General features: G+C 39.8%; 4 protein-coding genes across 9 annotated transcripts in view; 2 read left to right on the top strand and 2 right to left on the bottom strand.

Moving 5' to 3' along the window:
• The first annotated feature begins 6460 nt into the window (after positions 1 to 6460).
• SLC27A2 (solute carrier family 27 member 2) lies at positions 6461 to 23179 on the top strand. Its single transcript, XM_064456322.1, is given in 11 exon segments — positions 6461 to 6830; positions 6833 to 6988; positions 9855 to 10064; positions 11327 to 11485; positions 12012 to 12136; positions 15787 to 15981; positions 16328 to 16424; positions 18282 to 18471; positions 19087 to 19184; positions 21724 to 21854; positions 22968 to 23179. Coding segments are annotated over 11 exon segments (1830 nt in total). The 5' UTR covers positions 6461 to 6535; the 3' UTR covers positions 23142 to 23179.
• Positions 23180 to 24648: 1469 nt separating this feature from the next.
• HDC (histidine decarboxylase) lies at positions 24649 to 35784 on the bottom strand. Its single transcript, XM_064456326.1, has 12 exons — positions 35231 to 35784; positions 34228 to 34400; positions 33044 to 33157; positions 31557 to 31679; positions 30583 to 30717; positions 29468 to 29611; positions 29152 to 29218; positions 28155 to 28317; positions 27962 to 28052; positions 26669 to 26767; positions 25872 to 25973; positions 24649 to 25683 (listed from the first exon to the last, which is right to left on the bottom strand). The coding sequence occupies exons 1-12, from the start codon at positions 35256 to 35258 to the stop codon at positions 24925 to 24927; spliced, it is 1998 nt and encodes a 665-aa protein (XP_064312396.1). The 5' UTR covers positions 35259 to 35784; the 3' UTR covers positions 24649 to 24924.
• A 2361-nt stretch (positions 35785 to 38145) lies between these two features.
• On the bottom strand, positions 38146 to 61252 carry GABPB1 (GA binding protein transcription factor subunit beta 1). Of its 4 annotated transcripts, none has more exons than XM_064456327.1 (9): positions 61176 to 61252; positions 53737 to 53844; positions 52728 to 52895; positions 52062 to 52256; positions 50799 to 50946; positions 50337 to 50450; positions 46291 to 46476; positions 44859 to 44974; positions 38146 to 39939 (listed from the first exon to the last, which is right to left on the bottom strand). In XM_064456327.1, the coding sequence occupies exons 1-9, from the start codon at positions 61245 to 61247 to the stop codon at positions 39787 to 39789; spliced, it is 1260 nt and encodes a 419-aa protein (XP_064312397.1). In that variant the 5' UTR covers positions 61248 to 61252; the 3' UTR covers positions 38146 to 39786. The 4 variants fall into 4 exon arrangements, with proteins under 4 accessions (XP_064312397.1, XP_064312398.1, XP_064312399.1 ...); XM_064456328.1 differs by having other exon boundaries at positions 50835 to 50946; positions 61176 to 61248; XM_064456329.1 differs by lacking the exon at positions 61176 to 61252 and adding an exon at positions 60912 to 61155.
• Positions 61253 to 64578: 3326 nt separating this feature from the next.
• USP8 (ubiquitin specific peptidase 8) overlaps positions 64579 to 72089 on the top strand; it is a 22589-nt gene continuing 15078 nt past the window's right edge. For all 3 annotated transcript variants that reach the window (XM_064456323.1, XM_064456325.1, XM_064456324.1), the window contains exons 1-4: positions 64579 to 64719; positions 70316 to 70486; positions 71157 to 71301; positions 71773 to 71858. In XM_064456323.1, the coding sequence (XP_064312393.1) occupies positions 70383 to 70486; positions 71157 to 71301; positions 71773 to 71858 (335 nt within the window). In that variant the 5' untranslated portion in view covers positions 64579 to 64719; positions 70316 to 70382. The remainder of the gene's footprint in view (positions 64720 to 70315; positions 70487 to 71156; positions 71302 to 71772; positions 71859 to 72089) is intronic.

The raw sequence follows: 72089 nt of genomic DNA on the forward strand, positions 1-72089 counted from the left end.
AAATCTATTTATGGGATGGAAACATTTTCTCAACTCCATGAAACAGAATTGAGCAAGGCTCCATTTGCAGTTTCTGTATTAGGAGATTAGATCATTCCAGAGCTTTGGCAGCTCCATTCCCTGATCTTGAAGAGCACATCTGTTCTGATGAAACCCAGCCATGTCCATCCAAGGAAGACGAGGATGGGCTCAGTGCCAAGAACCTAGTTACCATCCCACACCAGGAATCTCTCACATGTCACTGCAGAATATTACAATTTTGTTCCTAGAATTTCATACCAGTTGCTTCTAACACCTCTGCAGCAGAAAGATGAGTCTCACTATGATTCAGACAGCTTCACCTACAATTTCTTTAGCTAGTCATAAATGATTAGAGAGCTAAGTTTAAGATCACCACACAATACAGCATAGTTCAAGATTTTTAACTTAAATAGCCTAGAAACAAACATGGTATTATAAGGACATTTGGTGAGCAATTTTCTAGCAAAGCAAGTTCTTAGTTGCAAAATACCAACTTCTTGAAATGGAAAGGTTTCCTTAAGAGGCTTCAGATCCAATAAATTTAGGCAGAATGGAGGAAATGTTCCCTTTCCTTCTTCCAGTTTCTGCTCCAGTTTTCCACATAGGCTGCTGAGAAGACAGGCACAGCCTGCTGTGAGTGCTACATATATGCTGCAAGCCGTCTAGCTTTGCAGCTAAATGGTAAAATCTCCAACTACAGCTACTAGAGGCTTTTGAAGCCCAGGTATGCTCTCAAGATACCATATATGCTTCTAACCAGTTGTCATGGTTTAGCCCTAATTAGCAACGAAGCACCACCCAGCCATTTGCTCACTCCCACCACCCCAGTCATGTGGGGGAGAGAATCAGAAGACCAAAAGTAAGAAAACTCGTGGGTTGAGATAAGAACAGTTTAATAATTAAACAGTAATAGTAATACAATGAAAAGGAAAATAACAAGAAAGAGAGGCAAAATCCTGGGGGGGATAAAAAATCCAAACAAACACCAAGTGATGCAGCCACTCACTTACTTGGCTGGGTGACCCCACCAGTCCCCGAGCTGGGACTGCTCCCACCCCCAGCCAACTCCACCCAGTTAATATACCCGGCATAACATCATATAATATGGAACGTCCCACCGACCAACGCAGACCAGCTGTCCCGGCCGTGCCCCATCCCCTCCCAGCCTCCTGCGCTCCTGGCAGAGCACAGGAAGCCAGTCCTTGACCAGTACAAGCACCACTTGGCAACACTTAGCACCTAATTAGCACTTACTTAGCAACAACTCCAACATCAGTGTGCCATCAACACCACTCTTATACTATATCCAAAACACACCACTCCAGCTACAGAGAAGAAAACTAACTCCATTCCAGCCGAATCCGTGACACCAGTGAGCTAAACTACCAAGTCATGACATGCAGGATGGAGTAGCTAAATCCATAGTTATTAATTGCATACGTAACAATAGTATTGTCATTTCATAATATCCTACTAACACACCTCATCTTCTGTGGAGCATAGCAGATCTCCTGTATGTCTACACTGTTAGATATCTATGCATGTGACATACAAATCTAGACTGTCTGTATGGTTTTGTCTAATGAGTCATGGCATGTTTATTCACAGCCAGGTTTCACCTTTTTATCTTTTAAAAGCAATGTCATTAACATAAAGGAACATAAAGTTTGTGACAGAGTGCAGCAAAGTAAAGGCACCCTGTAACACCTAGATTCCTTGTATTTTGGAGGGACCTGGGTAATCCATTAGACACAACTTTCTCAGAAATTCCAGGGTTGCAGGAGCAGTTCACTCACTTTGAAAGAGATTTTTTTTGGAGGTTGGTGATTGCAAAGTATTTCAGTGAACAGGGGTGTCAAATCAGCTGCAGATTGCACCAGCAAGCCAGCTCACCTAACTGAGGAGAATTTGAGATGTAGCGTGTAGGGAAGGGACATCAAGTCATTGCTTATTATCTCCTCATTCACTCCTTTGCGTTGGTCTTCATATTGGTCCTAATATGACCCCTTGATGAGACAGTTCTCAGAAGAGAACTCACCCAGCAAAATACAGTGTTCTGTTGGCTTGGTGAGCTGAATTCATCACTGAAGTGTCAGAAGAGCACCAGAGCTGGAGCAAGGGAGGCAGTGGAGCTAGGAGGCCACATAAAGAGGAGAGGGAAACAGAATCCCGCCCCTTTTGGCAGTGCCTATGAATTAGATCGGGTCAGCCTGTCTCATCTGATTGCAACCATACAGAAACACTGTGGTACCAGTGCAAATAAACCTTTAATAGCAACTGTATTAGCTGTGAATTTGAAAATGGGACAGAAAAGCATTTCAAACTGGGAACTGAAGATTGCAGACTGCAGTTTAGCAATCCTGAAAAATAACCAGTGGGGGCTTCCAGTGAGAAGAGTCAGGTGAAACCAGTAAGAAAAGAACCAACCCACCTGACCTGTTACCTATGCACTGCTTGCCACAGTGGCAGGAGTAAGGAAATAATCAGCACCACATAATCATAGCTCATTGTACCTTGCAAATATTAAGTAACTAACCCTCCCAGTATGCCTATGCATCATTCACAGGGGCTGGAACTAAAGCCTCAGCTCAGTTTTGAGTTGTGACAGTAAGAAATAGAAAAGTTAGTAAAACTTTGCTAAAAATATTAATTGATTTTGGATGGTTAATTTTGAAGCCTCCATTTCAACATACTTAGGCATTCATTATATAAGTTAAATTTGTATAAGTGAATTATGTACATTTAAATTATAGCCTCATAATGTAGGAAAAAATCAATTCTACATAAAAAGAAATACAGTCCCTTGTGACCTCTGCAGGCATCTTGAAATTCGACCCATCCCCCATGGAGGATACTGATGCAGAGAAAAGAATGAGTTCCATGAATGGCAGCTATCATGGAACTCTAGTAGAAGGGTGTCTGTTTTCAAGTGCTTCTACAAAGCATTAGGAGATAGGAAGCCGGACATGAGGAGACTACGGAAATGGAGCACATGTGGGAAGTCATAAACTCATTAACTGAGAACCCACTGACACCACCCTGAGCAGCTGCAAGCAGCATCTTTTCACCATGCAGCCTATGACTGCGCAGGCTCTGAAGGGGTGCTTGGGCAGTGCTGAGCATTGTCAAGAGGCCTTCTGCAGAGCCAGGTCCCACAGGCAATGTCCAGCACAGGACAGCACTGCTAACTGTCCATGGCGGGCCAAGCCTGTGACCAGTTTCCAGCACAGGCTCAAGCATGCATGCCTCTTGTAATGCTAAACAAGTGTCAACCTGTCATAGGAAACTCCATCAGCTCTCTCCAAAAAGTCTCCATTCAGAGTAGATAATGGGGGGGAGAAGGAAGATAAGGTATTAAATAGGGTTTACTGAACTAAAAAACCTAGCAAACAACTAAGTTAATAAAAAAGCACTCCTTGTCCCTAGGCTAACAATTTTTAAATTGATACTTGGTTCAGCAAAAACACTGAAGCTTACATACTGCGATTTATAGCCAAAGTGACAGCTGTTCAAGCAAAAATATCAACATACACTATGGCAATCCAGAATATTAGTCAAGCACAAAATAACCTGCCTGAATTAATAATTCCCTCGCAAAAATAAAATACAGAAAAGCAGCAGCCACTTCAAAGTCATGCCACATCATATGTGACACATCTCATGATATATTAACCTCAAACAACATAGGAATTAGCAGTTAATTGCCTATTAAAACTGCTATAGTAATGAGAAATACTTGAACAAACAAAACTATATCTAGCAGTGGACTAACACACCTTCATCCCTTGGGATTACTGAAGAAAAACAGATTGTCCCAGTTGCAGCACAGCCTAATTCTCAACTTTGTATAGTTTTGGAGAAGAAAACAAAACTTAGTGCTAAATCATAAGTATCGGAACGAACACTATAGACTTAAGTAGGTAGAGCTTGGTAAATATTAGCGAAAATAACATGAACTGAAGAAATGTAGTTTGTTTCAAATCTGGAGGCTATCCAAATGCCTAGTAATGCTGACATAATTACTGTGTAAACTGGTGAATTCTAGTTGCCATGGCTAGATTAAGCATCAGTAAATATTGCCTCAGAAATTTAACTGTCTCAGCAAGCTAGCTACCTCATAACTGAAATCTCTGTAAAGCTGAAAAACCTTTATGAGGAGCTGGTAATTGCAGAACAGTGGAAAAGGTTTATCTCAAGGAATAGCTTAGAACAACAATGTATTGTGAAAAAGCTGGCCAGCAAACCAAGTATTTGTTGTGTGAAAATTTAGAAGTTTGTAAAAAAATTAGTCCTGAATCATAAGGCAGCCAAAGGTCCTTCAAAATGTCACTGGGGCACACTCATGATCAATTAACTGAGGCTTTTGACTCTTCAGGCTGCTGATTACAATTTCCTACTAAAGGTACAGAAATGCCTATGCAAGGAAGTCAGAGATGTAACTGAAGAAGAAAAGGTTACATAGGAAAACTCTTCTTCAGTAAGCCCATTGCAGGACCACAGCACAATATTACTGCACACTCTTCCAAGCATGAAGCTGGAATTAGTTATGGTAGTTCAGCAATGCTTTGGAAAGACTGGCTGTGAATGTTGCCAGTAGGGTGTACTAATTTCTCACGCTTCTCCCAGGCAGTTACCATCAGATAAAGAAGCTTTCAAAAATATTCTGTAGCTTTTACAGCTGTGAAGTAACTCTTAAGAAATAAAGCTAAAAAACCTAAAGCACCAGTTTGAAACAGTAGCTTGTTACAGAAGAACTGTAAAAACCCTCTAATTTGTCTAAATGCTAAAGCCTAATGCTAGTAAAAATTTACCCTAGACATAAACCAGTTAATTTTCACCTGTGCCAGCTCCTTGAACCAGCTCCTCACTCAGCCCCATGAGTTCTAACACTGGCTCACAGGGAGGAGTACGTGAGCAGGAAAGGCAACACCGGCTGTAGGTCACTTGCAGCCCACCGGGTCCAGTTTCAGCTGCAGAAGCTGCCTGGGAGGTCTGACCACAGCTAACCGGACTGGATGGCTCTGCTCCTTCCCACCCAGCTTGAACATCCAGCACTCGTGTTGCATCAGAGCTAGCCACAGCTCACCTAACAGCAAAGTGAATTGATCTGGCAGGGGAAACAAAGTCTGCAGCGAAAAAAGAAGCTTCCTGGCAGAAACGTCTCACCTTGTGGTGAGAAGGATCAGATATGACATAAAAGGGGAGCAGAAAACTGTGAACCAGAGGGCAGGAGGCTGTTCCCTTGGTGGCACTTAGCAATATATAAAATTAAAAATAATTAAAAAAAGAAAAAGCAGTCCTTATTCACAGTAACAGCTGTTTAAACGTCACCAAGAAAAGCACTGTGTTCTGGTTACTGGGTCCAGTCAGAAGGGTGAAATTCCTAGAATTTGCTTCAAGGTTGTCTGAGCAACTAATATGTCTCTTAGCCTTGGACAAGAGCAAGACAGAGAGACTGAGACTGTAAATTACCTTTGTGCACCTAGAATACTAATAAATGTGGGGTTTTTTTAATAAAAAAAAATTAAGCCACACCCCAAATTTTCAGTTGACTTAGCTATTTACCTACTAGACTATTTACCACCCAGTGAGGAATAGCACCAAGGCTGGTACAAGAGGAGGGTAGGAAGGCAGCTCACCACTTAATCTGCCAGGATGCCTCATCGTAAATTTCTCCTGGTGTGAACCTTGACTATGCTTGGCTGCCTTTGCCGATGACAGCTGCGGCTTCAAAAGAGGACACGCAGGTGGCCTGTATCCCATGCAGGACGAATGCAGCACTAGTCCTGGTCTCAACGAAGGATGCCAGCCTTCTGCCCCGAATCTGCGTGACTCTTCTGCTGCACCGCTGGCCCCAGCTTCTGACAGGGCAGGCAGGCAGGGAGCCCATAAGCACCCACAAGGCTGCAACTCCACCATGGCACGTGCTGCCTGCCATGCTCTGATTCCCTACAGCGGTCATCCAGCAGGCCCTCAACTCAGTCAGAGGTTGCAATCTGCCCCACCAGAATTACCTTTCCCGCAGTTACTGTGACTGTCAGTGGTTTCATGGTTTTGTGGTTGTGGCATCCCTCTATCTTCCCTGCGGGGGGATGTCTCTTTCTGTTATTGGTCCTTCAAGTTTCTCAGCTCATGAACCTTGAATTCCTTTAATCCTTATTGGTCACAAACTGGCTCGTTTGTATTTCTCTGGATGTGGGTTTAGGTCAATAATGGCTCAAGCTGCAAGTTTAAGTCTTCAGTTATTTACAAAACTCTTAACTACGGCAGGGAGTGCGCGCCATCAAACCAGACAAATCTTCTGGGGGCGCCGAAGCCTGGGCACGAGGACCGACCGCGGGGGTCAGTCAGCACCGGCCGCGGCGGGAGCGGGCCGCGCCGCCCCGGGGCTGTGAGGGGGCGGGCGCCGCCGTCAGTCCTCCCCAGCCCGCCCCTCCCGGGACGCGAGGCGCGGCCGCTGTACCCAAGCTCGCGGCGGGAAGGGAAGAAGGGGAGACGGGGAGGCGGCAGCGGTATGCTGCTCGCCCTGTGCGCCACCGCGCTGGCGGGGCTGCCGCTCCTGCCGCCGCCGCTGCTGCTGCGCTGCGCCCGGCCCTACTTCTTCCAGGACTTGCGCTTCGCCCTCACGGTGGCGCGGGTAGGGAGGAGGGCGCGCAGAGCCAGCGCCCGCGCGCCAGCCGGCACCCTGGACGTCTTCGCGCGGCGGGCGCCACACAAGCCGCGGCTGCTCTTCGGCGACAAGGTCTCCACCTACGAACAGGTGGAGCGGCGGAGCAGCGAGGCGGCGCGGGCGCTGCGCGACGCGGCCGGGCGGGCGGCTGCCTGGCCCTCTTGATGGGCAACCGGCCCGCCTACGTCTGGGTCTGGCTGGGCTGCTCCGTGGCTTGCCTCAACTCCAACATCAGGGCCGCGTCCTTGTTGCGCTGCTTCCAGAGTAGCCCGGCCACCGTACCGCTGGCAGCCCCAGGTGAGGACGGCACCGGCCCTGCCGGCGGGGAGCCGAGGTGAGCCGAGCGCAGCCCAGCCGCGGGGGGCTCCCGGCCGGGTTTGCCGGTGCGCAGACGTGGCGGGGAGGCGGAGGGACACTTGCTTCTGATCGCGTCCATCTGCTAAAGCTGAATGTGGGGATGTGAGAAGTTGCTTCGGACCAGGCGAAAGAACAAGGTTCCCACATAATTTCCACCCTGTTTTAATTTTCAGCTACCGTACGAGATGAGGGCATTGTGCTGACACCTTGTTAGCTGTTTGATAAGGGTAATGAAGACCTAGAAATAAAATAGCCCTCAGTGATAAACAACAGGGTTAATTCACAGTTATTTTCACACAAGTGTCCAAATTAAACGCGGTAATGCAGAAGAATCCTCTTGCTGCCACTGGACAGTGACTTGGACACATGAAGGTGGTTGCAGTCTATATAAAAGCTTTTGTCGGGTTTTGGTTCAAAGAAAAAGGCATGAACCCATGTAGACAAGCCATATTCCTTTTCCGTGGAAGAGGCTTTGGCGTACTAAATGGAGAGCTGCATTCTGTTCCATATAAAGCAGGGACCTTATTTCATGCCCAGTCCTTTTTATTTGTAGGTATATGTATAGAGTATAAGTGACTAACCATATGGGAAGTCAAAGATACTCTTTATCTGCCTATCTTCTATGTGACTATATACTCCACTTCAGCTTAGATAGTTGAACTCATTAATCCATTTTATGTAACTGAAAGTGTTTGATAGGCCCCAAAACTTTAGGAGTTCAAATTAAGTTTTCTCCTTTTGTGATACATCTCTGCCTCACTGAGAATAAGTTCTGTGCAATCTCTGCTTTCAAATTTAATCAGTATATGAGTTATTAGCATATGTGGGAAAAGCTATTTTGTAGGGTAGGAAATGTATTTTTCCTCCTTCTATAATGTACTTGCCTCAGATTTTCTAAAAAGCCTTCAGCTCTGAGGGGAAAAAAGTGAAAGGAAAAATTGAGCCTTGTTAATAAAAATTTACTACATGCTTGACTGCACTAGTGGTTACTGGACATGAGGAGAGGAAAGAAGTCTAAGTCTTTTCTGTTGGACCTTGTTTCTCTCTGTCCTTATTAAGTTTCATCCTTCATTATCTTGCTACTCCACACAGAAGATAAATATTTGCTCATCAGAACTTACCGTCACATGAGGTCTTGTCTGTGTACTTGCAGATAAGTTTCTGAAAAGAAATATGGTGAATTCATTAATACAGTCTATATGTCATTAAACTTAATTATACCTACAATATGGATTTCAAAATTTATTGGAGGGTTATTTATCCCAGTGAAAGTTTATTGGTGGTTATTTATCTCTAAGATGCCAGCTCATTAGATACTTGCATAAAAAGCCTTACTTTATCTCCTTCATGCCTGATGGTGTCTAAGGAGCAGAACTCTCCTGCCACCCAGCTTTACTCTTTGTGCAGTCCAGCATCTGTGCAGTGCTGGAAAGCACAGGTGGAATGGAGGAAGGCAGGCCAGGCTGTGCTAATATTTTGAGGTTTCCTTACCTGTTCACTAGAAGAAGCCTTCATTAGATTTTTTGATGAGTAGCTTGGTGGCTAAAGGGTACCCATGGTAATCCCAGAATGTTTTTTGGACTGAAGTTACAGCAGAAGTACAGAACTGTTTGATGGGCAATTCCAGAGTCTGCCAGGCTTGCAAAGCTAATACTTTTATTAAAGTTAGTGCTTTTGTGCAGTTGAGACAAACTTTTGATGTGGATTTTGGGTTTATCTCATCAATTAGTGTGGAGATAGAATTTCCAGTAATTGATTTAGTTTTCAGTATTAAATTGCTTCAGTGATTTGTTGATTTAATAGTAATTCTTTGCTTTGAAATAAAATAGAAGTAGTAAAAAACAAATTACATGTTATGGAAAATTTTATATTATGATATTTCACTGAAATTAGTTTTGGGGATTCATTTTAAATCTTGTGGATTATCTATTCAAGTAAAAGTGCCTGTGAATTGAAAGGGTTTTAGTCTGGATTCCTAAAGGAACAAGGTATATACAATTGCACTAGTTTCCTGGTCATCTTCACTTCATTCCATTATCTAGCTTCTTAAGGGAATAAAAGTCTCAGAGACAACTACATTCTTTCTAACTTGGTTGAAACTGGCAGTGGGTAGAAGGGAGAGACCCACATCACTCCTTCAATAAGAGAAAGGCAGACAGGACTTGATCATGCAGGGAGTTAGCCTACTCATTGCACATAAGTGAAATCATCCACTCTTGTCAGTTGGAGATACCAGAGGAAATATCAGGAGAACTGGGATTAACGAAGACGTGTGAGAGACAGAACACAACTCTTAAGAGTCCAGGCTTCAGTAGTACCACTCTTACTAAGTCACTCTTCATTCTGCTTTTCAGTGTTTCTTCTGTTTGTGTTGGGACTTGTGAAAGATGAGATTCATCTTTATGCATAAAACGTAGTGGTGATTTAAGCAGCACCTAACTTTGTGTGGGCCCTTGCCCCATGAGGCGTTTCCCCATGGTGGAGAGGGAAGGCAGCAACGTGATGCCAGGTGTGCTCTCCCTCAGTGTCCCACAGGGGCTGCAGGCAAGGGAAAGCGTGCATTAATTGCTCCTCTGCAATTCTGTTCCTGCTGCAGAAAACCGGATCAAATTAAATCACTCCCAGTTCTGTGGGGGTACACTGTTCCTCTTCAGTCTTTTTTGCTGGATTCTGAAGTGACTTGAATGTGAATTTCTCCAACAGCAGCTAACCATGAAAGCTGCTGAGCTAAAGTTGATGCACCAATAGTATCGTTCACAGAATAAAACAGAATTTTCTTTTAATATTTTTTTCTTTCCTCTTTGAGAACTGAAGGAATCTGTTGAAGAAATACTGCCATTCTTGAAGAAAGAAAATGTTAAAGTATATTATTTAAGCAAGAGATCTGCTACAGAAGGAGTTGAGAGCTTTCTTGATAAAGTAGATGCTGCTTCAGATGAGCCTACTCCATTGTCCTGGAGATCAGATATTACCTTTAAAACTCCTGCCATGTATATTTATACTTCTGGTACTACAGGTAATAAAAATTCACAAAAAACTACATGGAAGGCCACACATTCCCTCCAACATTGTGGTTTTTTACTAAGGAAAGAGATTCTGTTACTTCACATTAATTCCTACATTCATTCATTCTCCCTCAGGAAACTGAAAATTTGGAAAACTGAAAAGTATGTAGAACATAGGCTGACTTTAAGTACTAAATCTGGGGGCAGGGACTGAAGTAAAAGCCAATTAAAATTTTATGCCAGTAAGATCACAAGACATCTGGTATATCATATCCCTGGAGACACTGCTGGCCTACGTATGTGTCTTGGCACCCACCGTATACTCAGTATCTTTGACTCATGAACTCAAAATGCTGGCCATTAAGTTTTTGGGTGTCAGAGGACCAAAAATAGTGAGGGCAGCATAAAATACAGCTAGTTGTGGCCACTGTGCAAAACTGCAGCTGGTATAGGAGCTGTAGCCTGTTATACATAAAGGCATCTAGCATTAAGAGCACTTAGCCACAGCAGAAACTGCATGACAAGAATGAAGATGAATACAACACCTGAAAGTGCTCAAACCTATAGCTTCATTGGGAAGAGCAGGGTATGCCTGCAGAGTAGCTCAGTCTTTGAACCTTGGGGCAGGAACTCGCCTGGAAGGAAGGAAGTACTAACTTGAATCCTATTTGGGCTGCGGAAGGCAAATAACCCAGGTGTTCTTCATCCTTGTTAAGGGCTCTAATCTCTCTGTCCTTACAGAATAAGCAAGCACTACCATCATTTTGTTTTCTGGCATCTGTTTCAGCAAGTCATCAGTTCAACTGTATCTGATGGAAAACCAAGAAGAGATTTTGTAGTATGAATTCCAGTTTCATCTAGAATGAATCAGAGCTGCAAGGAAATACCTAATTCCAGGAGACATGCAAGATCTGAGATTAACCTCTGTTTTAGCATTCCCATTCCCTTTGCTAAGCATGCTAGATTCTCCAAATCCCACTTCCTCATTCTCTGGGTTCTTGCTATTCTTAGGTGCCATAATATTGGGAATTAAGGCACGTAACTGGGGGGCTAATCGCCTAAAAGTTACATGTGGGAAGACATACCCTCACTAGGGCTAAACACCAGTGTGTTGCATAGACACAAAATGCATACCTCCCTGAACTCTGGAGCTATCACTTGCATCAGTGAATAAGAGAAAATCATCTTCTCTTAAGTCCTTGTGGAACTGACTGGTCTTACTATGTTTATTGTTCAAGTGAGGTTATGCACCCTTTTGCTTGACTTTAAACAGGTCTTCCCAAAGCTGCAGTGATTGACCACGAACGCAGAATGCTAGCTTGTGGTTTGTTTGATGCTGGCAACCTTACCTCAGAAGACGTTGTGTATACTGCTCTACCACTCTATCATAGCTCTGCCCTCCTCGTTGGAGTCCATGGATGTATCATGAAAGGTACCGTGCACTTGACTAGTAAGAATGAATGTGTTACTGTGCAGAATTCATGCACAGATCTGATCACAGATACAGTAAGCCTTTCCCTAGCTCCCAAACTTTGACATTAAATACTTGGTTATACATGTCTCTGTTACCAGAAACTCTGTAAGTCGAGACATTTTTGTTTTTCTGTTGTCTTCCTATGACTCGCACAGATCTTCACCCTGTACAAATTTTATTTCATCACCTGGACAAACAGGATATATCCTATCTTACATGACAGCTCTTTGCACAGTTTTAGGGTAAATGAGTACAAGAGTTTCATCCACAATAATAGCCTTTAACTTCCGGTGAATGGAAATCGAGGTTAAACCAATTATTCAGCCTGGATTATATTTCAATAGGGTTTAGGCAGAGTACTTCCAAAAGCTACATAACCCTAATTCTACAAGTTTTCTACAATGTTGTGCTGAGAAATCTATAGAGTCTTATGATATAATAAGACTTGTTCCTTCTGTCACTTGTTTTACTTCTTTCTACACAGGTGCGACTATTGTTTTGCATGCCAGATTTTCAGCAAGCCAATTCTGGGATGATTGAAGAAAATACAATGTAACGGTGATACAGTATATTGGGGAAGTGCTTCGGTATCTATGCAGTGTGCCACAGGTAATATTAACTGCCTTTCTTCTTTGATTAATTAAATTACTGGGAATATTTGCTATATTATGCTTAAAATCTAACTATAAGGGGAGGGGAAAAAAAAAGCCCAACAAAACCCTTCCCTAACAAGGTCTGTAATTACATTGCATATTAATATGAACTTTCTGCAAGGAGGAAAAAAAAGCTTTTTGCTTGAATTAATCATTCATTGGAAGATTAGAACAATGGCAATCCATTAATTGATATTCTGTTAAAAGGGAGAACACTTACCTTATCTGAGCACTCCAGCTGTAAACAAGATTGAGGAATTCTCTAGGAACCAGCAGACCTATGTTTTGCATAATGTGAGTTTTGGGGGTTTTGTAGCTAAGATGTCCTAACCCAAGATAGTCAGATGATCCCCAGGTGAAAGTGTTAATGTGATTATTTAAAGAGTGCCCCTTCTGAAGATGCACTTAACGTACTGTCTTCATAGGATGCTTTCTTGCTGAGATCCCTGCAGTCATATTAGTTAATTCTTAATTGCAAAAATACATTTGCATAAAATGAGTTTCACAGAGGTAGGCCTAATGAGCTGCAGTTAGAATTTAGTAAGAACAAAGGTGGTATCAGTCTTTCTATCACCATTTGATAACCGAAAGCCAGAACAGAGAATCAGGTCCACAGTTTCTTTGTAATTTATGTATATGTGTAAAATATGAAATATACAGAGGTTTCATTCTGATGTCAGTTACAGAGATGTGAAATAACTTCACTGGAAATCTGCAGGACTCCTCAGGAACCAGGTATCTAAGCAAGATTCTGTGATGCTTGGTATTATTTCGTCTTGAGTTATTAGCCCAAAATGAGCAGTTAATAAAATAAAATTTTATAATAGAAGACTTGGCCTCTGGATTGGGCCACTAGTTTTAATGAAAAAGTGTGGGTGGAAGAGATTTAAATTGAGCTAAAGAAACTGGGCACTTGAAACATATAGTTAAGGGTGATGATAAGTTATACACCGGTCCTGCAGTTCATGGAAAATCCCAGTTAGCAAAGTACTCATAATTAGCCAATACTCAACTGGTATGAATAAAATAGGAGAAAAGGTGAAAATCTAGATTACCTCCTTTCATACAGAATGTTCTTTAGGAAAATAAGCTTAAAGAATAAGCTAATACACTCATTTTTAATAGAGTTGTGTTTCTTGATAGCATGCATGCACACACAAATATAACTGAGTCACAGGACATACTCTGTAAATTCCTGAATTCAACATGTATCTCAAAGATGGGTACAGTTGCCAGCCAAGTATAAATTAGTTCCCAAATGATGTGAGTTGGTAATGTTAGCCACACAGAGACATTTAGCTTAACCATTAAAGTGACCTGTTAATCAAAAATAACATAAATGGCTGAACCTGAAGCCCACTGAATGATATAGCTGAGTAGTATTTGAGGCTGTCGTACAGATCACTTGTTATTGGTGGCAGCTTATCTACAAAGGTCAGATTTTAAGGTGGACATAGATATCTTAGCTTTCATTATTTAATATAAGGATTTTTTGTTTACTCAACACGTAAAATTCAACACCAGTGGGGAAAACACTTTACATAAGAAAGGTTTATAAGCTTAACATTTGATCGCATGTACCCATATGCACGCTACTCGGAGTGCAGAAGTCTCCCAGGAAGATGGGATTAACATTTTAAGAATGCAAGAACTTGACAGAATGGATATTATTACTTAAACTGCCACGGTGCCTAGAGGGCTTGGCCTGTTATTGCAGATGTAACAGAGACACAGTCTTTTCCATGAGGAAATTGCAGTATAAGCGAGATCCACATTGATGTAGGGTGTCATCTGTCTTAACTAATGCTATTTTGTTATTGGACTTTATTATTGTGCTAGTAATTTTTATCTATGCTATCATTTCTTTCCTTTACGTATCCATAGAAGAAAAAACTCAATATGTGTCACAGGGGTTTTTTTTCTGACTGTATTTCCAGCTAATTTATATAGTCATTTCAGAACAAATGAACAGTCCGAGTATTGTGGAAATCACCTTAAGGACAAATCGCTAAATCCTTCCTTCCTCCTTTAACTGTGGCAAATTAATGGCTAAATAAAAATTTTCTTGATCTGCCTAAGCAAATGGGGAAGAAAGATTGAAAATACAGACTTAAGAACAAGAAAAGATGAGGGACAATGTGGATCCTGTCCAAGCAGCATCCTGTCCCCAGTGAATCATTTCAAGATAAAATGTTTAAGCTCAGATGTATAAATGCCCAATCAGCTGGAGTCTCTCTCATGAGAGACTAAGATATTGTATATGGTGTTGTACAGCATCATCTACAACAAACAAAGATTTTTATAAAAAGTAAACGGCAAGGCATTTAGGCACTACACAGAACTTCAGCAGATTTCATTGTTCTATTTTCAGATTGGTTCTGTGCTAACATGTTAATAGCAGATCTCTCTATCACAGAGAGGACTAGATATTTATGTATTCCTTCTTTAGATCAAATTTAAACATCCATTTCTAGACTATTCTGCAGAAATGCAATAATAATCCAGAAATTATATGACTGGAGTCCAAATAGAGTTTTACAGTATTTAAAAATTATAGCCATTTCATTGTGGCTTTTTTTTTTTTACTCTTTTCTGGGAATATGACACTATAAAACCAATCCACGTGTGTCTTAATGGCCAGATTTCTCTTTTGAATCACTCCTTGGAAGAGCATTTTGCAATGCTCCATGTTCATCATCTACTTCGACCATCTACTGCATGGCTCTCTGCGCTGTATTTCCTAAAAGACAGAGCCAACATACTTACTCTGCACAAATACACGTTCCAGTCTGTTGCTGATAGAATAGTCTTATTCCTTCAACAAAGTATTCCAAGTTAAGAAGCCAGTATATATTTAAAAAGACTCTTCGTGCCTTAAAATACTATTCAATTATGTAATAAAAGAAACAGTTGTAGAAAAAGGCAGGGAGTGGGAGAAAAGAGCCTTTCCATATTTTGCCAAAATTTTCTCAGGCTGTTGTTACATATTATGAATTACAAGTGTCTGACCCAGTTCAGTACTTCCTGTTGTTGAGGATAAATATAAACATCTAAGAGAAAGCATAAGTAGACTGCCATCCTCATTATGTGTTTATTACTTTATTGTGTAAACAGATATATCTAATAGCACTATTGAAAGCGATAAGAAATGTGGTAATAGAATTTTTAGCAGACTTGATCCTGAACTTAAAATGGCAGGCAGAAGGGATTTCCCTTCCACCCAAACACCATTTAAAATCCTGCAAATGTTTTGCTAAATTTAGGGTAAATTACACTCTTCTGCAGATAGTCACCACAAGGCTTACACACAAACTAGTTTAGCATGGTGCCTGAGTTTCATTCTGGCTTTCTGCGAAGAATTATTTGTTCCTGTCTTCATCCAAATCAAGTTAACTACTAACTACAGTTAGATATATAGCCTAACTTGCTCAGTAAGGTCTTTTCCATGTCAAAATCATGACCTTAACTGTAATCATGTTTGCACACATTTTGCTTCAGAATGTGCTCAATACTTTTAGACTAAAGTTGCCTTCAGAGTTTTCCAGAAATAGAAATTCTGCTTTCACTCAGCAGAAATTTGAATTTATGACTGTTTCTTGTTTCTAGAGAAACAATGATCAGGATCACAAAGTCAGACTTGCCATAGGAAATGGAATAAGGGCTGATGTTTGGAGGGAATTTATCCGACGATTTGGAAGTATTAGTATTTTGGAGTTTTATGCATCAACTGAAGGAAACATTTCTTTTGTTAATTACACTGGAAAAATTGGTGCAGTGGAAAGAGTAAACTGCCCGCAGAAGGTAAGAAAAACAACAAAACCTGCCATTTTGTCCTTCTTGGTGAAGTTTGGTGTATTGCTAAGGGCATATACCAGACCACTTGTATGACAAGTTGGGAAGAACCCAAGGCTCAGTTATGAATTTGTTTAGGGAGAAGATTCTCCCCAAGTCTGTAGTTGCCCATGCTAGATACCACAGATACCTCTAGATAGTTCAGGTAAAAGAACATTTAGACTCAGCACATTCAGTTGAAATGTGATGAATTTGGCTCCTGTTAATGAGAAAGCTGACTATGTAGTATAAATCTGAAAGTATTTTTCAAAGATTGAATATTCATGTGTGTATACATTTTACAAATATTCACTAGAAAATCTTACGCTATGAACTGATTAAATATGATGTAGAGAAAGATGAACCAGTCCAAGATGAAAATGGACCCTGCATGAGAGTTCCCAAAGGTAAAAACTTCACTCCTTTAAAAATTTTCAGAAAGGTAATTTTAAAAAATTACATCTCTTTGCATGACTTCTATCTGTAAAGATGCTAAGAGTTGCCATTGAGTAAGCCAGGTTTTTAAATACAAGTTACAAAATATGTAACAGATCACATACTATTGCAATACAGCTTCATGGAAAGGTAAAGTACAGTGGGGAATGCAGCATCTGTATACTTAGATTTTAGTAATTTATCTAGTTTTAATAATGGACATGCTAACATTTTTTAAGTACAGATCTTGCTGTACTTAAACGGGAGCAACCTCTTTAGCAAGGCCTGTTGTGACAGGACAAGGGGTAATGGTTTTAAACTAAAGGAGGGGGGATTTAGACTGGATCTAAGGAAAAAAAATTTTACAATGAGGGTGGTGAAACACTGGAACAGGTTGCCCAGAGAGGTGGTAGATGCCCCATCCCTACAAACGTTCCGGGCCAGGTTAGATGGGGCTCTGAGCAACCTGATCTAGTTGAAGATGTCCCTGCTCACTGCAGGGGGGTTGGACTAGATGCCCTCTAAAAGTCCTTTCCAGACTGAACCATGCTATGATTCTATCTTGACTTTTGGCAGGAGCTATTTAATTCTTCTCAGACTTTGTATGTAACATACCACTAAAGAAACATTTGGAAAATAGAGAGCAGTTCTCCAGCAGTGGCTGAAATGGTTTGCCATTGGCAATAGAGAAAGCACACATGAAAATACTTTTTAAAATAATATATCTTAATACCAGTTTTAATAGGAGGGTTTTATATATTGGCACAGGCAAGCCTGTGTTTAAACCAGATGCTTGTGATACATTTTGATTTTGTTGCATTCTGGTGCATGTGTAGTTGTTACTGTGAGTGAGGACAGAAATGCTTGCCTTCTCTGTGCATAAGGGAGCCCGTGGACAGGTTACCAACTGTGTTAAATTCTCACTGCTGAGGAATATACCAGTTACAGTAAGAGTGTCTGCCCCATAGGCATACTCTCCTATGGAGTAGGGATGTGCACACATATATTCCATATTTATATAAATGCACACAATGTTTAAATTGCTGAACTGCAGAGATGTGGAGAGTATCTGCAATGTAAGAGAGAAACCCATGAAAAAATATAAAATCACAGGTTTGATGGGGACAGACTGTAATTTATTTTGTATAGAGATAAAATTCAGTCCAGTGTGTAACATCCATGGCAAAGCTCTATATAATGTGGAGTTGAGTTTCTGTTTACATAAAATATAGGAGTTCCTGCTCCCTTCATAAATTACTCCAGCTCTAGCAGATGAAAGACTAAAGCACATACTAAGCATCCTTTTGGTCTCTCTTGCATTTAAAGCAAGCAAGCTGAACCCCAATATTTGGTTCCTAAATCCAGGTAAATCTTTTGGTTGAGGGGTAAGGCTGCCCCATGCCAGCTGAGTTATGTGGAAGTAGCCTGTGCCAATGGTCACCTTCTAAAGACATCCTGATGCCATATGTAAGTCTCCTGTGTAGACACAGCTCTTACTGAGTCAGGTGTTTCAAACTGAGGCTTATGAAGTTGTCTAGAGAAATTGGGCAACTGTTTTCCACTTACCAGACAAGACCTCAGAGATTCTGTTCTGCTGCATTAATACAGGCAGGTGACAAACTGTATTATCTACCAGTATTTTTGAGGACTAGTGAATTGACAGGACAAGGTGGAACTCAATCTGTACCTCCACAACTGATTTTAAAGGATGATGATTATGACAAAATTCTCAAGTAACTCTATAACACCTGCAAACTCATTGATGTAATGAAAATATGTTATTTTTTGGCAATTTACACTGTCCTTTTTAAACAAATGTTTTTCCTCGGTGAACCTCGACCTACTGATCTGCAAAATCACCCAATATGCACCGTTTAGTGGCTATGCAGGAGCAAAACAGCAAACAGAGAAGAAGCAATTAAGAGATGACTTCCAAAAAGGGGATTTATATTTTAATAGTGGTGACCTTTTAGTGATCAACAATAACTTCTTTTATTTCCATGATCAAACTGGAGACACATTCCGGTTAATTAATTTACTTAAATTCTTGTCACAAGAGAAAGTTCTGACTCATTCTCAGGTTTGAATTCATATCCAGTATTTCCTACTGACTGACAAAGAGGAATTTTCTGACTTCAGTCAGAAAAAGAGAGGACTCCGAGTCACCTCCACTGTTGTATTTTATGAATTGTGTTCATAGTTACATGCAGAGCCTACAAGAGGTTCAGCTGAGGGTGATGAATGAATGTGATTTTGAACAGTCAGAAACCAGTCACATTCATAGAATAAAAACACTGTGGTTTCACATTCACTATACTTTTAAAACTCAGAAAGCATCGAGCCTAGGATGGAACCTAGGGTAAGTAATTTTTTGGGGTTTTATTTGTTTAGAGACATTTTAAGCATGATTAAACTAAGTGTGTTAAATTCTTCTCAGACTTTTATAGCCTGGAATGCATTGTTGAATTTTGTGGTATGTTTTTCTCTACTTTTGATAACATATTCCTTGTTCTAGTGCAAATGTGCTTTCTGATCTCAAGCTCAGTGATCAGCCCATTATAAAAGTCAGACATTAAAAAACTGAGGATCGCTATATGTATTACAAATAGAAATCATGACTATTGACTGGTTATTTTCCAGGTGGAAAGGGGAAGATGTTTCTACAACAGAAGTTGCAGATGTTTTAGGACTGATTGACTTCGTTCAAGAAGTTATTGTATCTGGAGTATCTGTTCCAGGTATGAGTGAAATACTCAAAGTATCTCAACAAAAGAATTTTTTAATACATTAACAAAATATCAATATACTAAACTGCAGAGTATAGGTAGCCCTACTTCAGCTTATTTTTCATAAGCCACATTTGATACATTCCATCATTTAAGTGTATGCAATATTAATTAGCTAAAAAAAAACCATAGCCAAAGCTTACATTAACATAGTAAGACAAGAATACTAACAGGAGAACGGAAGAATATTTGAGATTAAGTATCTTGAAATAAACATTGTATCTTTTACAGGAATATAGCTCTGCAATTACTGTAGAGTGGGACAAAAAAAATAGACCTGAATTTCTAGAAGCACAAGAATATAATTTAATGAAATTGATTTCACCTTTTCACCTTTCTTTAACAATCTGAAGCAATGCAAGAAGTTCTAACATGCCTTTTTTCTACTCAAAACTCTGTGAGAGCTTTTTTAAACTCTTTAAGGGCTAGTGGCAGCTTTTTTTTTTTTTTTGAGAGGGACTGCTGCTAAAGGCAGATTATCAGAGACACTGGAATACATCAGAGTGAACAGATAGCTTTAGTCTACTTTCTCATTTTCTGTATTTTGGAGGTGCCTTCCTGTCCATGTTTCTCACTTACCCAAGATCCGCAGGACTCCCATCTAGCTCCTCACTGCATTTGGCTTGTGATAGACAGTTAAAGTAGAACCCATTCTTACAGTGTAATGTAGAGATCTGAAATCAAACAGACAAGGTTAGATGTGATTGCAATCCCTAGTATTGCTTGCAGAAGTGGTTTGGACTTGGTGGCACAATACATTGCAAGCCCTTAGAGTAGTCTAAGGAGGAGGAGGAATTTTGGAGCCCATATTAACTAAGTCAACAGATACCAGCAGGTATAACAGATTAGTTATTAACTCATTAACAACATTAACTAACAGGTGTCACACTTTTTCAGAACGTCTTCCAGACTATGGTATATCATAACATGGGTCATATCAATGACAGTTTAGTATTTTGGAATTAAAAGGTGTATTAGAGACACCACTCTTCCTATAGCCACCATTTCCTTCCGCTGTTTGTTGAACATGTAAGAGATTCTGTAATGTTATGGTCCACTCTCTATTTCCTCTACTAAAAGTGGAAGACATGAGAATAGAAATACCCAGTGTTTCTGAGGCTAGAATAACAAGGCTGTTTATAAACCAAGATGATATATTAGAATAGTGACTTTAATTCAAATAAACAAACTTTTTATTAATCATGTATGCCTCTGCTACACCTATGAATTTAAAATTAAAGCATCTCTCTTTAAAAATCACTCTTGTTTTCAGCCGCTTTGTGGGAGGAATAAACACACAGCTGCCCTAGGAGACATTTCAAAAGAAAGGTAACAACATAAATGGTCTAGAGTTCTTTACGTATTTCTCAGATTATACTCTAGGAGATGAGGAATATATGCTCTTATTCCCAATGCTTTTGTAAAACCACACAGAAAAGGTGTTAATACCTAATTATGGAACAATTTAATGAAAAAAAATGTTTAAATTGGTTCTCACTTTACATTTGTGTAATAACTGTGGATGTATTGCGGGGTTTGGTTTTTTTTCCCCTGTTTTCAATGGCACAGAAATATTTGTACTATAGTAACATAGCTCGGGGTGATAGTATATATCACCTGAGAACTCATTAATTCAACACTCCAGATTTTGAATAAACAAAATGGAATGCCAGATGCCATAAATACATGGTGTTAAAGGCAAGCAGAAACAAGACTCAAAAGAAAGTTAAAAACAATCCACTTAAATTAGCATATGCTTGTGCTCTACTTTAAGCACTAGATGCTACTTTCCGTTTTCACTTCCTCCTGTACACAATTCTTTGAAAGCATTCATATAGTTCTAACATAAAACTTTGTACAAGAGTATTACCTATTTCTTCTTTCATTACCTGTAATCCCAGAAAACAGAAGGAACACCAAAAGGTTTGTGTTTAAATGGTGTCCCATCCCTTAGCCACCAAAAGGGGAGGGAAGAAGCTCTTTCAGCATGTAGTTAAACAAGTGAAAACTCAAAAGTACTTGGATTTTTGCAGCACTTAATTAATCGTTCGTATGATAATAAGCAATGGTAAACTAGGTCTTATTCCTTTCTGTCCTCTTTCTGCATGGACGAGCTTGTGGGCACAGTAAGTACAAGGATATTTACCATGATTTATTGTAAAGTAAATTAACCAACACAGTTAAATGCTGCTGCAGGCAGATTTGTGCCTCAGAGTAATAAGATCTGATTTTCCAAAGTCTTTTCAAAGAAGGATGATTTTCAGAATGTCTGCCATCTAGAATTCTGATGCTAGGCTTTCAAAAGAACATGCTGAAGCCTTAAGAAAATGTAATGACTTGAGATGTCTAAAGGAAAATATGTTAGTATATTTTCTAAAGTGGCTTAGAAGGGACAGTTTACTTTTAGGAGAAACAAAGGAAAGAAAAAAGGTTAGCCTGAAGTTCAAATTTATACATGAACTGCAATTATTTGCTGTTGTTATTCCTTCAGGTTATGAAGGCAGAACAGGAATGGCATGTATTCGACTAAAGGAAAACTCTGAATTTAACGGAGAAAGTACTTTCAGATATGTTAACACTCACCTTCCAAACTATGCAAGACCTCGTTTTATAAGGATTAAAGTAAGCCAGTGTTCCTAAGTAGCTTTTGTGTGTCTGTCTGCATTGTGTTTTCTTTCTTTCCTGAGGGCTACGGGCTTCCTAGTTACACTAGCAAGTCTCAAAAAGGCTTCTTTTATCTCTCCCTTGCTCTTGTCATTTACCAATATGAAAGTAGAATGGCATGCAGATATTTCAGTTCAGCCTGAAAAAAAACAAAGTTGCATGAGCAGCTACAGAATACGTGGCACATTTTAACATAGAAAGTCAGGAAGATCTCTTAGTGGAAAATATATTTCCTATTGGATTCCTGTAGCGCAGTAACACAGCTGTGTTCTCTGTTTAGTGTAGCTCCCTCTACAGACTGTTATGTGCAAAATAAAGATACACACACAAAAGCTTGTAAGAGAGCCTTCTTTTGCAAGAGAGGCGTTAGATTTTTATCCTACCAGTGAATAAATATCCAAATTCTAAACTGAAGTTTAGCTTGAATTAGGAAAATGTTGCAAGAATGTCCCTCTCACCATACTTCAAGTTATTTATTTAAAATAAACGTGCTCCATTGAAAAAGTTTGTGTATTCACTGAGATGATTCAAGAGAACTAACACTGATATACCTGCATGCCTAATTATGTAATCAGTCTTTAAACTTTTGGGTTAAACAAACAGAACAGTCAAGATAGTGGTTTGTCTTGCCATCTGATGTAAAGTACAGTGAGAGACTGAGCCCCAGTCTCCAACTGCTGTTTTCTTTGCTTTTCTTTTTTGAGAAAAATTCTGGGTTTTGATCAAAGAACATAATTAAATAATTTTCTGGATAAGACCCTTGATTCTCTCTGACTAAAAGCTGAAAACTAGTGTTTTCCTGCCTCATTTAAATAAAATAGTAAGGTAAGCCTTTCAATAATGTTTCTGTGGCCCCAGCACTTCTTGTAGTCAGTCATTACTGACCGCCATATTCCACAGTCCAGTTGTTATCGGATGAATGCAGATAGTTTAGACCTCTATTAGTAAGGCTTTGACTTCAGTGCTGTATGGATTTTCTTTAAATCTGATTCCCTTTAAGGTTAGGAAATCTAATCTAATTCCCACAGTTACATACTGACATTGATAAGTAGATGTAATTTTGTTTTGTAGAGTGCCATTGAACTTAAAAGTCACTGTAAGTACCGTAAAGTACAGCTAGTGGAGGAGGGTTTCAATCCAGCAGTCAAAGATCACCTGTACTTCCTGGATGACAAAGAAAACCTGTATGTACAAATGACCCAGGACATTTGTAATTCAGTGAAAAACCATCACTTCAAATTGTGAGCATGTAAACAAAAAAAAAAATCTGGTTTTTATGTATCTAATATCTTATTAATATTAGCAAATACCAGTATCTGAAATAAAGTGTGAATGTGGAATTGTTTTAATGAAGCAGAACTTCTCCAACTCTACTTGTATCTTAGTCTGGCTTCTCCTCTCCTTCATATTTTGAACCTTACCTGCATTCCACCTGTTCATGGATGTAATGTTAATGTTGTTAATGTTAACACTGTGCACCTAAGCAGGTGACAGTGGGTACAATATAAGACCTCTTTATGCAAATATTTTTATATATATTAAAGGATGATACACTGCATTAGCGAAAATTACATCCCTAAGCAAAAAACCGAAACTCATTAAGACCATTAATGAAGCTTACAGTTGTTTCAAATTAACTAATCAAAAACACTCTGTATTAGGTGCTTACATTAACTTTTATCCACTGCAGCAGAGATGACCTCTTATTTTTTATGCACCAAATAATACATACACAAAATAAGAACAATTTATAAGAACCAAGACATGTTTCCTTTTGGGTCCAAATAGAGTAATGGCAGGCCAGATACTTCATAGTAAAGTGTGGCTTAGATTTTCCTAAGATTTAAAAAAAGGCAAATAATATTGCAGAATGGAATAAAATAAATCTATTACTTCTAGAAAGGGCTAGCAGGCCAAATTTTACTGCTCCTTGTAACATGTGCCTCACTATACCCCACTGTGAGTTTAGCTGATGTTGTATGGAAATTGTTCTGATCAACCAGACTCATTTTTTATATAACTTGAGAATAGTTGTACTGTTTCAGACTGAAGACCCATCTGGCTGAGGACTCTGCCTTCAAGATGGGGTGACGGTAGATGCCTGGAAACAACTATGAAGAAGGCAGCAAGCATCTAGCAGTGCATTCCCAAAGTAATCTCCTAGCAATCATGCTTTCTGAGTCAACAGTAGTACCTCTGAATTTAAAGCCACCCTTAATAGATTTTTCTCCCCTAGTTCTTTTTAATTATTCTTGAAAAATATGTAAAATCATTGGCCTTTTGTAGCAATCAGTTGGTTTGCTGCATGGAGACCCTTTCTTCTGTAATCCCGCTTAATTCTTCTGTAACGAGAAAGTGTGAAATACCGTTCCTCCCCTCCTTCCTCAGGCCCTTGTGATTTACAGACCTTAGGTAATGCTGAGAAAGGCCACAGGTTGCATGGTTGCATAAAGCCTCCTGTGCACAGTAGCTGATTAGCACAGATGGAATGGCAGGGCTGCTGTGTTTAAACTTGGGGAGTTTTAAAATTGCCCTAATACAGCAAAATCTTTTAGAGCTGTTACAGCCTTCTTTTTGCACAGTTCAAGATTGATGTTGGCATTGTCTGCACACACAGGCCCTCACAGCAGTCTAGAGAGTTTAAATCAAGGTATTAAAAAGAAAATCAGTGGTGCAAATAGAGAGCTAAATTGTTTACCCCCCACTGAGGCCAGCATATTTTGTCAAAATGGTTCTAGCCTATCAGCTAGAAACTGTCCATTACCAGGACTGATAAGGCAGAAATTGGCGTTTTCTTTACCACAGTCTACACAACAGAGAGCTTCATGTTACATGCCTACAAGATTTATTTGACATTTTAATCTATAAATACACAAGGTTTCCACCAGTAAAAGCACAAGTATTTTCTCAGTGGTCACTGCCACTGCTTACATATTGAACAAAATAACATGTAGTATTGCATATGAATAAGCAAACTTTGGTTCTCTTTCTACCTGATGAGGTCTTAAGGACCAATCACTCTTACGTGTTAAACAATGGCTTGCAGAGGACAACAAGGCAGCTGAAGGCCGCACTGAATGCTACACTCTGGAAAGCTTGGGACGCTGTAGAACTTAATTAGTTTTTTGAAGGCACTTTTTTTGAGCATCATCACCTCTTCAGGCAGCCTGGAAAGAATTCTGGCATTTCCATGAGACTCCTTGTCAGTGGCTGCTGCTTTGGGGTTACATTGCTCGAGACCACCAGTCATTGGCACACTGTTGCAGCTAAGGGAACGTGCTGCCTTTCTCTTGCCTTGAACAGATAAATAATTGAATAAAAAAGATGTTAACTTATGTTTGGTAACATCTTGGACATTTTCTGGAAAACAGTCATCTAGAGGCTCCCCTTGACCTTTCACTTGTTGACTAATCACACACGTACTGGGACTCGCTACTAACTTTTTAGGCTGAACCACTATTTTTCTGGAAGGTGTTTTGCATTTTTCTCCATCCAGATAAAGCTGAGAAGCACTACTAATGGCATCAGAACTAGGTTTAACTATCATATTAGGGATTCTTGCCCCATCACCAGAATTGATGCAGTGCAACCCATAATTCTGGCTAACAATCTGGGCTGCAGTGTGTTGAATGATGTTCCAGTCTTGCAGAATATCTTCCCTGGTTGTGAACTGAGATGTTACAGTAAAGCGAATGATGAACTTGTCATGAATGGTTGCTGGAATAAGGAAGAGCCTGCCAGAACTGCTTAGTTCTTTCAGGAGTTTTTCTGTCAGCCAGTTGGGACCCTGTTTTAAATATGAGTAAGAAAGAAAAAAATACTATAGTTAGAATTTCCAGTGACATCCAGACATTTCTAAGAATTCCAGCACTGAAAATTCTTACATGAAAGTCTATTCACAGTTCTTAATGTCTGGGGAGAAACTAGCTGTGGTCAATTCATTCCAAAAAGACATGCAAAAGGCCCGATCTTTACCTTTAGACGAAATACAACCAGTCCGAGATGTCTCTTGGCAGGAATTTCAAAGAGTGGATCACTTCTAACCAGTGATTCAAAGAATTTTGCTGTTTCAGTACCCTGTAATTAAGGAAAAAAAGTAGTTATGTACTGGTTTGTCACAAACCCACTGTAAGACACTCAACTAAGTAATTAAAAAGAATTCCTTTCCTTACTAAAACACATCATTCCAATGCATGAATGGTAGGAAACAGACGAATGACAAAGCTGAGAATTTTAGTCAGTCTCTTATTTGCCCAAACCCTTGACAATGAACAAGAGTAACTGGACTACACATAGGAATTTTCTAGAAGATGGTTTGAAAACAGAATGTGCCTTCTCAGATTAGAGTCCTTTTGTGACAACTGTTGATCCACAATATGATCCCTTGTATTTACACTCCATCAAAGACTTAAGCCTGTAAATTTTCATAGCAATGGGTTCAGCCACCCGTCACAGCCTGCCTCCCAAACAGCTGCCACTTTGCCTCAAAGAAAGCTTCTACAGATCAGTACTCAGTAATGTGCAGAAGGCATTGACTTACTGAGTCGCTTTCCATTGCCTATTGCTTCTAAGAGGGTACAGGAAATGTTTTGTCTACACAGTGAATCTTTACAGATTACTTAAGAGTAAAATCAGCATGCATTTAGCATTCACATGCAAGCTATGTGTGTGGGAGGATTTCTGTCACTCATCTTTGCATCACTGATTTTATTAAACTCAGATTCCAGTAAATGAACATAATACATTTATGCTTGCATTGTTAATGCCCATACATGGCGGACATGAGCTTGAAGCTTTTTCACCCCAAACGAACGAATCACAAACCACAGCTTCAAAGAACGAAATCGACGACTCAACGGAATTTGCCAGTGCTGTGAAAACACAATGGTGGATCAGTGAGTGCACCAAGAACAGAAAGAAGCATCCCCTTACACTGCTACGGCTGTTGCTTCAGCCTCAGGTCAGAAGTCTCTGTTGACAGAAATAATTTCTTACTACTGAAAATCTGCTAAGCCTAGGAAATAGCCATGAAAGAAACACTGTGTCTACATACTTTTCAGTTACTTGCAAAACTAAGATTTTGGCTATTCCCCTTAACCTATGGCCTAGATATGCTTATAAATTTTAGTTAATTACCAGCTAATAACAAAACCTTTTTGCATTTGAAGAGCATTATCAATTTAAGATATGTCCATTCACACTTCAGTTCTGGAGTGCTCACTTCAGTTCCTTTAATTTGCTTATTTAAGTGCCATCCTGAACGTTTTCCCAAATCAACTATAAACAGTGAGAGTTGATATAGGGGTAGAACCTTCCAGAGGAAGTAACACCTACAGCATGGAACAGAGTGACAAACTTGTGAAGGAATACTGCCAGGGAGCGACACAATTAGGTGCAGGGTCCTGTTTAACCACAAGAGGGACTCATTGATATATTTTCCCCCCCTCTCACACACTTATTCCCTAATGAAAAGCACTATTGATTTCAAGAAAACAATTATCTTTTCAGGACTAGGATGAGATCATAGCAGAAACCATTGGCAGTGAATATTCTTTTGTTTTACTGGACTGAAATCTGCTGTAAAATGGAACTAAAGTGAAATGCCCCTTTAGCACTCCTATGAATACCTTAATCTGAAGAAAACCATAATCCATTCTACTGCTATTTCAGAGCGTGGTGTTTCCATTGCTCACTGCTTTCTCTTTTTTATTACATATCAGAGATACAAGAAAACCAGCCAAAATGCCATCAGTAGGAATTACTTCAGCAACACGATGCACAGAAATCCCCCTTCTAACTAAGGTGGCAACGCTGGATCCCCATCTGTGTAAAAATCTTAGTACTTCAATCTCTATATCTGAAAGCAATTTTATAATTAATTTTGATAACCATGGCTCACTTCAAAGTTTTACTATTTAACCTGCATTAGGATCTCAGTATAATTGATTTTATGCTTTTATGTAATAAGACCAGCTATAAGATAAGCAGACTCCAGAGTATGAGGAATTTCACATTCTGTTTGAACATTTTATAGGCAATTTAAAGTATAAACTCAAATAACTTACCATGAAATCAACAGCAGCTCCTGAATTGGGATGTCTGAGGTAGACAGGGTTAACACTGAAGGTTTGATGTAACTTGTATTTGTCTTGAACCCTATCAATTGTAGAATGAACTGTATTTAGCAAAGAATTGTGCAGAGAAACACTTTGCAATTTGCATGTTAACCTTTTGTTGTTGTGTTTTGCCTTTACTCACCAAAATCCAGTGCAGTCAAAATGAACCATCATCCATTTAGAAGGGTTAAAAGTAAATGAATCTGCATATTCAATTCCATCCAAGAAAAATCGAAATTCAGGACATACAAATGCTGTTCCTGCATATGCAGCATCAATGTGAAGCCAGAGTCCCTCAGCATCGCCTGTTGGAATTGAAATTGTTGTTATATAAGGGACATAAGGAATCAAAGTACATGCTCAATCTCACCTAGGTGCAGGTTTTTGCAGGTGGTGGACAGGCTGCAACAAAATCACAAGCAAAACAAACAACTGACAGTCTAGTTTTACTCTAAAGCTGTGGATTCAGAACCACAAAATATAGGATAGTGCTGAAATCAGATGGACTCTGTCACAAAATTCACTATTCCGTATTTCATGAGTGAGGTTGTTTTTAACATTTGATCTCTGTCACCTGCCGTTTTATTAAGCGAAGTTCCCCAGTACAACATAGTTGTGCAAAGCTAGAATTAAGACACGGTGGCAAGCAAAAAGGACGAAGAGGTAGAAACCGCTCTCCAACCCATAAAAGAAAGTGCCGCAGGTCTTCAGTGGCTACTTGTCAGAATTTATGCTGGAGTATAATCTACAACCATGTCAAATATACCTATTGCACTGGTGGCAACAAAGGATGTCCTACCCAACACTACCTTCAAAACTCCTTTGCTAAGTTAAATATTTAATGTACCCATCCTACAACAGTACTGTGCTCTCTCCTGTACAGTCTGTATTCCCTGAATAACCACATGAAAGATTTATCAGTTAACAAATGTAATCTGTCTTGAATATAATGTATATTAGCATCCTAATCTAAATCTTACAGAAATCACGGCAAAGTCTTATGCTGATTCCACCAATCTTTGAGACATCTGAAAAACTTGGCTGATTAGTGTTTCTGCTCTCCTTGGTTTTGACATGAAAAATTCTCATACTACCTTTTCTGTGCTATCATAGCTAAAATCAGGAGAAAAAACACTTACAAATTGGACCCAGTTCTGAGAGATTGTCAAAAGCACAGACACCAGTTGTTCCCAAAGTCGCACAAACCTAGAAGAAAACAAACTGGTTAAGATGGCATTTTTTTAAATAAATGGATGCAACACTAGAAGTGGAGAGGCTATCGTATACAGTTGAAATGATACTATGATTTTTTGTTTTATAAAACAAATTCTTGTATAATTTTTAACATTCAGCTAATGTATTTTAACACAATAAGAAACATTTCAGATGTAATTTTATGGTGACATTAAGAATACAGCACTATGTGAATACCCCCAACCAGAAAGCTGAACATACAAAGACTGGCACCAGGCCTGCCTTTCTGTCTTCTGCAATGGCCTTCTTCAAAGTTTCACCTCTGAGGGAAAAGTTCTCATCCACAGGCAGAAATTTCATCTTCACAAGAGAAATCAGGCCAGCCTTTTCTACAGAAGAATGTGCCTTTTAAAAAAAAAAACAAAAAACAATAAGAAGGCAAGCTCTGAGGCTGAACAGCTGTGTTAGGTTATGACCTTATAAAAGACAGTGGTGGCAAGAAAAGCAGAGAAAAAAAACCTTATTATAATCCATATTAATACAAGGCTGAGTTTCTTCTTTGTGAATAACTAGAAGAAATAATACACTGTAATTCCAAGGAATGCATGCGCTCAATTTATTTGGGTACTCATCTCTAAAATGTAATAATAGGCATCCTAACCTTGTGTTTGGAGGGCCATTTATCAAAACTCTGATCTTAAAGGACCCTCTAGAAATGGATTAGCCTCAGTATTCCCTCCTCTCTGCCATAAGAAGATAAAAACCCCTGAAGTGTGCCTACTTCTGGGCTGCGGCAGACTAAAACCCATCACAAGAAAAAAACCTTTTTAGTTATTCTGAGAGAACCAGCATGAGTGCCTCTCCTGTTGCAGTTTTCACAGGGCAATACAATTGTTCAGTTCAGGAGTCCAAGGGCAGAGCAGGTTTGCAAGCAGGGTCACAGTACTGTGTAGGTGTTTCCTCCAAGAACAAGCACAGAGGCCTAGAGTGGAGACCTACAATCAGGAACAGCACTGAGGTAACACCCTGAGCATGCCTGTCTCTGAGTTGAGGGAGGCTGTGAAGAAAGAGGAGCTGAAGCAGCATGAGATCAGCACCTAGTTACTGGAGTAAGGCTTTGTGAAAACAGGAAGGAAGTGCAGAAATGACAAGTCACATGAAAGAGTCTTTCAAGGACTGTTGGGATCCTACAAAACCTCATTGCACACTGATTTCGTTTCCCCATCTGCAGAAGGCAACGTTAGAGGGATTTGTTCGTGCTTGTGAGGCATTCATGTTTGTGTTTTAATTTTAGTACAGAAAAGCAAGTTCACATTGTATAGTCTGGGTGAGACAGCACAAGTGAATTTGTTTTCGTTGTAACCATAAGAACCTACTTGATCAGATGCATAAGCAATGAGGCGAGAATTGAGTGAGGACTCATCAGCGTCTGGCTCAGAAAGCTTCATCTCCAGAACTTTGTTTTTCCTTGCTGCTAGCAGTGCAACCAAGGTCGATTCACTCACAGTGCTCTGCAAAGACATTGCTCATTTACTACAACATAGTGCTATTTCATTGCTATTTTGTCATGTCTTTAATGAAGTCATAGAAGTGCTCAGCTGCCCACCCCCTTTTATTTCTACTGCCATTTCTAGTAGGATGGAGGGGAAAGTCACTACCTGAGGAGAACCTCTCTGGGCCAGCAACAAAAAATAAAGCCTTTTAACTGCTGTATATTTGTAACGTGGTGGACCAAGTCGGGGGGGTGTGTGTGTGTAAACAAATCATGTTTTCCTTTTGTTCTCATACAGCTGAAATGTAGTATCTCCCATAAAAATGACAAACCTGAGCAAAGCTCCTTATAACAACAGAGAGCCTCAGCACTGATTCCAGGGGATACTTGTTTGGGCCTCATGAAAGGAAGTAAAGGTTCAGGCCTTGGTCTTGCAACTCTCAGAGACACAAAGTAGACATGAGAAAAAGGAAGAATAATTTCTTGTGTGGCTAAGGACTGCTGGCAGAAGGACAGTGACAAGGATTCCTTCTGTAACTATGTAAGAATCACTTCAGTGACTAATTTGATGATGTGAAACAGACTGAAGAAACCAAATCTCACTCTCTTAAGGCAGGCCACAAGAGTAGCTGCTCCTCACCCATAACACAATTAGGACTAAAAGCAGTAGCAATCCCTATTCTATAATCTTTTATGTTTAATACTAACATTTGGGAAAGTAATGTCAAATTGGGATTTGTCTCTATTCAGACCCATAGAGCAAACCTTGTTTTTGCCTCCAGGAAAACTAATCACCCAGAGGGAAATGCACTTGAGTGAAAACAAAATGTTGATGAGGCCACCTCTGCTCTTCCCTACCTGTAATACTCCTCCGCCCACACTGTTGGGATGGTGGTGCAGAAATTTATCTGGAAGGCCCAGCATTTTAGCTAACCAATCCATCACATTCATTTCCAGTTCTGTACAGGCTGGACTGGAGGCCTGTGGGGGGAAGGCAAAGGGGGTGTGTGTGTGTGGAAATCAGGCTGTAATTAACCCTGCAAACACAGTAGGCGTAAAACCCTTAGATTAAACCACATATCACATTTTAATTAATAGCTATTAACACTTTTTAATTGCCTTGGGGGAATCTCACCTAGGTGCAACAAAGGCAGATGATAAGCTTTGTAGCATTGGATGTATAAGCAGCTAATTCTGTAATACTATGGCCCACACCACATGCTTTTGTAATAAAAACTGTGTTGTTTGGCGAGTTCTGTAATACTGACCTCTCCTCTAAGGTTGCAGTTGAGGGTGAGCTCCAGGTACCTTGCTCATCGCTAGTTGCTCTCTTGGAACACCAAATACAGACACTCTGACCAGCCTCCTTAAAATGCTCTCTCCAGATTACCTGCATCACCTCAGTATTGAGCTTCTAAACTATCAATAATTTTAGAGTCATTAAAAACAATCACAATGAGCCATCTGAGACTCAATCATGGAACTGCAATTCACCACACACACACACATGCTCTTGGTCCCTAAAGAGAAAGGGCACAGATCTGTCTTCCAACTGAGAGTTAAGGGAGGCTTTTTGAAGAGTGGCAAAAGAAAGATTAAAGCTGTTCTGCAGTGTCCAGCTTTCCACTTAGGAAAGAATCCATTTACATTGCAAACTTAACAGAAGTCTATCAAAATTAGATTGAGGGAATGGAAATGGACGTTTGTGTGTACACAATAAGCTAATCTGATACAACTTCATGGAGGCCATAACCATCAATTTCTTACAGGTTTATGAGATTCTACTACTTCCTTACACAGAGACACGCACCTAAAAATCTGGGCAGCTTCACCACTGGGGAAAGCATTGGCTTCAGAATGCTACAGAGGTATGTAGAGTCATAACCAAGCAGTCCTGTGCAGCTGCTGCAGGAGGACACAAAATACTCGAGGTATTCTGGGACAGGCCACCAGACAATTATTTTCAGAAGAGGGAAAAATAGGAAATGTATTCTCTCAAAGGAGCAGGAAAACTGGAATGGAGCCCAGCCTAGCCTGCAGTCATGGATGGTGGCTGCTTTATTGCCTGCAGTACTTGTGGGTCAAGGAACAATGTTCACAGTGGGATGTACAAAGATTTAGAAAACACACATTTCTAGTGATATATTTTCTTCCTTCACCTCTTACTACTAGGCAATGTTTGCTCTTATATATTCCCTTTTTCCCAAGTGACATTTTTCATTTATGCAAATGACGTACAGTTGGTTAAATAATTATACTAACTCACAGAAGAAGAATGACTATTACCTGCTCCTGCATAATGCACACGAGATATGAATATCTAAAATAACAAAAAAAAAATTTACCCATGTGAATCCCAAGCAGTTAATTGCATCAGCCAACATATCTCCAAGAAGTGAGGGCCAGGAAGTAAGAGCTGGAAAGTAGGCATGCATGTGTGGACTTTGCCAATGGACTACCTAGAACAAAATAATCTAGAAGTTAAGTCTGAAAATGTTACAAAATTCTGCATGAGATGTAGTGATTAGCATCTGTTTAAAGTGATGGAAAAGGATCACAGCAACATAATATGTGCAATTATAGATTTGCTAGAAGAAAGCTACAGAGATAATATCAGCAGGAATGCAGCACTAGCAAATGATAACGCTGTGTCGTTATTAGATAAATTCCAAATTATAGCAAAAGCATTTATCTGAATTAAACAGGCAGACAAAGAATCTGAACAGGAAAGAATGGTCTTTTGAACATTGCACAACAGAGTCAGAAATATTTATCGAAATATTTATCTTTATAAGGGCAATCCTAGCAACAAAGTTGCTCTCATTCATTTCGTCGAACAACAGCTTACCCTTAGCTACACAGAACAATTTACAATTATATAGCCCCCTCTATATACCTGAAGGAGCTTGTGTGTGGGACGCCAGCATAAGCATGTTTAATGTGAATACCTCTCCTACATCAGACCAAGTTTCTGCAAACATCTATAAAGAAAATTTTGAAATAGACTTTGAAACAGCTTCTTACATAATGCATTTAATTAGGTAATATGAACTCCCTTAGCAGAATCCACACTATTTATGTACAGGAGGAAGGAGACCTTTACATTCAAAGAGCAGGAGAAAAGTTTTATATGTACATGACCTTGGGCAAGAGATGCTTCATCTTGCTGTGCCTGAGTTTCCATATCTCTGAAATTGAGATGATGCAGTTCAGCAGGTAGGGGCCTTGTGAAGCTGAATTCACCAGTGTCAGAAAATATTTTTTTCCCTCTAAGCAAACACGAGCTATTCTTAATGTATAAAATACTTCAAAAATGCATTCAGTCTATCCCCTAAAACTGTAGTTAGGAACACAACAGTAATCTCCAGAATCCTTCCATGGACCTAATGTCTATAAGACTTACCCTGCATTTTGGGTGCTTTACTTTTATTTATATAAGTGTTCTGCAGAACCTGTGCACTCCCAGGATTTGATGCTCACCCCAGGTAATAATGGCTTTCTCCTGCCATTATTATACTTTATTTCTTACCCCTGGCATAATAATCTTCTCTATGTCTCCAAAGATGTTTTCCCAGCTGTCTGGGTCCACTGGGGCAGAATCCGGCAACTGGGCTCTCATGTAACCTGGCTGAACATCAGGAGTTACCCGTCTCTCTCTCACATTGCTCAGGTACTGGCAAATGTAATCCACCATCTCTTTCCCTGGAAGAGCCAAAGCAGTGCTTTGAGTTTAGATTGCAGGAAAACTAACTAGCAGTTCTAGCACTTCAGGCAATCTGTCACTAGCATTGGACAGTGCTTGGAATACTGCTCCCAGGATAGCCACAGGAACTAACCTTCCTCCTATACCCTACTTGTCCCATCTAATAATGCAGGGACATGGCTTCTAGAACAGGCTTCATGGGGACAGAACAGATTCACAGGGTTATTTCAGCATCACGATTGATTAGTTCAAACATACCTTTAAAATACAATCATGGTACAGGTACGATTTTATTACTGAGAGGATAGATTTTTCTGGCCTACAAATTAACTGAAACTGCACTTCACAGAAATTAAATTTTCATAATGCCCCATGCTTCCCTGTCATTACAGCATACCCCCCATTGCATCCTCTGAAAACAGCTGCCCAGTTCCACACCTTTTCTCCACTTTTTAGGCAATATCCTCCAGCCCTGAGACCAAAGGTTGCTCCCCATCTCCAGAACCATGCCAGTATCACTGGCGTTTCATGGGGTCAGCCAGGGAATAGCCACTGTGCATAACCCCTTAGCACAAGTTTATTCAGCATCACAGTTCTGCAGCTTTCCCAGGGTATTTTAGGTATAAGACCAAAAAGCCTAAGTCATCCACTGACTCTAAATCTAAATTTAAACTCAACTTCATCTCAGCCTCAGCAGATCTAAGTCTCAAGGACACATGTGGAAATAGAGTATATAGCCCATTCTCATTTTGGGTACTGCTCCCAGCCCTACAACAGTTGATCTCTTTAAGCAAATACTACCTATTTCCAAGAGCAGAGGATCACTCACCTCTCCGTCTGTACTCCTCAGGCTCCATAACGATTCCTTCTAAAAGCACCTCTTCAAACCTGGACCACGACCTTTCAGGAGCTGTGGGCAGTTTGGGCTGGTGCCCTACTAGCTGCTTCACCCTTTATAGCTCCCTTTATCTCTCAGGCTCATGCATTCTGGAAAAGGTTTAATGTAGGCAGGTTATTGGTGAGGGTTTATCTAACTCCTCCCAACTGAGGCTTTTACAGTCCCTTGTACGTTCTCATCTATGCTCTTTTGATGTGTAAGATAGTATATCTCTAAGAGGAGCTGCCTCTGCTCTGACCCTTTCCCATTTCTAAACAATCTTTCAGAAGTCTCACAGTAATCCATGTCATGAATAAAAGACACATTAACATGAGACTTGTGGGAGAGAAAAAGCTCGAGAGCTTCCAAAACCAAGTAAAAGCAGCAATGTTACTCTAGCACACCAAACTACTGCACTAGCAGTAGTCAGTAGAACATGGCACCAGCACATAACAAATTTGACACTGCAGGCAGGGACTTTTTTGTGCGTGTGTTTGTTTTTTAAGAATTGTAGGACTGAGTTTTCCCAAGAAGAGAGTATACTGCATCCCTACAAGTCTTCAGTCCCTATGCTGTCAGCCTCTTGCTGCTAAGAGGAAAGGTGTTACAATTATTGCCAGTTCCAGAACTGCAATACAAAGCAGCAATGATCCTCTTTGTGGATTTCCTGACCTTCCAGATCAGACCAGGTTACAGTGCAGAGTGATGCTCCTCCATTGATACCACCCCAGACTGCTGAGCTGGGAAAAGACATCTTCCCCCCCCCACCCCCCCCCCACTTGCTTTTCTCACATACAATATAAATAAGCACTGGGATTTGGCCTTGTATCTCCAGAATTCCTCCAAGTCCTCCACCTAAATTGTTCTGTTTGGAAGAACAGCCACGTGGAGTCCCCTTGTTACAGTTTTAGGACTTGAAAACACATCCTGGCGTTGCTGGCAGCACGACCTTTGAGACTATACTCAAGGTTGAGCACTTATCTTTGTCAGAAGGAACTCACTTGCTCTACACTGATACCAGGCAGCCCTGGGAAGAGAGGTCAGACTTACGGACTGAGCACGAGAAAGAGAAGTTATTACACAGCACAATATATGCTTGCCCTATTTTTGCTATATCCTACACTCCTGCTTAGGGCTGGCCCCACTGGAGACAGGACACCAGCCTAGGCAGACCCTTTGGCTCATACACAACAGCAGTTTCTCTGTTCTCATCATACAGAAAAGAACTGACTGTCAGAGCAGCTTTGATTTTCTGCCTCACGGACTATAATGCAGTCTAAACCCTTTCATTATTCTAGAAAGTTAAGTCTTTCTCCACAGCATGAGTACATTCTACAGAAAAGTGTGAAAACCCTTCCTAGTTTCTGCTGCGATTAGATATTTGAGAAAGAACCGTTTCATAGATATGACAAAGATGCTCTGATACACACGTATCAGATTAATATACTGAAATTGAAACAAAACTGATAAAAAGGCATTGAAAGAAGTGCAGTAAGTGCAGAAAAAAACCCATACTAAATGCATATTCATCTGCTTTATCTCACATTTCTTTGGAAACATTAGGAAAGAAAAATAACAAGCTGTCCACACACTTAATATCAATTTATGAACCTCTCTTGGCTTTACTGTAAATGCTACCATAAAGGGGAGCAAAGAATGTGAGAAGGGACTGGCACTAAGCACAGATCTACTCAAAAAAGAGCTGAGAGTTCTCAAAAACTGTGATTCTAGCTCATTACATGTAACTAATGCATTACTGCAATATACAGACGTCTGTTCAACAAAAGCTGGTAGCAGATTACATTTGTGATTTCAATTTGGAACAGCAAATAAGGAGCAATACTTTTAATAATGTTTTCAGAGCTAAACTACACAATAAATATTCCATGTGACATATACCCTACGCCTTTGCTCAAACGTGATAGTTTCATCAGGTTGGTTTCTTGTTCTGTGCAGAAGAGAACAAACAGCAGGTCCTGTTCGGAACTAGAATAAAATAGGTGATAATGAATTACAGGTAGGGTAAATATTGCTGGTGATAAATATATTTTTGTTATAGCTACCCTGCACTTGGAAAAATTTTGTTACAGACAACGAGGAATAGAGTATTTGCTCACAGGAAGCAGAATTAATAGAAAAGGTTCTTTTCATTGTTTGCTACAAAGGCCTGTACCAGCGAAACCGTGGGAAATCCTCCATTTGGTCATGAACATTACCACTATCACTACTCAGACTAACACTGAAATTCTTATCGTTATTAAGAGTTCACAGAGATTAAACTGTAGTTAAGTTTGTGGGATGTGAGGACACAACCATTATTTTGATCACAGAATAATTCAGTCAGAACAATGACTAAACAGCACATTTAGCTTGACTAACTGGTTCCTGCATTTACTGGTGACAAAATGGATAGTTTCAAAAAAAAAACCAAACCCCTGAAATACAGCAATTCCCAGTTAGTCACTGCTCAAGGCTTGCTTCGAGTCCTAGTACCAGCTGAGCATGATTATATCCTTGAAAACAATTTTTCTAAAAACCACCACCACAGATTTTCCATTTTTTTTATTACCTTTTGGTTACTTTGGGGGCAAATCTACCAATTGGGATCAAATTTGCCAAATTTATACCAATATTAAGATATTTAGGATTTTTTCCCTAACTGCCAATTCTATAAACTCAAGTCAGAAGTTTGAAGAAGGAAGATTTTCTTTTGTATTGTATAATGCAATTCTTTCCCCACTCCTCCCTCCTACCTTCAAAGGCTATTCTAAGACTAAAACTGTTTCTTCGTATTTTTCTGAATGCCTAACACAGCACAACTTTGATCTTCTAATATGCATACAAAACAATTATATATATACACTATATATATGTGGAAAAGATATTTAATTGTAAAATAGAAAAAGTAGGCCAGAGTACAGTTTTAAGGGTAATTCTTCTGTGTACAGTATAGGTAAACTAGACTTTTTGCTTAAGTTCATATAAACAATTCCATAAAAGCAGTGAAACATGGAACAACAAAGCAAAGCACAAGAGTTTTATCTTACAAAAAAGGAATCTGCACAGTAGTTCAAAATTTAATGTAACACAGCACTGAACGATCTTAAGGCAGCTCAGTCTAAGCACAGCACTAGAAGCCAGCAACTCCTGAGATCTATTCCCAGTTTTACCACAGATTCACGTGGTCTTGGGCCAGTCATTTAACACTCCCTGTGTTGCACTTACACCCAGTTATAGAATTGAGACACCACCACTCACTTACCTGCCTCAGGCAGTACAGTAAGGGTTCTTTAAAATGCTCTGAAGATGTAACGTGCTATATTAATCCTAAGCATAATAGATCACTGCACAGACAAAAAAACAGTCTAACAGTGAAGAACAATGATGCTAGGTAAGAAGAGCATCACTACAACATAAAAAATTACTTGTCTGATTGCAAAAATCCATGTAGAAAAAAAAAATGTATCACTGAAGTAATTTCAAGGCTATTGGGGAAGAGATCAATAGAAATATTCTAAAAGAACTACTCTTTGTGTTCCAGTGGAGACATTCTTTTCTAGTCATTAATGAACTTTAAAATGTTTGTACAGGCAAACTGTAAGACACACAAAATGAAGTTTCAATGTCTCCACTACCAAATTTTAAATTGCCTCTAATATGTAAATTAAGATTTTTTCAATTACAAATTACATTCTTCCAAGAAATATACCATCCACAATAAAACTGGCTGCTAGCTTACCTCAAATGACCTATAGGCTAAACATTTTTCTCATATTTTTTCACATCTTTGCTGAAAAATACCTATGCAAGATGTATGTGTAGAAATTATAAAAACATGCAGCATATGTACAAACTGAAAAGTTTAAAAAATATTAGCTTCATATACATGTAAATCTACTTGGATATATCTGAAATTAAATATAAAAATTTCACCACCTAAAATACAAAAAAAAACCCCAAAACAGAACAAAAAAAAAACCAACCCCAAAAATGGTTTTCAGAGAATCTGAGACAACTACTTAAAGCTGTACAAAGATTTCCACCTGGAAATGTCTTACTCAGAGAAGTTTAAGCTGTCACCATGTAGAAGTAACTGTTAATTCATTTTGTCACATAATTAATTTTTAAGTTGTCAGCTTAAATCAACATCATCACCCTTAAAACTGTTCTGTTTTTCAGAAGTTAGATTCATACTAAAATCAAAAATTTCACAAAAACATTGGCTTCTCGTGTTTCTGGATCCCTTCAAAAAGATTTATCAACTCATTTTGAAACTGTAAAAAAAACAACTATTTACAGTATTTCATTTTAAATACTTTTCACAATTTCTAAATTCAGAGTTTTTATGTTACAAGAAATTCATCAGAGCTCACGGCATTAAGTCCAGTTATCAACTTGTAGCATCTTCTCTATCACGTAATCCTGTGTCTGTACCTATATAGCGCACAGTTCAAGATTGTACTGCAAGTTTTTAAAAGTAACAGGCTTTGCAGTATGTTCATTTTTTATTAAACAGCTTCTTTATTAGTCTGGAGGCGGTTCATTGCCTCTAGCTTCTGCCGGTAGGCCTCTGCTTCTTGTTCTTTCTTTAGAAGCTGCTGACGATATTTTTGTGCTTCTCTGTTTGCCTCATCCAGCTGTTTCTGAAGAGTTTCTCTTTCCTATTAGAAACAGAACCAGCAATATTTTGTCAAATATGTATCAAATACAAGTTAAAATAGCAAATATTTTTCCTTTACATGCAGCTCAAGTGTTATGATTCATATGTTCATGTAGAAACTGTTCAGTTCTGACTCGGGCAAACCTATATGAATGCTGCTGTGTAAATTAGACATGAACTATTGCACCAGACAACTCCCCACAATAAGGTTTGAAGCGTAAAACCAAATTTCTTTAGCTGAAAAGATACAAGCAAGTCTTCATGGAAAGAGAGTGAAATAAAAAAGCGGAAGCATGGCGGTCAAATACTAACAGAATATATTAACATTTCTCCAAGGATTCAATTCCCTTTGTTATGTTTTTTAATTGGAATTCAATCTAACAGGATTGCCCCTTTCTGTTGTATTTCTGATCAGCCAGTATAATGAAACACTGTTACCCAAAACCAGTTTGCACTGGAAAGTGACAGCTGCCCACTAACCCAACCGGTTAGAAACCTAACTGGTTTCTAAATGAAGCAATTGATACTATGCAATCCAGAGGTATAATTACACCCCTAAGGACACAATATTTTAGGAATTAACAGTCATTTAACTAGGTAAGATTTTCAGTTCAAAAGGAGTAACTTAAGGCTCCATCCTGCGTACAAGTTTGCTGGGGACAGCTACAAAATGGTTTCCAAGCAAAATAATAAGGGAAATGCCACTTCCTATGAAGCTGCCTTGGGAACTAAGGAGAACTTATTTCTATCTCTAGTGACGTAGGTACTGTCATTTTGTTTGATGCTACACTAAGCCCAATTGAAAAAGCAATTTGCTTGGAAAATAGTTTTGTTTTGATCCTCAACCAAACACCCTTTCATTAAAGTACATCATACTTTTATGAGTAAGGTAGTATTTGATTTCAAATCATTCTTTCCACTGTAGTTGTTAAGTAGCCACAGGAGGGAGGTTGTCAGAGAAACAAGCTATCTCCCAGAAAAACAAAACTGTTACCAAAAACTGAGGCCTAGTGAAAATAAGTTGCCTTTTCACCCTGTTCCCATCCCAGCAGTTCAGTACCACATTCACATTTAATACCTCGAACAGTTGTTAGAAGTTTCACCCCCCACATCCCCATAAAAGCATCCCTATTCTTCACCTCTTTGATGCACTCACATATTTTCATGGTCAGAGCCTGAAAATAGAAAATATTCTGCCTCCCTTCTACTTGCTACTGCTGCTCTCAGTACTTGTCACAGTCACATTTAGCAGTCACATGCTATGCTGAATGTGCTGGAATATAATGACATACGTGATCAGATCATTGCTAACAGCAGCATCTGTATAGCAAAAACAACAGGTGAAGGAGAAACATTATTAGCAGGTTATAAAGACTAGCTATAATGCAGAACAGAACAAACTCCATTAATTGTAACCTGATTTTTCATACGACTTTAAGAACTGGAGGAAGCTAGCTAGGGTTTGCTTCATTTGGAGCATATGCTGATAAAATGAGAGCTCATCTGATCTTGCTTACTTATTAGAAGAGGAAGTTCAGCTTCCACCTCTGAAAATGTAAATTCTGCTTTTTAAGCAACTTTATGAATGGCCAATCCATGCAGCAACTAGACTGACGAATGCCAAAGGAACGGTAGAGCCTACATCTCAAAGGATCTGAAATACACCAGTAATGTTCCATTACCAGTCCAACCAAAATACACTGCTATTTCTGTAAGTTATCTATGTCATTTAAGGGGAGTCAACATCTTACATAAAACAGCCTCTGGAGTAGAAAGTTGGTGAAAACAGCTACAAGACAATTCCCAGGGAAACAGTCAAAACAGTTGATCCTGCTACACATGGAAAGCAAACCTTCCCTCCTGAGGGTACTCAGTTCTGGGATATACTGAGCTGGGCATTACCTATCTCATAAATTTGTCACATAAAAAAAGGTCAGAAATCCACTACTGGCAAGAAGCAAAGCTGCTCTATCTACTGGGCTGCAGAAGAATAAGAACCACCAGTAACTCACTGGCCAGGGGTTCTGTGATGCATTACAAAAAGCAAGGTGCTATCACTACTATGGAGCATGTGCAGACTGCAAACACTTGGGGATGGAGAGGTTCTCAGACCACATCTGATGAGTATTTCCTACAGAAGAAAGAAATAGAGCCATGTACCCGTAAGGAGTACAGCACATTAAGGAAGGGACAGAAAAAAAAGGGTAAAAAAAGGGTCAGTGGCAGAGACAAGATGAAACCAGCATCCACCAGGCAGACTAGCAATTCAAAGCATGTAGATTAGTCCAGCAACTAACAGGTGTAGTTTTTAGACATAGTCCTAACGTGAACAGCCTGAGTTAAGAAATTAAGGCCAAGTATACCATCTAACTAGGCAGTGGAAAGAAACCAATGTTTCTGGAGGAGCAAGGCAGATCTACAGTGGACTGAACAGTGAAAACTGGTTCCTTAACTTTGACATCTAGGAGGACTCTATATGGTCTATTAGTTTCATCAGATCCAGAAAGTGTTCTTAGGGCATTCTTTAGAACACATCTGAAAGTGTTCTAATTATCTGAAGTCCTTTTGTATCATTATAAAAACCTATCCAGCTAAAAATCAGATTAGAGGATCCTGAATGCTCTTAAGGAATCTCCTATTTTATCAGGAGAATTTTCTTAATCACATGTAACTTTTCTTAACAGTCTATATATTGACAACAGGGACACCCATAACTAAAGTAATTAAACCAAGCATTCTTTTTAACAACAGAAAAAGCAGAGACATTAAACTAAAAATCAAAAACATGATTTTAAATTATATTAGTGAATTAATGACATGATTGTCCTCGTTCTACTACACATCACCCTCAATCATGCAACATGGGAGACAGTCAAATTCACAAATGAAAATAAAAATCACTTTAATGAATTAATGCATGAAAATGAGAAACAGTATCTGTGTGACAAGTTTTTTTGCTGCCATCCTTTGTCCGAAATACCAAACTGTTTAGGAAAACTGCTATCACTGTTCAAATGCGCCAAAATGTTGGAACCTAACAGACCCAAAAGAATAAAATCAAGACATCACTACAGCTTAGTCATTCACAGTACTCTCACAGGAAAGTTTGTCACCTCACATGAATGGGAGGATATTCAACTTAAGGACTTTCAAACTACAGTTAACTGTTCATACACTGTGAATTTAGAACAGCTGAAGAAAGCACTCTTAGCCTTCAATCAACACTTTATAATGAAATAAAGGAATGCATCACCAGTGAGGCAAAGAAACCAAACAATAAAAGGTTTTCTACATTAAAAAAAATATTTTCATGAGTGGAGGGATCCCACTCCCTCCAAATTCAAGTAGCTACCACCTTCTATGATAATGAAGTCCGAAGTGAACTAACTTTATGTCCACTTCTTTGATGTCCCTGTTACCAATGGGAGGTAGCACCATACCGCTGTGAACCACAATAAGGTTCCTGAAGTCAACTGGCCTCCACGCAGAGGCAGAGGTCTGCATGTGCACTTCCAGTTGTACAGGCAGGGACAAAGTCAGGCATCAAAACTTGCACTTAAAGGTAACAGATAAAGCAACTCATTTAAACCAACTTTTGATATTTGAGAAATGTGTTTAAAATATATAATTGAAACTGGTAGTCCCCTTGAAAGAATTGTTTGTACTGTTATACCAAGTATCTGTTGTTCGGAACAGGTCAATTTATTCCTTAACCAATCTAGATATTTTTTTCCCTTTTCCTAACAGAATTATTAAAATACTTAAGGAAACGTAATTTCTTTTAGGAATAATTCAGGCAGATGTTTAAAAGTGTGAACAAAAGAAATGTTTTTATTGTAACAGTCATACATTTTTTAAATGCAGCAAGAAAATTTCAACTGTCATGATAATCTGTAATGACCACAAAGCTGCAAAGTCCGAGAGTATTTGATGTGACAACTTAGGGCAGGGAAAGCAAGTGATGATAGGTGGTAATTATTGTTATTAGACATGGATAACATTTACAGCACATACTGTACAAGAAAAAGTATTCAATTAGGCACAATTTGATAATATGAACAGAAGTTGGAGAACACAACCTTTGATAGATGAAATATGGAGTTGACAAAATGAGAATGTACATCCTAGTCAAGGCAGAGAGCAGTTTTTGCAAACTTTTGACCAAAACTGGTCAGCACAGTTAGAAGTAACAGAAGAAGGAATGAGATGGTTGACCTATTGTGGCTAATGTAACAAAAAGCTATGATTTTAAATTGGACAGCTACATGTATTTGTCATATATAAAAACAAAAGCTCTCTGAATGCTGTTAGGTTTTCTGCCCTACAATTTAAATAAATAAACAAACAAACCCAGGATAGTGCAGAGATGTATAATAGCAAACTGTTCCAGAATTAAAAAGAAAAAAAAAAAAGACAGATAAAAATTGACAAACAGAATCTTACTGTTTCACATTTCCATTAACAGTTATCTAGATATCACGAATGGAAAGGAAGCCTTGCTAAAAATATGATCTTACAATCAGGACAAGCATGTGGTCATAACAGAAAGATGAGGATACAGTACTCTGATTCACTGCTAGCGGAAAGAGTCAGGTTACTTGATAATATATCAGTACTCAGTTTTAAAAACTAGCTAGTGATCTTAAAGAAAAAACAGAAGTTTTCAAATACTTAAATAAGTGCCACATTTATGTGCACAACCAGAGGATGAAGCAAAAAGCCCTCCTATATTCTTTTTTTTTTACAACAACTTCATAAAAGATGAATTGCAGTAACATGGGAGACTGAGCAAGTTATTGCTTCACACACTTCATTCTGTGGTAACACAGAAATTAAACTCTAGAACAACACAGAAAACCACAACCAGACACTCAGTGCTGAACACTCTGGTTAACACATATCATGTAATAGACTCCTTACTTCTATTTCTGCAGACTCCATACGATTTTCAACAATCTCAATGCACTGTCTCTTCACTGGCGGTTCTTCGCTTATCACAGTTTCTTCAGCAATGTCTGTTGCTGGAACTGTTAATACTGAAAACATATTTGTACATAAAAATACATTTACTTCAAACAATATTTGCGCTATATATAATTCATATAATTAAGTAATTTTATTAACAGCAATAAAATGCAAAGGCTTTCCCCTATGAAAACATGACTATTTATAAAGTCTGTACAGGGAAAATTAACTAAAAACTTTAGCTGTTTGTATGCTACTAAAGCATTTTAAAATTCTTTGGTGCCGAGGTCTACAATAGTTAGCTGTCACTCTGGAGTATCATTGCCATTTGCCACAGTAAACAGATGTGGAAGTGAACTGCAGCAGTTACCAGTCTGTCAAATCTGTAATTTATATAGCAGACCATCTCCTTTAAAATGGTTCTTAAACAAATACTAAACACAAAACTGGCTTTTGATTTTAACTAATTAGAACAGCTTAGGTAATCTGAAAATCCAGTACTTATTAACCTTGGAGGAAAAAAAATTGGAGATCTAAAGGAATTCATACTCTAATTTACTCATGCAACCATCTGGCAAATAGTATTGTGACTGTCACTTCAATTACTACCTACACACATTCATGCTTTTTGATAACTAGCTCTACGTGTTCAGTACTGTGAACCAAATCATTTGTCTCCAGTGTGCAACTCTCCAAGCTCCACACTGGGAGTCCTCATGAAGAAACCAGAGGAGGAATCATTTTTGCCTAGAAGTGGCAGACCACCTTTAGAACAAACCACCCAAAACACAGACACGTCACAAAAGAACACTTATTACACTAGCAGCTTCCACAAAGTACATATGGCACAACAGGACAATTTCCATCACCCTGGCTTCACTGGTTCTGTCACTGCTCTTCTAAAACCTCAATCATAATAGTTGGCTTTTGTTCTGTTAAGAACACACTCCATGCGATTTGCACAGCTTGTTTTGTGCATACCATTTCTAAATCCAGGCTCACTTCCCTGCAATTTTTCCAACAGGGCTTCAGCATAAATATTGGAAGAAGTCTTTTGTTTTACTCCATCTCCTAGTTTTCATAACAAGAATGCAAGAATCAAGCTTACTGAAGGCAAAGCAAGTCGTTATCACTTTTCCTTTAAATGTTCCATTTCTCTTCCATACAGTTTAATAATTCTTCCATTCTTTCTCCTAATGCAGAGACTCAGCTGACATGTGTAACTCACTGAACTGCAGTGGCTCACGTCTGAGCCTTTTGCAGTATAAGAATTCAAAGGTATTTAAATTGATAATTACACAAAACTGCCCACACTATTTGCGCCTAACAATTTATTATTATAGCTAAAATAGTTCCTCAAGCTCGAACCGCCCGTGTTTCCACTCACCTTGCTGTCCATCTGGCATAGTCACAATGATTGGTTGCCCTATTCCACTGGTTGGAATCGAATGCAGATTACCAAGCTGAATGCCGTCTGTAACTATAGTAATAACTTGCTGACCTCCAGAACTGACAACTTGCTGAATAGCACCATCCACAGATTCTGCAGTCACAACCTCTTCTGTGGCCACAACTATCAACAGATTAGTAAAGGAATTAAGTCAATTTATAAATTAAGCTTTATGATTTCAAATGCATTTTGGTACAGCTGAGAAAAAAAATGTCTTCCGTGCCTTTTAAAATCTGATCCCCTCCACCCCACCAATTAACGCATTACTACATATTATATTGTAAATAGAAATCTTTCACCAGGTCAACGTAAAGCACTAACGTTTTGAAATATACATGCAACTCTGTCCTCGCTTACCTTGCTCAATATAATAATTCTTTTATTTAGCATGTGTCCTAACACTCCACTTAAAACTGGTACTTTGGGTTCAGTGTTAACATGGCAGCAAGAACAAGAGTTGTTTTCAAGAACACAAATAACTTTTCCATTGTACACAAGCTGGACTAAGTTACACTAACAACAAAACAAAAAAAACCCCTTAAACTTGAAATATTAGTTTGAAACTACTCCTCAACCAGTACCTTGCCAGGTGTACCTCAGGACCCAGCCCTGATTTCTCTGCTTACCATAATGGTCTTCAGGACAGTAACAGACTGAAGGACCTCTAGAGAATCTTAAAGTTTTGTCTGTACTACATAGGTACTTCAAACACAACCACAACTTCATTTATTATACAAAGTATGAAACTGAACTAAAGGAAAAGTTCTGCAGATTTGACATTTTTATACCTTCAAAAGAGAAAGATAAAGCTAAAAAAGTAAAATAAACATTGTATGTATACAATTTTTAGGTAAAAGTAAAAATAAAAAGGTCCCAGCTCGATTAAGTATTTCAAATTCATTATTTGATTATCAGTATACAGCAGCAAACTCTCACAGTTCTATACTACATCTATAAGTCAAGGTAAGATAAGGGAAAGACTGCATTCAGAACTATGACACATACCACAGCTTGCACTATATACTGTAACTGGGGTCTTGCAATACTGCCCCCCCCCTTTTTTTTTAAAGCAACAAGCTACTAAGACAAAGGGCAAGATCACTAGTAGCACAATCAAAGAATTTCAAGCACACTATGTATTATTCTCAATTTGTCAGGGTAAAAGCAAAGCCTTTGATTTAAATAACAGACATTAGAGTGCTTTCTATCTACAGAGATTAAATTAAAACCCTATAGACTGTGTTGTGATGCTCAAGATGAAAGAAGTTAGATAAAACCCTGAAGCTTTCACCTTTTAAGTTAATTACAATGTAACACACACACAAAAAATCACTCTGTAGTTGAAATAATGACTGTAGTCATTGCCTTCTGAAGATCTTTATGTTTAGAGATTACTGTCCTACAGCACTGCTTAAATATTCATACAGCGTTTGTTCAGTAAACCAAAACAGTAAGTCCTACATGAATAACTGGTGTTGTACTGAACTTGATTTGGCTTCCAAGTACAGGCTCAGCAGTAAGAAAGAATACTGTCACCAAAAATTCCAAGTTGCAAGTGCCAATACTAGCTGCTGTGGCCAACAGCTCTGATCTTTCAGTTTCAAACTCAACATTGGGCTTTTAGTTCTGGAAGGAAACATTATTAGGTCTTCTTCAGACCTTGAAAGAAAAATGGAGATTTTGTCTAAAAAGAAGTTATTTTATGTAAAAGAAAGACATCCCCATAAACACAGTCCTTATTCCTCCCTTGCTCTCCTGTATCTATATCCATATAATCACTAGTTACCACACTACTTCATATGCCAAGGGAAAGCCGAAGTCATTTAAAACAGTAGCACTATTATTTTCAATAATTTCTGTATTAATGTGCATTATTTTCTCCTGCAGTGTATGCACAGGGAGAGAACACCTGCACATGCAGTAAGACATATGCCTAATTCCAACATAAGCACACCAAATACTGCACTCCAAATACACATCTTAAACCAGATTTTTCTCTAATCCAACTAAGTTCCATACGTATATTATGCAACACATTTGTAGTAACATTCATGTTCTCATATATGCTTCATTTGAGTAAAATTAAAAAAAAAAACAACAAACACCACCATGATTCTATTCAGCTCCAGCGAGAAGCACCTTTCTTTCTTTGGTTTTACAAAAATGATGTGTTTTTAACTGCACGACATGAGGAACTAGGGGGAAGAGATCAGCATAAAGTTGGCTTGGAAAGAGGAGAAAAATAGAAACAACATAAAAGGCAGAACCTAAGTGCTTTGTCCAAGTTTATACAGTCCTAAACACAGGAGGCTAAATACAAGGTAAGAGCCAAAACCAGAATTCTCAATCCTATATTTTTTAAAGTATTCATAAACGGATCTTTTACAAGATGAGCACAAAGAGAAGGATTTGTTTTTGTTGTTGCTATTTTTCTTTTTTTTTTTCCTTGAAGACACATACTGCTGTTGCACAGGTGACAAAAAGCTGCTTTTGTATTCTTTACACTTTATAAACTATTGAAGCAGTAAGAACCCAGGAAATACTTTCCAGACAGTACGAGTCTGCAAGATTGCCCATACACCTGCATAAAAATCAAAGCATTAAAACTGAAATAAACAGGAGGGTTAGGTATGATGCACACTGTGTTACTGAAGGTGGGAAGCTACTGCATCAAGACTTCAAGCCTATTCCTTCTGGCCTGTCATCTCCTGCCTCCTCTCAGGTAATTTTTATCTTCAGTGGTTTACTGAATGTAAACTGAATGTAATGTAGGTTGCACTGCACCACTGCAAGGGTAGGGCCAGGAAACATGAGAATACTGTTAGTTACCCAAGTCTATCTACTACTGAGTCCTGGATACACATTTAATGGCCTGTAATCCCATGCAATTCCTTCTCGAGTTTCTCTCTCCTACAATTAGGTCTGAGTGTCATTGAAATTTATTAGTTTATTGAAAACATCAGCAGCTTCTTCTGTAATGAAAGGCACTGCATTCTGGTTTTGAATCATGCAATATTTAAATTCCATAGAATAGCAGAGCTGTAATTAGGTACTGCTTTGAGAAGTAGAAGAAAAGAGCTGTATTAAGAAGAAATCCTGCAGGACTTCAGAATACTTAGAAATGAAAATTCAGGTATGTGTTGGGATGCAGCTGTCACGCCAGCAAGTATGAGAATACACTTCTCTTCTATTTTCAGTGAAAACTGCGTCCTTAAGGATGATGTAATCTACAGAGCTTTGATTATAAGACTCCTAAGTGCCATTTCTTTCTTCACTTTGGCATGTTGTAATGAACAAAAGTGAAAAAGTACACAAAGCAAGCACCACATTATTCAGGAAGAATGGAGAAAGATATCCAGGGCAACTTGCGGAGTATGAAACCTTGACCAAAGTTGCTAGGCTTACGTTTACCTGAAGTGCCATGACAGCGTACCAGCCTGAGCGGGACATACTAATCACTACATATTGTTATAAATGCAAGTAGAATGCCTCAATGTTGAAAAGAAGACCCACATACATTCTAACGGGCAAACTGCACATTAATATCATCAAATATTATTGTGCCTTTAGGGTGAAAGGTGAAGAAAACTGCCAACAAAGTGACTGCACGCAACATTGGGGGCCATTTCCCAATATTTAACAGAAAGAAGCATTCAAAGAATCGTACAAACATTCTCCCACCTAATGCAACTAGACTGTAGGTAGACAAAGACGTGAATTCAATCACCTGAATTATGCTTGCTCTCAGCAAGATGAATGCTACTCACATTAGGCGCAGAAATACCAGTTGTGGTCAGAAATCTTATTAAGAAAGAATTGTACATCCAAATCTAGCAACCTTCCAGGTAAAAGTAAAGGAAAAATTTTGTTCACACTGAAAAAAGGAAGATTGTAGTCCCATTTCTGTATTAACTGTATCTCCAAAAGCGCCAATTATGTACTTCTAGTTTATTAAATGAGGTTAAATGACTTCACTTTCTAACCTGGTGTTTCTGAAGAATTAGACAGTGGAGCTGATGCTTCTGCTAAAGCTGCCAGTGTGGCTAATACTGATGTCGATGAATTTCCAAACTGTACAGCAGACACGCCTGTTTCATCTAGTAGGATAAAAAAAAAGAAGTTAGGTCATAAATTTAAAACCAGTGAAGTCCTTTTTTTATTATTGCATTGAAGCTTTTAACACACATACTGTTCTCAGCAACATTCTGCTAAACCAAAGTGCTATTCTGAAGGCAAGTTTGTTAAGCAAATACAACTTCTGATAATTTATCTCCATGAAGACTGTTGTTTTAAGTACCTAGATATTTAGGCACATTAAAAAAACTGAAGAGGAACATGGTAACTTCTCTGTTCTTACCACTGTTTTTCCTCAAGCCTTTTCACTAAAAGGTGAAAACCTATTAAAGTATAAAATCCCAGTAGCTATCCTATAGGCTTCTAAATACCTGTTCCATTTGATGTATTTGCAGAAGATACCAGACCTGTTAGGTTCACCACCCCTCCAGGTCCGATGATGAACTGCGGTGTTGCTGCATGTATCGTCACAGTGTCCGGACTTTCTGGATTCGTATTGATTTGGTTCTGCATTGCAATCTAGGAGACAAAGGTAATAATATCATTCCAGCTGTAGGTATAAAGAAGTTATTTACCTTGTAAGAACTAGAATTATTGCACATTCCACTCTAACAGAGAGAATCTCCCTTGTAACGCAATATACACACGTCATGTATTTACACAAAGCACAAGATGTGACATCAGAAACCCTTTTTGGCTGAAATCTAAAATGTCTGTTGAAGTGAAAAATGACACACAACTACTTCTCCTTACCATTTATTGTAAGCAAAGATGATCATATAAAGACAAGGCCCTTTTGTAGATGTGTAAGCTCAAGTGTCTATAATAGAGGCCTGAAGAGCCACGACTGCCGTGCCTGGCAGCTATATGCCATGAAAACGGGCTCTTACAGCTTAGTAATCACCACGAATTGTGGATGGCATTCTTCTTTTTGTCTTCCTTTGAATTATTATTGACTTTTACTTACTATGTCCTTTCTGCAATGAAGAGGAGGCTAAGGGAAGAGACCAGAAGTTCATACAGTTCAAGATGTACAGGAACAACAGATTTATACAGCGGCATAATGGTATTTTTCATTTGCTTTCTATTCTTTTCTCAATAACGCTTAGCACTTAATTTGCCTTTAAGAACACTATTGAACAGTAAGCACACATTTTCAAGAAAGTATCTATTATAATCCCAACCCAATCACTTATCCAACAATTCAATCCTAGTTTTTCTAATTCTGGAGAAAATGCCATCTCTTCTCCCCTCTCCTCAACTCCAACTGTTAGAAAATTAATATTCATATATGAGCTAACCGAATACTGCAGTAAAGTCAACTCCCTATTCTGCCAATATGTTTTAAGTTTTACACCTTGCTTGTGAAGACTCCACCTAGTTCTGTGTACTACAACACTCAAATTTCAGAAAATAAAGGATATTTATCCTTGACTTTGTAGGTGGTGAAAGCGCTCTTCAGCCAACTAATATTTACTAACATTAATCCCACTTCCATGTCACAAACTAGACCGGAGTTTAGCATTATCAGTCAATACATGGTCTCACACCTACTGTAGTAAAAGCTTAGTTTATCCTGTGTGTAAACAAGTACTTTGCTGTAAGCTCTCTGAATGTCATGATTCAAAAGTTACCTGTAATATTTCTGCAAGATCTTCATTTCCATTATCTACTGCAATATCTAATGCCGTTTTGCAAAATTTACTCTGAGCGTGAACATCTGCTCCGTACTTTATTAAGAGTTCTACAACTTCTTGGTGGTTATGTTCGGTAGCCCAGTGAAGCGCAGTCATTTTGAGCATGTCCTTCGCATTAACATCAGCACCGTGCTACAAACAAAATCATTGCATGAACTATGTCATTAGAAGTATCTGAAATAAATAATGCTGGTCACCGAAGGAAGCCCCAAACTGTCTTTCTCCAGCAGTAATGTCCTGTTATCTTACATTTACAGATTTATTAAAAGTACTTCAATCTAACTACCGAATACATCATTTACCTCAAATGATTAAATACTCCCTAAAACATAACGTGTCTTGGTTCTAAAAGTTGTTACTCACACAATGTCAAATTACAAAATAGTCTTATTTTGAAATGGCAATAAGTAAATCACCTGAAATCATGACGACTTTAATGCTAAAATAAATTACAGTTTAACAGGAAAACAAAGTACCCAATGCACACAATATAAATATTCATACCTTTTCAATGTTGATTTTATGACTAAAAGGAAATTGCAAATATTTTATCATAAACCACTGTAATATCCCCACCTCAGAACTTGTTTCAGCAGTCTTTACCTTAAGTAAAACTTCAACTATGCTGGCATGGCCTTCTGATGCTGCCATGTGTAATGGAGTTCTGTCCACTTTGGTTCTGGCATCCCGACTTACACCTGCTCGCAGCAACACTTCTGTTGTTGAGTAGTGTCCATACTGTGCTGCTAGATGAAGTGGAGATGTTCCCAACTGTAATGTAATGCAAAGTGTGGAGTTTTAACAGATGTCAGGATGATGTATTTCTTATTCTGGGGCTATCAAACTTGGGTGTCAGGCCACCACTTCAAAATAATTTTCCCTTCCAGTCTTAAGGAAAGAACCTGTCACAGCTTTTACAAAGTATGAAGGGGTGGGGGGCAGTGTGTGTGTGTGTAAGTTTAAATGTCTGTGCATGTTTTTGCTGTCTTTTTGAGGTGTGATGTTTCAAGGGGCCTAACCCCATTTTTAGTGTTGATCAACACACCATACCAACAGTGGAAGGGACCTCTGGAAGTCATTTAAGTCCAATCTCCTGCTCAAAACAGAGACAACTTGAAAGTTATGTCACCAAGTAGATTAAGGCTCTTACAGGCTTGTAGATAACCTAGAATTTTACGTACATGACCTCCCTATACAACCTGTTCAAAAACAGGCACCTCCAAAAGACAACCCAGAGCCCCTATATCAGGGAACTCTCAGCTGCACATATTAGGTAGTCAGGACTGCTTTCTTAATTCAGACCTTTTACTATCCTAAATGCATAAACACAATAACAAGAAGGATGACTGATGCTTTCTCCCATTAACTATTCCAAAGATCATCCTCAAAGCCACCAGAACAAGCTCATTCACAGTTTGTTACTAAAATCAGTAAGAGGTCATATGAAGAAACAGACAATTTTAATTTTAAATTAGACATTAGCTGACGTGACTGCAGAATTCCAAGATGACACTCCCAAGCCTTGAAATATGAATGCTTAATTGTAATAATCCTATTTCTTCAGGTGAGAAAAGTAAGACGATTTACCAAACACTGCAAAAGTTTTCATTACCCAATCTGTGGTAAAAGGTGCTCCATTTGCCATCAAAATGCGAACTTCATCATCTTGACCTGCTCGTGCAGCTTCTAGAAGTTTCTTTCCCAAATCTACTAGTGACATCTAGTGAAGTACATAAAGGAATATAAAGAAAAAATAACAACATTAATACTATTATAAGTACACAAATGCCACTGTCATTTTTTAAAATTATTATTTCTGAATGACTCTGAAAAGTTCAAAAACTGGAGTTTATATTTTAGCCATGGGAACAAGCTTTATTGATTGCAATAAACAGCTTGATTTTAGACTTACTTTTGTCAGCCAAACAGAACTGACACTGGGGTGAAGACTTCAATATTATAGTGCTGTAACCATAGCAGCTGCAAAGTTATATCAAACTAGATTTGATCTGAATGGGATGCACATTTCTTATATCAGAAAGTGGTTTAGAAGCTCTCACCTGATACCGCTACCTGCTGCAGCTTTGTCCAGCTTTCAAATGGTACTACTTCATGGCTGCTGTCACACGCCCAAAGGCACTACATTCACTTATCCAAAATGCCTACACCTATTTAAGAGGTATCATTATGTAAATATGCTTAGATAGACATGAAACACACCTTTCTGAGATCTCGTCCATCACTACCACTTCATTTTGTTCATCCTAAAATATTGCTGAATTCCTAGCTACAAAATGATGCAATAAGCATATATTATTATACTATTTGTATCAGACATATGAACTAAAACATCTGCCTGAAAACAAACACTACTACCTGCTTCAACTGTCTAGAGTTACTAAAAACACATTAAGTGCAAAATTTTGATTGAGATATGACCAAGACACTAGCTGAAAAACTTTCACATCATCTTTAGATAATCACTCTTTTACAGCACTCAGGGTTCCATACAGAATCATAGAATCATTAAGGTTGGAAAAGACCTCCATATAATACAGAGCACACAAAACTATACGTAGACAAATGACACCTATCTGTGTTCCTGCTGCATCAAAGACTTCCTAGTATAACATCTTTTTAAACCCACTCTATTTCATACTCGATATTAAATGTGTTCCGTAAAAAGAAAATTTAGAACTAAACCACAACTCACACTACTAACCAAAATATATCATCAACATTTTAGTCCTATAGCTATGTTTTCTGCTACCAGGACACTAAGAATGGAACAACTTTCATCTCTGTTTGGTTTCTGGTCACAAGCAAATTTAAGCCTGTATTACTAATAACAGCAGTTGCAAGGCCACGCAGCCAGTTTCCTACACAAAGTTAGGGTGATCAGTTCAGAAAGAAATCCCAATAGGATCATTTTTTTACCTCTTTTCTTAAAAATACAATTCTATCACAAACTCAATGTATTTAGAAAGTTCTCCACACCTGTCAAAATCTGTGTGGTATGTTCAACAAGCTGAAAGCTATTGACTTTGGAAGAAATTAGAAAGGCAGACGGAAATACTGCAAATGCAGACTCCAACATGTATCAGTAGAGCCATGAACTGAAGCAGATTACCTCTTTGTCTACAGAACTGACTGCAGGCAGCAATATCCCCTTCACCAAGACAATACTCCATTTATGTACATCCTTCTAGTACACATGGACATGTTGATTTGTCTCCAGGCAGAAAAGGGAAGAGGAGCAGGAAGGTGGCAGGACAGGACAAATACTGACAATGTAAAAAGGAAGGAAGAAAGGAGCACAGAGTCAGATGCAGAGGAAGGGACAACAGCTGACTCTCTTCCATAAAGAAAAAGAACAAAGAGAAACAGGAATAAGAAAGTCTACTATCCCAGTTAAAGGGAGACACTAGGACTAACAATATAAAACAAATCATAGGACAGAAAGGGCATTTGGCAAGTGCAGCAGTGAAATGAAGGAATATAGCGCTCTCGTTATATGGCACCCTCTTTCTTTTTTTGGCAGGGGGCAATTTAAAGAGAGGAAAAACACACACAGACACACACACTTTTTTCTGGTTGTCTTAACACCACCACATCAAGGTCCTCAAGCAAAACAAAAGCTGGAACTTAATGCAAAATACCGAAGTTAGGAACTAATTTGGAAAGACACCAATTCATTTTCCTTGTATTTATTTTTGTTTTAAACACCAGTAGAGAAAAGGAACTAGTTAAGTCTCCTTTCAGAATTACAGAACAATTGAGGCTGGGCAGGACCTCCCAAGGTCAGCTAGTTCAATAGCCTGGTCAGAGCTGGCCCAACAGGCACAGGCTGTGCAGGGCTCAGTCCTGTTGAGTTTTGAATGTCTCTGTGAATGAACACCCCACTACTTCAGCCTCATTCCAGTGTCCAACCACCCTCATGGTGAGAGCTGCCCTCTTTGTATAAGCTTATACTTAACTTATACTTGGTGCCTGTTAGACAACAAAAATAGATGAATTAAATTACAATCTGTACATTTAACAGCTACACCTATTCAGAACCCACTGGCCACATCTATACTGGTGAAATAAACTGCAAAGTTGTTACCAAAACCCTATACTGCAACATCAAGCAGCAAAAAAATTAAATTGTGGTGGACTGCAAAATACAAGTCTCACTCCCAGGAGACCTTAGGGACAAACTTCAGCTTGAGATCAACACCTTTTCAGAGTCTCTCTGAACCACTACTGTTGAGCACGCTGTCAGAGTGACAGATCAGTTCTTAATGCACAACTAAACAGCATTGTACTACTCTCAATAAGAAGTGTTCTAATCAAGGAAAAAAGAGGGACAGGGAAGATCATACACGATGTAACCTTCACTACATGTAGTACTTATATTAACCAACACTCTCTCGGTTGATATGAAGTGTTTGTATTTTAAACAAGAACAAAGCTTCACAGAAGTTTACATGTTTCATGATGTAGAATTTTAACTTCAGTTAAAAACGACACAAATTTCAGAAATGAAGTAAAAGTTTCCATTCTCATAGGACACTTGAAAGCATGCTTGGGCCATCTAGCGGAAGAAAGTTTAAAACACAGTAAAAACTTACATGAACTCAAAAATAAAAATCACATTCTACATCAATAATGCACTAACAACAGCAACTGATGAAGCATTTCCAAAAGACTCACACACAGTTAGTCACTTTTAACCAACAAATACTAGCATTCACAAAATTTCTTGAGAGTAGTCAACCCAAAGCTGATTTCTACTTGACAGACCATTCCAGGGACCAGTATTGTAAGGTCAGGAAGCCCTTTAGTAATAACATGCCCCACACTTCCCCTGTACTCTTCTACTGCTAGTACTGGGATGTACCAAGAAGTGTCTGCAGTGTCAGAATTTCCCTTCCTTCCCTCTCCAGAAAAATTCTTCAGCTGCTCTCTTGAGATCAGTTAGTCACACTACAACAGAGCAGTGATACTATCAAAAGCAAAGTTCTACACATAGCACAACAAAATGTATTTAAAATTGAAATAATATTTCCACTTCAAAGCAGCACTCTTAGTTATGTACTGCTGCTACTCTGTGCAGTGTTACAGAACAACTCTGCTGAACTGTGTTAGAGGGTACTCTTCAGTAACTGTCATTTCCATCAAGCTTGGCTAGCACAACAGCTGGGTAATAAGAGATTCTTTCACACAATAAAAACATCACTGGCTCTGAAATAAAGGCTTCAGACTATTATACTTATTCTTACGCCAATCTGAGTATGTTTTCAGACTTCTAACAGCTCCTACACAACTGTGCGAACAGAGGGTTTTGTCTACAGAGTGAATAGGGAAGAGCTTCTGCTGGGTTTGGACTTCTCTGTATTAACCACCTCCTGAATTTCCACATTTCATTACTGCAGTGCATTCCGTACAGTATCATTAGCCAGATGCCAGAGTGAACCGGTAATTAAAGTTTACATCAAATTATCATTGCTATTTTACTTCTGGTAATAGTAATACTACTTACTACTAGTAATACTACACACTAGTAATACTACTAATAGTAATACTAGTGCTAGCAAAAAGTAATAGCAATACTACCTACTAATGGTGGTACTACATACTAATAGTACTAACGATAGGAAATCATACTGCTTTTTTGTATCCATCTTATGATTTAGGTTTTTATACATTCTGTGTAACTCTCAACGACCTGTTGTTACCAGAAGGGTATATAACAGCCCTTCACCGGAGCTTAGGTGGAGCTGTGTGTAAAATGGGCTCTGTGGGGAGGCAAAGGAGCTGAAAAACATGCGGCTTGGGAAGTCTGGGGTACCAAACCACAGCCTACAGACAACAAAGCAGCAGAGCCTGCTGTCCTAAAGGAAGAAGATTAAGTTTGGCTTAAAATATTGTAGCACCTTTCACACTGGTATCCTGCCCCAAGGATTTGGACCCAGCCTGTATTCCCTTTCTACCACTGCAGCGGTGAGCATCAGCCAGTCAAAATCAACAGGACACCTGCTAACATGGAGCTCTTGCAGCCACCAGTGTACCAAGGCATGCTCCTGAGCGACACACACTTATACTAGAAGACCATGGACTGCACCAATCCAATTTACCAGAAGACAAACGGACTCAGCATACACCGTACTATGACAAGGATTTGCAGTCATTCCTAAAAAAACCCAGGACAAAGTTCCATAAAATGCTAATTAAACAGGCTTCCCTACTGAAGTGACAGGCAGCAGAATCGTACTCACACCCGTTACGTCTGGAAAAAAGAATGCCCTTTTCAGAATGTCTTTTTCTTTCCACTGTTTCAAAAAAAATAATTTTAAAAATCGACCTGCTTCCCCAGACCTGATCTTCAGAAATGCTACAATCCTACTGATTCCAACATTGCACAGTATCGCCACAAATTTAGAACAGCAATTTCCAACTAATTGTATATGCCTATCCAGACCAAGGTCAAAAATATTTTTAAGTAGAGTATAAATAGTTAGCAATAACTATTTAAATCTTTAATCAGGCACACAGTTTTGATAATTTTTAGAATTGAAATAATAAGATCAACTTGGTTTGGTTTTTCTTTTAATCCTGATATAATAGCACAATACTTGAACTCTGAAAAACTCTTCAAAAAAGTTTTTATTTCAATTACAGTTTTGTAACTTTTAAAGGAACCAGAAGGTTTGCATTAAACCCAGGCATATTTCCATGTGCTAGCATCTCTTAAAAACCTTGGCTTAATTTTATAATTTAATAGAGATTATAGCAAGTCACATGGGATAAACTCAAAAAGTTCTTGTATTATTTCCTAACTGAATGATACCCTTCCAAATGTATTTGGACAATGATTTCATGTCATACTTCAAATCTTAATATAAATATCACAGGCTTAGAATAGCCACACTTCTATTATGATAATTAAAATTACACTAATATATAAACAGCAGTGGGCTTTAGTTCCAGTGCTTTCAGCTTTCCTCTATGTCTGTGTTGTGTTTGTAAGTAAATTCTCTCTAGTTTGTTTACACAGCACCATGACCTTCATGTTGGACTATGTATGCACCACATGAAAAATATCTGATCTGAGAAGAAAGATCAGAAAAGCAAACATACGGTTGAATAGCTTCGTGGTTAAGATAGTCAAGCCTGTATTTACACAGGTCTGTCCTCCAACTAGGTTTATACATGAATTTAAATTAGCAACAATCATCAGCATAACTCTATTAAATAATGCAGATGGTAGAAAAGTCTCATCCTTAAAAATGAGACCACAGATCTGGCTGTTATCTGCAACAAAATGCAACAACTGAAAAATATTATTATGCAACAAGGGTGAACCATTGGCACCAACCAAGATTTGGGTTGGCACTGCCAAGAAGCTACAAAGCTTTCACAGACAAGTTTGGCACTGGATACCAAAAAGATGTTATGGCAGCTGTGACTGACATGAAGAATCTTAAGGGCTTGTTCTGTAGCCTTTGAACTAACTGTTCTACAGTCTTAAGAGTATGTCTCAGATTAATGGAAACTTGAAAATATCCTCAAACAAAAATCACCAGCCTCTCTAATTAGAACGTCTGTTCTATTATGAGGAAACTTCCTTAACAGTTTCTTTCTAGCACACAGGTCCAAAACAAAAAAACCCACACCCCTAGAAAACAGTTTTCATCAAAGAAAGTGGACAACAAACAAGAGCCTACACCTAGCATATGCTGATCTGCATTGTGTGCCCCTAACCTTACACAGATTTGTGCACCCTTACAAGTACTTCTACATGCATACACACTTCAGCCAAACTGCTTAGCCTTACTAATACTTGGGAAGTAATGAGTAATTGGAAGAAAACCATTATAGCACGCCAAAGTGTGCATTCACTTCTAGCACATTCAACGCTAATATGCAGCATTTACTATTAGATAAAAGCTACCTTAGTAAGCACGTGAAAGGACAACGTAAAACTGCTTTAAGCTAAAAACTCAATGGGGATTTCACCGACGTGCTATCAAACAGAGCCTCACCAGCTGAAGCTACTTTGGCTACCAGGAGAGTAAAGAAAAACACTCCGAACCACCACATCTCAGCCCACGTTTGTGCTCCCATCGTACGCTTTATTGAGAGTCCGAGGCAAGAGTTACAGACTGCGGGGCGGGAGGCTGCAGCGGCGGGAAGCGCTCCCCTCGGGGCACCTTTGGCGCCAAGCTCCGGCGCGCAGCAAAGCCGCCCCGGGCTGTGACAGGAACCGATGGGCAGCCCGCCCCACGCCAGGCCCGAGACGGGGCCGCCCGCCGAGGAAACGGCGGGCCCCGTTCCGCCCCTCAGCGCCCGGGCCCCTCGCCGGGCGGGCCGCGCCGCGCTCCCCCGGGTCCGTGCGGCACGCCGCGGGCACTCGTGGCCACCCGTCCCCCCGCCGCGCCGGCGGCCCCCGGCCCCGGTGCAGGCCCTGCCCCACAGGCCGCGCCCGGCGCCCCGCGGGGCCGCACAGGCCGCCGCCGCGGCCCAGGCCGGCGCCGCCGCTGCCCGCGCCCCCCGCGCGGCGGGGTCCCCGGAAGGCCGGCCAGCGCGCCCGCTCTCCCCAACAGGAAATCCTGGCTGGGCTGGGCGCTGCAGAGGGAGCCGCGGCGCCGGGTTCCGGGGGAAGTGGAATTATTTTTTACCAGCGAAGAGATCAACTTCCACATCCGGTAACAGGGCCCTATACAAAGGCGCAGACTGACCTGGAAAAGCTTGGCCGGCCCAGGGGGGTGAGGGAGAGACGAGGCGCGGGGATGGGGGCCTTACCGTGCTGCCGTCCCGGCCGCCGCCGCCGCCACGACAACCAGGGGCGCTGGAGGCCGCCGCTCATCGGCGCCCAAAAGCCCCACACAAAAGTCCCCGCTGCGCCTGGCGGAGGGACACGGCAGGCGTCGGGAGGGGAGGGGCGCCGCTCCGCCGGGAGCCGCGCCGCCCCGCCGCCAGCCCGCGCTCGGCCGTGAGGCGGCGGGTCCCGCCCGCGGGCGGCGCCCCCGGGGGCGCCCGGCACTTACCGTGGGGTGCGGGTATTACCTTATTACACAAATATCCCCGACAAAAGGGGCTCGGCGGAGGGATACGGCCTCCGCGCCGCCTGCCGCGCATGCGCGGCAGCGGGGGGAAAGGCGGGGGAAGTGGGGAGTGGAGGGGCCCGCCATGTTCCGTCCCGCTTCCCGCCCGGTGGGGGGCAGGGCGCTGCCCGCCCCCGGCGTGCCCGGGGAGACCCTCCCTGTAAGCAGCTTCAGAAATGAAGGAGAGGGCCGCTGTCCCGCATGCCGGCCTTCTCGGGCTCCTCTTCGCTGCGGGGGTCACCCTTCCCGCCTCATGGCCGCTGGGGCTCGGGGTGTGCGCTCAGGTGAGGGTGCCCTAAGGAAGGGCTTCGCTGCCCTGCCTCCCCTAGGCAGGGCTTTAGCTATGCTTTGGGATCACAGAGATAGGATGTGATACGGATGACAACTGCAAAATGGCCCCAAGCATTGCTGTTCTGTCAGAGAGCTCTGGCCTTCAGTTCCAAACCGGCGTTGGACCCAACACCCCAGTGCCTGAAATGTTTCTCCTGGTTTTGTTTCAACAATGAGAAATGGTCGTGCTCGCATTCTCCCCAAAACTATTCAAAGTCACCAATCTTCTGATACCACCATAAAGGATAGATCCCATAATACATGTCCTTCAGAAAAAGATACCAATCACAAAATTCTGCTCAGTTATTTTGGAGATCGTAGTACCTACTACATAATCGGAGGAATACTTGCGACAACATTGTTTACAGGTCCTTTTTTTTTTTTTTTTTTTGCCCTTGACCTGCCTAACACAGCTTTGGAGAAAATACAAATAACCAGATTCCAAAGAGCAAACCTCACCTCAAAGATACCACAGAACTGAATCCTCAAGTCACTGCTGAAACAAACCCATTTGGTCCAGGAGAGGAAGCTCTGTTTCCCTCACATGGCAGATGAACAGCCGTCCTGGCTGAGTGCGATGGCAGGACTTATGCCACCCTGGCTGACAGGACTCCCCCCAGTTCTTGCAGTACTTTTGATTTGAATTAGGCTGCAGGGAGGAATTCTCCATGCACTTTTTGGAAAGCCGGTTATTCCTTCCTTTATATGCTGTCACCTGGTTCAGGGACCTGTTGACGTATTTTTCTAGGAGTGATAAACCAGAAGGTGGCACTAGAGAACAAGTCCAGACACCTCCCCTCAGGGCTGTCACTTGTCACCAGGGTACAGAAACCTTAAACCCAGCCTTCATCACATCTCTTTTTCGCTGTTGGTAAGCGTTCTGTGTCTCTCAACGAGCATGTAGCTTGCCAAATTATGGGTTTTCATTTACACAGTAGCAGTAGATACAGGAAATACTATGATGTCCTCACAGGCATGTGCCAACGAGCAGGAATGCCTCATGATGTTAGCTGCAGTGCTACGGAAAAGCAAAACATTCTTTGTTATTGAAAATCTTGTATAGAGGTGAAGAATGCGGTCTGCATCTGGTCCACGCAGATGGTACATGAGTTTTCATTATTATGATCACAACTTCTATCTTCAAAATAATCATGTCTAACGTTGGGGTTTTTTGACAGAATTCACCAGAAGTACGTTTACAAGAGAGACACTTGATGTCTGATGTAGGCAAGTCAAAACACATTTCACACCTGTAAAGTACCTGGATTATTTTAATTTATTTTATGGTGCTTTATAAGATAGTTTATAGGTTTTATTAATGTAATAATCTAATACATTGTATTAAAAAGCATACCGATTTCTACTGTTTAAAATTCTTTTTTTATTTATTCAGTACTGCTACACAGTAACATACATGCTGATAGGAAAATGTGTTTTAACCTAAGGCAACACCACAACATGTTGTAACACAATCAACATGATAGCATGTTTTAACAAGTTCTTGAATATGGTAAAGCTAATTGTACAGGCAAGTCCTCCCCAGTGCCTTTCTATATATGGTTGGGTTTGCCCATACAAGTAAGACCAAATTATTTTATGACGCAATTTCTTTATATAAGGCAAACAGTAAAAGGGACACTCATGAGTCCAGTTTGGAGAGCAGCTAACATGATACTTTATACTATTTGCACACTTAGATCCCAAACCTTGACATCAGTGGACTTACCCCTTCCATCATGTCATAACTTTCTGGCATGACCCATCTTGGCTGAAACAAATGGAGCAGTTCTGAAAAGGGGACTTAGAAGAGCATTGTGTTATTAATATTATTCAGTTCAATGTTAAGCAACTTACTTTGGTATTAACCTCTCTGATTGCACAATGTAGAAGATTTAGAGCTGTACTTGTTTCTCCCAGAATCTTTTACATGTCTGATCACTTCTATGCACTGGAAGATATTGCTTAAGCCTTTCAGGTACCCAATACAAACCAACATTACTGTACCACTACACACTGTGATACAATTAACCCTTCTGGACAATGCATCAGTAGTATTTTGGAAGGCTACATGAAGACAGGCATCTTTCTCATTTTGGCTTCATGACCTCCCAGTTTCCCAAAGTGGCCAAGGAAAACTGCAGTTCACAAGACATTTCTACTGGCAAAATAAAGCAGTAGATTAAAGTATTTTAATTGAATCCCCTACCTTGACACAGATAGGGGACAGACTGGGAGTGTGGCAGGACAGAGCATCTTTCAGTTTGTGTAAGATCTTGATGGCATGGCCTGCCTCCCCGACTGACGGGGAACAGGCTCGGCACCACCCTCTCCCCACCCTTCTCCCATGTTTTACATCCCAGTATGACTACATCAGCATGCAACACACACCCGCCATCCCTGAGATACAATGTTTGTAGTAACACCACAAGCTGCACAGAAAACAGCAAAAAATAAGAGCTGAACTTACAATGTCCCCAGTCAACGCAGTTTTCTCTAGGGAAAAAAAAAAAAAGGGCTATTTTCCTAAAGCGAGGTGTCTCGCCTCCCACGCCAGGTTTCACAGTGCATTGGAAGGGCCAGTTTAGCACCCCGTACAAATGCTGGATGACCCACAAAATGTGCCAGATCTCGAAGCCCGCTTTTAGCGGCTTGGCCTCAGTAACACGAGGAGCCGGGCCAGCGGGGCGCCGGGCCCTCGGGGGTCTGGCAGGGCAAGGCCTAGCGACCTCGGCCCCGAGGGGCGCCCAGGTGGCAGCCACGGCGTGAGGGGGCTGTGGGTGACCCCCACTCCCCGTGAGCCCTCTCCAGGGCGGTGGCGCTGAGCCGCGGTGACCGGCCTCTCCCTTCTCCCCCTCGCACCGCCCCCAAAGCCACCCCCGGCTCCGAGGAGCTCCACGGCTGAGCAGGTCCCCACCCGCGCCCCACGGAGCCCGCGGGACAGTGACTGAGTCGCGGACTCCCTCCCGCCGAGTCCCCCCCGCGGCCCGAGCCCGGCCCCGCGGCCCGGATAGGGCCGCAGAGAGTCCCCGCCCCCGCAGGGGAGCGGAGGCCCGGGAGGGAGGAACGCTGCCGAGTTCCGCCTCAGCAGCCATGGCCGCGTAGCGTCTTCTCGGCGGCCGCGCTCGGAGATGGGCCTGCCCCGGGCCGGCAGGCTGAGGCAGCGAGTCCCCGCGGCGGTAAGTACACGGCCGGGCCCGCCGCGCTAGCCAGAGGCGGCGGCCGGGCCACCGCGGGAGCGAGGCCTGCGGGGCAGGCAGGCTCGCCTCACGCCCTCCTCCGGCCGTGGCGGAGGGGGCGGGCGCCCTTTGGGGGAGCCCCGGGCCCGGCCCTGCCGCGCGTGGTGGGGGGGAGGGGAAGGCGGCCCTCAAGGGGCTGCGGAGGGCGGGGGGAGCCGCGCCGGGCTGCACAGAGAGCAGCGGGGAGAACTAGGCCCGGCCCGGCGAGCAGCCCTCCGCCCCGGTGCCGGCGGTGTGACCTTGGGCAGCCCGCAGTCCCTCCGTCCGCAGTCCGGCCGTGCCGACGCGGGAGCGGCGCCGGGGGAAGCCAGCCCGGAGCCCGAGAGCGGCCGGAGGAGGGTGGCGCGGGCGCGGCGTTTCCCGGTGCGCGCTCCCCCGGCCGGAGCGGGCGAGGCGGCGAGCTGCGGTGTCATGGAGACTGCCACGGCCCCGGCCGGGCCCGCACCCGGCTTCTAACAACCCAGTTGAAAACTCGGAGGCGTTTTCAGCCTTTCTGTCACCTCCCTGGTTTCTTATCACCTATACTGTTTGCGTATGCTTTGCAGATTTTCATTTATCTAAAAAAGTGAAGCTATCTGTGTTCTTACTTAGGCTGAATAACTTCCAAACTTACTGTATAAAATCCAACCTTTTTTTGTTTGTTTGTTTTAAAAAAAGCAACTTTGTAGCATCTTCTCTCCCCATCAGTATCAGTTAAACTTGGATGAGCAAACTGTCAGAAAGGATTTTCTCACTGTGCAAAAAGAGTGGTTCCCAAGCTTGGCAGCACAGGTAGTTTCAGCACGGTACGTGGCCAAAGACAGACCCGCAATGTGTTACTGCCACAATGACAGGTGGCACCCAGCAGCGTGATGAAGGTTTGGGTGCTCTGTGTGAGCATAATGGCCTTGCTGTAAGAAGCCCCAATGGTTATAATCAGCCTATGCACATGAAGTTACAGGACCAAGGCCTGTAGGATTAACAGTACTGGAGCCTGAAAAAAAAAGCTAGAGGGCTCTCAGAGATAAATATGCTGATTGACTGTGTAGTTCAGTCATGTTAAAATACTGTACCTGTAGATTAATACTGGTAATCTTAGCAAAACCAACACTTGTGTACAGAGTACAGACAGTAAAACTTAATTCCAAGAGAACTGAGGAACTTAATGCTCATGAGAAACCCGTTTCTCATTTGCCCAAGTCTTAGAGACAAAAATAAGTAGGTGAATAATACTTCATTACATACTTGAACTAGTGATGCATAGTCGTTAGCACATCAGTTTATTTCAGACTCTGTTAGTGTCTACTGCTTGCAATATAACTGCTTCTGCGCATTGTTCTTGCCCTGGTCATTCCAATGAGAGCTTACTCATATCCTTAGTAAAACAGGGATGATAATTAGATGTTGACAAACCTGTTACAAATAGGTATGTTTCCCTGTCAGTGTAAAGGTATCCATTCTAAGTATTTTAAATGCCCATAAACATCCAAGCATTACTTCCCCTTATGTTTTTGGGATATAAGGCACTTAGAGTGCCTGGTTTTCAGCACTCCCAAGTATTAAAAAGGAGCCTGAGATACTTAGGTAGTACTTAGTACTTAGATACTAAGTACTTAGGTACTTAGGCTGGGGGCAGGACAGATCCAGTTTCAAGTTTGATGTTAATTTTTAAGAAAAAAAGTTGTCAAATCTGAAATAGGTTGTTTCCTCTTCCTCACAGGGTTGACTAATAGCAGACTTAGCTACTATGGCTTCTTCAATCCCTTGTATTCATGGTTTTATAAACCAGTTCTCTTGCTGGGAAAGAAGATATCTCTCTAAGGAAGAGATGTATGGAAGATCCACATATAAAATTGGAAGGGTTCATGGATGCTTCAGTGTTGCCATTGTATTAATATAGTGATTGTAAGTGTGGGACGAAATGGTATGCTTGGCAAAAGTGAGCGTAATCTAGTCAGTACAGCTTGGAGCAGCAAGAGTTTATCCTGATAAATGGACATGATTCTGATAAGTACAGTTCACTGCAGTGCCTGTAGTGGAAACAAATACAGACCTCATACAGAACTTGCAGTAGCTTGCCTATCTCCATGCATTGCACTACTGTATGTTAACTACTCCCAAATGTCTTTGTGTAAGCTACTTTGCTGGAAGAACCATTGAGACCAGGTCAGTTAAGTATTGGATGTCTGCAAAAATTCAGGTTCCAAATCAGCTGGTTAAATATTATATATGAAGGAGCTGATTTGGATTCTGAAATCAGTGTTTTCCCAAAGCCTGTGTAGAGAAGGGAAAAAAAAAAACTTATTCATATGAGTATAAGAGAAAAATCAAGCTACAAGTGCCATAAAATTTAGTAGAAGTTTAAGGAGTTTTAAGAGTTCTTCTGAGCGAAGACTTAGAACAGTCAACTGGCAACTAGTGGTTAGCTTCTAGGTTATGGTAGGGGATTTTTGCTGCATAAAACTCAAAATGTTATAGTTCCATAGTTAAAGTTCTGTATAGAAAAATTAATTAGAAACTGCAGCTGAAATGTCAATTTATGACATATGCTGTATGTAATTCTTCTGTTAAATAGGCTGTTGATAATTTGATATTTTTTTACAAAATATTATTCCTAATCCATGCTTACACATTTTGTTGCACCATATTTTATGAATTATGGTGCTGAGGGATGTCAAAAGAATAATACCTCATTTGTCAGATATTGTGGTTAGTAGCTCATATTTTGGAAAAAGGTGTAGAAATTTCTTCAGATCAGGAAATAAAAGTTCAGTATTGAACTTTTCTGGCAATTTGAAGACCTGCAGTCATAACTTGCAAACCATAGCAGAAAGGCATGGAAAGCCAATTTTTGTTCAGAGCCAAAAACTGGGATTTGGCTTTTATCCACTTCATCTACATTTGTGTAGATGAGGTTCCAGAAGAACTACCCGTATCAAGGTGTGTCAGCAACACTTGAGACTTTACTAGCATCTTTTGCCTTCCATTAAATGGTTCATCTTCCACACAATCTTGGGTTTTTTCCTCATATGCAAATAGGCACAGTAACGTTTTATACATATCTTTTTTTGGATGACACGTTTAGTTACAATATTCTTCAGAACATACCCAAATGCTGCCACTTAAGATTAAGAAAATACTGGTTACATAACAGAGCAAACATTGAAGATATATTTGGAAAGGACTTAGCTTCAAAGAAAAAGCCTATTTACAGTTCCAAGCAAAAAAAAAAAAAAAAAAGCCAGGTAAAGACATGCTCTGATGGTAGGACTAAACAAGCAATGCTAAAATCTTTTGAGTGATGCCTTTCTTTGTAATTCTATGAGGTTGTAAAAAGTATTTCTTTGTTTTAGGGAAAAAAGCTTTTAGATTGCAAAGGTCTGTTATTTTGCGGCAGGGGTGTGAATGTGTTTTGTTTCTACTGAATGCAATTCTTCTGATGAATTTTCTGCCTTGTTTTCAGCACCTAAATATCATCCTGAAAATTACAGTTGAACATACAATACCTTGTATGGGGAAGACAGTGTTTTAAGATGAGTGGGATATGGGATATAATATTAAATTTATGTATTAAAATTAGTATTCAAGGACTTTACTTCCTAGAATTATTTGAAAACCAGTCTCCTAAGATTGTCAAAAATCCTTCCTTAACAACTTTGAAAAGTTGCTATGTATTTGGAAAATGAGCAAGTACAGCATTTGTGTTTAAGCAGTAAGTTACCTAGCTGGATATTGTTTAGTCTGACCTTGGCATGCCAGACCTTAAACTGAAGGCTCATCATTAGACGTGTATCCTATTTTTGCATTTATTTCCAACATGAACTTATCAAAGGTTTGGGTTAAATTAGTGGCTTTATTTGATAATCAGTTCCTAAACCAAGCATAATCAACCTAGTGATACTATATATGCAATGATACTTCAAGGAGTAACAGCTATGTGCAATGGGAAGGGATCACGTTCCCATGTCAGCTTCTCATTCTTGGCTGTGCATGCTGATGGCTCTCCGTGTACAAGGTGTGTAGCATTCCACCTTTTCAGCAAGCTGAATTGGCTCAATAAGAGGTTGGTGAAGTACCACACCAGCATGAGAAAGAGGGAAGGAAATCAGAACTACCTCATTTGGTGGCAGTCAGCTACAGATCAATTCAGTTCTGTGAAACTTCACTCTGAGGTCACTGGCTGATGGTTTTTTGGTCACACTTGTCATGCTGATCATCACCTTGAGAATGGAAGGAAAATGCACTACCTTCATCTCCTGAAGGGCCATGTTTTTCACTACTAGGAAATAATTTATTTGTTGGAATCATTTGAGCATCTTTCTTCTAATTAGTTCCCCTTAATTTCTTTGGTAGCACCTTAATGTATCACCACTTGAGGAAGAGCTAGTTCCTCCCCTGTTACCCCCAAGGGCTAAAATAGCTTACCTTGTATGAGATTCTAAGATTTTTAGTTAGACTATCTGTATGAGACTTAATGGACTGCTCTATGCAGCACATTAGATGAAATGATGTAATAGTCCTTTCTGGCCAAACTCTGCTTAACTATTTCATGGCTACCTGGAGAGCACTTGCAAATGAAAGCAGAAAGACAATGATACCTAGGAGTTTAAGACCTACAGTATATCCAAGAAGTTTTAATTCAACTTTAACAGCAGCAACCTTTCTTTTCTGAGCTTGTCTCTTAATACATTAGAAGTCACATTTCCATGGGTGTAGTGTGCATTTGCAGAGGTTTGTGCTAAGGGGTAGTGATAAAAATAATTACCAGTTACTAATTTCAGAGTACAGAGAAGTCAGCTATTTTTTCATAATATACAACTATAATGCCAGTAACTAAGTTTGCTTGATATGATGATTTTGAACATTCATTTTTTTCTTACTATTTTCTTATTCTTTTGTTAGCAACATATTACTAACATTCTGTATAAATTACCTAGAATGGTTTAAAATAATGCTATCCCTATGGGAGGGTTAATTTATACTGTTAACTGTTCAGCCACTCTGCTTACATCAGTAATACTTAGAACCGGTACAGGAGGACCCTTACAGATAATTAACATTTAAGTATTTGCAGTTTAAGCAGCTGCATTATTATTCTCACTTCTGGCAAAGAAGTTTTCTTTGACTTCTGGAAATACTTTATTCCTTTTATTACAAATAATTACTCAGAATAAGTGAGAGATTTTTGCTTTTTACTTTAAATATATGTATCTTTATGTAAGTAATTCTGTTAATAGTAGTAATCTAGATTAGTATCAGAGAGACAGGTGCATTGATAAGCACTGATGCTGTAGTATTATAACAATATTTTGCCAGATCATAGAGGATCAGATCAGGTACTAGAGCTCCAATTCATTACCTACAATTAAGTTACATTTAGAATTTTTTCAGTATAGCTTAATCTTTACCTGCATAAATTCCAGATTGTTTTATACTAGTGCTAATTTCCATAAAGCAAGATAAATTAGGTAATAACCCCATACAGGTACCTATACCTGTATTAAAAGTCATTGGAATATAATTGGGCTCTCCCTACTTTCCCCCCCTTCCTCCCCAGAAAAATATTGATAGAGACTTCTAAGAAGCTGTACCATCCTAGAAAGGACATAAATAACAACATTAACATGCCTGCTGTGGCATCTGTACCTAAGGAGCTATATCTCTGTACTTCATTGAAAGATCTCAACAAGAAGACAGAAATAAAACCTGAAAAGACAAGTACAAAGAGGTATGTATATTTTAATTGATTTTTGGATTAATATTAGAAGTATTACTTCTAACAGTGGAGCAGGTATCAGAACTGTGTTGTAGATCTAAATTTCCTCAATTATTTGTTAGATATAAAAATCTTTTGATAGTCTTATGTCTAGATCTCTCAACTATCGTATCAGATATGCTTACTGCCTGCAGAACGTAATTTCACATGCTGCCAAAACCTGTCTTGGACAGAGCATGATGACCATGCAAGTTTCGTACTTTGAGAAAAAGGCTACATAAATGCAAATTCTTAAAAATTATAAGTAGTTTAGCAAATGTGTAAATAGAAAATATTTTGGCTCTAGCATTTTTAGACAATAATTTCATTTTGTCATACTATGAATTAGTGTTTTCCTCAGAAAAATATTTTGGGTTTTTTTTTTTAAGGGAAAAGTACTTTTTTCCCCATATCTCAGTATGGCATTTAACTATGGGAGATTTTAAATGAGGCTAGTAAACTAGCAAAGAGAAACATTATTTGGAGGAGCATGATGGTAACTTATATTTAATGAAAGCCTTACAGTAAGATGATAAAAATCAAACAATATATAGGCAGAGGATATGAATACTTAAAATGGCATCTTGTAATTTACTTATCCCCCAACACCTTTTCATTACATGCTGTACTCCTTTCATTTCAGTTATGTGCAGAGCGCCCTCAAGATTTTCAAAGCAGCAGAGGAAAGCAGATTAGACCGAGATGAAGAAAAAGCTTACATCCTGTATATGAAATATGTGACTGTGTATAACTTTATTAAAAAGAGACCTGATTTTAAGCAGCAACAGGTATAAAAGCTTTCTGACTGACCTCTTCTGCACTGGTGGAGGTATTAGAAGTACAGAGTATTATGCTAATGCACATTCAAATTATTACACTGGTATTAAGTAAACCGTCTCACAATGATATTTTTTCCTTCCTATTTTTGACAAGTCTATTGTTAACTGGTTTTAATACACAAAGCATATAAATTGTTAGAGCCGTGCATATTTTTTCAGGAAAAGGTACTCCTGTCATCTTTCCTGCTCAAACTTTTTTGTGCAGGTGCCTTCCCTAGCCTTTATTTATTAGTGCTATAGAACAATTTTACTTAAACTCATGTTTGAGAGGAATATTTTGATCCAGAACAGTTGGTTACCTTTTGATGGTATTAATATCATTATATACCCATTCTCTGCACATTAGCAGCTCTTGATTGCACAAATGTAGGCATTATTAAGCTGTACTACTAATATGTGGGGTAATGCTTGTAATTTTAGGATTATTTTCATTCAATTCTTGGACCTACAAACTTAAAAAAAGCTATTGAAGAAGCTGAAAGACTCTCAGACAGCCTTAAACTCAGGTATGTGAATACAGGTAATAGGTAAGATATTGTTCATTACACCTGAAGCCTGTACATGTGCAATTGCAGATTTTCATGCTATTTAGCAGTAAGGGATTGCACTTGAGTAGACCTTAGATCCCCAAAACTCTTGAGAGCTTAAATTGTTTATCCACAGAAGTCTTACTAGAGATAATTTTCATCATCACATACTCTAACACACCACTGTATATATTGTCTTTTAATTCTTGG

Source organism: Phalacrocorax carbo, chromosome 7, assembly GCF_963921805.1.
Source record: "Phalacrocorax carbo chromosome 7, bPhaCar2.1, whole genome shotgun sequence".
Lineage (NCBI taxonomy): Eukaryota > Metazoa > Chordata > Aves > Suliformes > Phalacrocoracidae > Phalacrocorax > Phalacrocorax carbo.

Excerpts from the sequence above, each read along its gene's own strand:
- HDC (XM_064456326.1), bottom strand. The coding sequence starts at position 35,258 with ATGGAGCCTGAGGAGTACAGACGGAGAG. Across the intron at positions 34,401-35,230 it reads TGAGGAGTACAGACGGAGAG|GGAAAGAGATGGTGGATTAC; the intron begins GTGAGTGATCCT and ends TGGCTCTTCCAG. Across the intron at positions 29,219-29,467 it reads CAGGCCTGGTGCCAGTCTTT|GTTTGTGCGACTTTGGGAAC; the intron begins GTATGTTCAGCT and ends GTTTTCTTCTAG.
- GABPB1 (XM_064456327.1), bottom strand. The coding sequence starts at position 61,247 with ATGCGCGGCAGGCGGCGCGGAGGCCGTATCCCTCCGCCGAGCCCCTTT. Across the intron at positions 53,845-61,175 it reads GGGGATATTTGTGTAATAAG|ATGTCACTAGTAGATTTGGG; the intron begins GTAATACCCGCA and ends GTACTTCACTAG. Across the intron at positions 46,477-50,336 it reads TAATTCTTCAGAAACACCAG|TTGTGGCCACAGAAGAGGTT; the intron begins GTTAGAAAGTGA and ends ATCTGTTGATAG.